Source organism: Lampris incognitus, chromosome 21, assembly GCF_029633865.1.
Source record: "Lampris incognitus isolate fLamInc1 chromosome 21, fLamInc1.hap2, whole genome shotgun sequence".
Lineage (NCBI taxonomy): Eukaryota > Metazoa > Chordata > Actinopteri > Lampriformes > Lampridae > Lampris > Lampris incognitus.
The window spans coordinates 6,368,565-6,424,587 of NC_079231.1; the positions used below are offsets into that span (position 1 = coordinate 6,368,565).

Below are 56,023 nucleotides of genomic sequence, written 5' to 3' on the forward strand. Positions count from 1 at the left end.
TGGCTATGTCTTTATTTTTCTTTCTTTCTCTCTGCCTCTTTTACAGAAGTTGAGTGGATGTGTCAGGAGAAGACTTATTTCTTCTTCTGAAGATCATGCAGCATTTATTCCACTGGAGAGCCGCTGGACCGCTTGTGCCCTTTTTCCTGCGTGGCAATACAGTCTTTCCCTGCATGGAAAAGATCCCGTTCTCGGTGGCATGACATGACTAAGTGCTCGCTTTATAGATGACATGTTGATTGAAGTCGGAGCTGAATTCATGATGAAAACAGTGTGTTAGCTGCCATATTGTGGACGGGAGACAAGAGTTGTGTTATTTTGGCTGTGCAGCCTGGGATATTTACGAGGTCCCTGATGCTCACTGCAGACGTTATGAGAAATAACCTCACAAAACGCTGATTCAGCAACCTCACCAATATTCTGACCTCCGGATCACAGCATTGTTCTGTGTGTTCTCTTGGTTTGTTTGTTTGTTTGTTCGTTTAATCGTTTATTTTGTTTCCAGCACACCTGTGATGCAATTCAGGCCCGATGTGACTGGAGCTGTGGAGATTCTTTGTTTTAGGGGTTGTGTGTTGATTTTTAAAAAGAAAAATATTTGATCCTGGACCCTTATTGTATCCTGGGATCCCAGGTTGTCGGCTAGTTTTGGGGTAATTCTAGCAAAGAAAGGCTTTGATATCAGCATAGGCATGAAGAAAACATCAAATGACACGTGGAAATGCCACAGAGGTCTTTTGGCTGTGAGAGAAATAAAAACCGAGTTCCCTGTGACTCTTGACTCGCTTTCATGATTGAAAGCGATTTATTCGGTTTGATACTGCAGCTTTCATCGCTCTCTTTTCCGTCTGGTTATTACAAAATAACATAGACAGTGACTTTTTTTTTTTTTGCCAGGGCGGCATATGGTTCAAGTGACTGGAGATGTGTGAACTCTTCACCGTGGGGATTAGCCAGTAGGCCTGTGTGCTTCAGACCTGAAAGTGTCGTGAGGGCACCATGCCAGTGTGTGTCGGTCCTCCACCGCAGCCTCTTCTAGACACTTAATAAAAAGGGACACTATTTTCCACTTGGCACTGCATGAAAGGAGGCTCTTGGCCCATGCTGTGGCTTTAAGATGGCGCCTGGCCCAGAACGCCATAAGAACTTTAAGCTAGCAGTCCAAAGAAGGTCTGCAGTACCTCTTGTGTAGTCTTACAGGTATTTAAAGTTGCAGTAGGTAATGTTGAACATTCCAATGCAAATCCTTGTGTTGCTGTAAAGCCCACTGAGGCAAATTTATAATTTGTGATATTTGGCTATTGTGGAGTTAGAAAACAACGAGACAGGAGACGTGAGAGTAGACGTAGTCGAGGTAGTTTACTAGCTCCAACTTAGCATGTCATACATTTAGACAACGATACTGAACTCTGAACCGGAAGCGGAAGTGCATTATCTGACCCCTCGCCTCTTCCCTTAAAGGTACACCGTCCTCTTAGGTGAATGTCTCCCGTTATATAGATGTGGGTCACCACACTATACAAATAAAAATGACTTGATTTGACTTGACTCTCTCTCCGCTGCCTCGTATCACTCCGCTAAGCCCCACCCACCAAATGACCTCAGCGTCGCTCTCTCCACACTCCATCCCAGTTGGTGGCGGTAATGCACCAATTCGTTGTTTGCCAACCGCCAATAAAACAAGTAGAAGAAGAAGCGCCTTACGCCCGTGTACAACCGGAAATGTCAGAGTGAGACTTGCGAAACTTTTATCGTAGTTGAAAATCTATCCATGTAAAAAAAAAATTCCACGAATCTATTAGTTACACTAATATTGTCCACGTGAAGTAGCCGTTTCGAGTTGGTCTTGTTAATTTTTAGAGTTAGCGTCGCAATCACAAGCAACCGGCGAGGCACAGCGGACGCGAATTGATGACGTTCACATAGCCCAGCCAATAGGAACGCCCTCTCTCTGAACTCGCCCATGTGCGGCTAAAATTTCCGTCCGGCCTACAGTTTCTAAAGAATTACAGGTGGACGCAGGGAGAGGCGCAGTCTAGTTTTCTCTCAGACCACTTGAATTACAATATTCTGGATGGTTGGTGTGGATTTTTTTTTTTTGCTCAATAACGCCATGAAAAAAAACCTACCCACCCCACATTTAACATCCTATTAGCCCGCCCCCCTCAACCCAATAGCACAATAGCACCGTTAGCAGCGAGCCTGCCTGCTGACCGCGTTCATTTAAACAGATGAATGGCTTTCCAGGTGAGATGACTGTAATTTTGTTCACTTCATATTCCAGCTCCGAGCCACATGTTGAGGTTAGGTATGAATGGCTTGGCGGAGATGTAGACGTTACACATATCACAAGTGCGACCGTTTAACGAGGTTAAGTGTGTTCCCTCTCTCTCCTCTGAGCTCGGTGGATTTCAAGAGTGTTCACCGCCCACGTTCATGCAGGTAAATGGCCCATTCAGCGAGGTAGGTCAACCGCCAGCAGTCTCTGGGTAAAACACAATCGCCATGCGTGACGTTCAGGGCACTTGGCGTGATTCTCTCGTATTTTACCATTCTCTCTCGCTGTCCTCCTGTTTTGAATATTTTCCCGTAAATCTCCCATATTTTTTTACCTAAGTGCGTGGGGGGGTGGGGGGTGGGGGTTGGCGGTAATGTTGACGGTACGCATAACCGCCTGGCCTATCTGAAGTGTTCGCTACATTCCCCTCCGGTGCAGCAGGGGGCAGTGTGTACAACATTAGCTTGTGAACACGGTAAACACGACCTCATTTGCAGTGGCGCCCCCAAGGGGTGGCCACGGCCACCCTGATACTATCCCTGCCCCCCCCCCCCGCTGCCCCCCCCAGCCACGAGTCGCATATGCAGAATATGCTTCTGATTATGCAGAATGTGCTTCTATCTGATATTTTACATTAGGTGCTGTTCATTTAAATCAATAATGTATATTTTTCTTAACTCTCGTATTGACAGTTTTCCACTAGGCTATACAGTATACTACAGCAGCAGCATAGAATTCCCGAAATTCAGTCATGGCTTTTGGTTTTGGTGTGCCACCCCAAGATTTTCAGTGGCCCCATTTGGCCACCCCGATGAAAATTTTCTGGGGGCACCGCTGCTCATTTGAAGGCAGCATAAGTTAGAGCTAACGTTCTACTGCCACATGCTTTACAATGTGAACACCCCCATCTTGTGGTATTCACAACTTAGGAAGTGGAAATTTTCTGAAAGTTCCGACCTAACGAATTGTGGCATCTTGATATTTTCAGAAATGGCGGAGGCCCTAGAAGTTCATTTTTTGCTGGATGGTAGGTTAATATATTGTAGCGAATTCAGGGGGCTGCCGGGACGCAAACCCGGGTCTCCCGCACCACGGGCGACTACGTTAACCAGTCGACTAAAGTGCTGACCCGACCCGTTAGCCAAGGGCTAGCGAGTCTACTCGTTCATGATCGCTACATTACCCCCCTCCTTGGGGAAGCGCGTTTCAGCATACCAGCTCCCTCACGCCTCTGGGCGCACGCGCTTCCGATGGCCCCACTGTCTCACTATCCCACTTCTGACACCTACTACTACTACTACTACTTTCAGCTGCTTCTGTTAGGGGTCACCACAGCAGGTCGTCCGTTTCCATTTCTCCCTGTCCTCTGCATTCTCCTCTGTCACACCAGCCACCTGGATGTCCTCTCTCACCACATCCATACCCTTCCTCCTCTCCCGCTACCTCTGGACATGCCTTCACCCAACAGTAGCATAGTTTCCACCGGCATCCTGCTGGCCAACAGTACCGGTGGCAATCGTTGGTAACCTGGGCCTCGACCGTTCCAGTATGGAAATCTGTTTTATGATCCGCATATTTGATTGGCAAAGATTTTACGCCAGATACCCTTCCTGATGCAACCCTTCCCATTTATCTGGGCTTGGGACCGGCACTAAGAATGCACTGGCTTGTGCATCCTCAGTGACTCACCATCCCACTTCTGACACCAATGTAGCAAATTCAGGGGGCAACTGGGAACTGCCACCGCAGCTGGGACACGAACCCGAGTCTCCCGCACCACAGGCTACTGTGCTAACCAGTCAATTAAAGGGTCTGACCCGTTAGCCAAGGGCTAGTGAGTCTAGTCATCCATGGTCATTACACTACCCCCTCCTTGGGGAAGCGCGTCCCCATGCTTCAGCATATCAGCTCCCTCATGCCTCTGGGTGCACGTGCTTCCGATGGCTTCACGCTCTCACAATCCCACTTCTGACACCAATGTAGCGAATTTGGGGGGCAGCCGGGAACCGCTGCCGCCAGGACGCAAACACTGGTCTCCCGCAACACGGGCGACTACGTTAACCATTCCACTAAAGGGTCTGACCTGTTAACCAAGAGCTAGCGAGTCTACTCATCCGTGGTCATTACACTACCCCCCCCCTTCGGGAAATGCGTCTCTGCGCTTCAGCATATCACCTCCCTCAGGGTTCTGGCTGCATGTGCTCCCGATGGCTTCACGCTCTCACAATCCCACTTCTGACACCAGTGTAGCGAATTCAGGGGGCAGCCGGGAAGCAAATCTGGGTCGCCCACACCATGGGCGACTGCGCTAACCAGTCAACTAAAGCGTCCGACCTGTTAGCCAAGAGCTAGCGAGGCTAGTCATCCGTGGTCTTGACAATATTTTAAAGCAAATGGTTGCCTACTGGTGATTTCAGGACTCACTGTGTATTCTTGTCTAAATTTAAGGGGTATGTGGACAGTGGTGGGACGGTCCAGGGCGGGGCGACGGAAGAGTTCCGTTATTTTGAAATCCCAGTGTTGACAGGTATGCATGAATGTTGGGACGGAAACAGAGAGAATAGCCTTTTGCAAAATGCGGGAGAATTGGGACACATTAATTATGAGTTGATGAAGAATAATCCAAACCCCAGAGTGATGTGACTTTTAATTAACATTCACGCTTTTCCAGGAAGTCTCCAAATAATTTTCTCTAACCAAGAAATGTGGGTGTTCAGATTGGGCAGGAAAAAAAAAGACAAAATGAGGTCACATTTCATTGTTGATCCCTGTGAACCCTAACTGTGATGGAGGGTAAATGTGGTATATACGACGTGTACAGAATGTTTTCAGTGGTGACTGAGGGGAGTTTATTGGTTGCATTGCTGATGCCTGTGCTGATTTACAGTTCATATATTTGAGATGCCCCATAAAGTATTGGATTACATACTGGATTATTAGGTATGGAAAGTATAATCACAAGATTCAATCATTTATATCAATCATGTCATATCAACTATACAGTTTATTTGGAATTTGTTTCGGTGTTCAATATAACAACAGTAAACACGATACATACAAGGAGAGTCCACAAAAACATATTGTTATAAATATAATTCAGTTAATGCAACCATATGGCCCACGCCTTTAACGTGACAAATTAAAGTGCATGTGCTTAAGGAGACTACACTTGTACAATCAGTGAAGCATTTAGGATACGATTGCTGCAGGGTAAGTGCTATTCTGGAAGTGGGAAATTCTGTTCTTGATACTGCGGAGTCTTTTACCCGAAGGGAGATGATTAAATAGGGGATTGGCCGGATGTGAGGAGTCCTTTAAAATTCTAAAACCCTTCTGCTGAATGCGAATATGGTGTAATTCAGAAATGGTAGGTAGTTTGCAGCCAGTTACTTATGAAGCTGTGCGCATTACTCTGTCCAGCAATTTTTTCTTGTGGGCTGTAGAATTGCCATACCATACAGTTATTGAGAAAGTGAACACACTTTCTATTACAGCTCTGTAGAACTGAATGGGAGGCACAGTTGCCCGGTGGTTAGCACTATTGCCTCACATCAAGAAGGTCCTGGGTTTGAACCCCAGGCCGTCCCAGGTCCTTTCTGTGTGGAGTTTGCATGTTTTCCCCATGTCTGCGTGGGTTTCCTCCTGGTGCTCCAGTTTCCTCCCACCATCAAAAACACATGCATGTTTGGGTTAATACGTCTGTCCGTGCCCCGAGCAAGGCAATGGAAAGAAGAACTGGAGTTGGTCCCCGGGCCAGGTGCAGCAGCTGCCCACTGCTCCTATACAATCGGATGGGTTAAATGCAGAAAACAAATTTCATTGCAAAAATACAATTCATTGTAAGAATACAATGTCCAATAAAGTGGCTTTCAAGTGTAAGATTGCAACCCTTGACAATCCACATTTCCTAAGCTGTCCTAGAAAGAGTAGTAGAGCTTTCTTCTGGATGGTGGTGAAGTTGTCTTCCCATTTCAGGGAGGAGGAGATTGTTGTCCCAAGGAATTTGAAATGATCCACTCTCTGTACCACCTGGTTGTTAATGGCCAGTGGTAATAGATCTCCCTGATATTTATGGAAATCAACCACAAGTTCTTTAGTTTTGTTGATGTTCAGTTCCAGATCGTTATTGCTACACCAGTCGACAAGGGAGGACACCTCCTTTCTGCAAGCTGTCTCATCATTACAGGAAATCAGTCCCCCACCAGTGTTGTATCATCAGCAAACTTAGTCATTTTTACATTGTCAGAGAGTGAAATGCAGTCATTGGTGTATAGTGAGTAGAGCAGAGGTGAGAGGACACACCCCTGAGGGTTACCTGTGCTAATGGTCAATGAGTTTGAAAATCTCTTGTTGAGTTTGACAACCTGTGTTCTGCCCAGTATGAAGTTCAAGACCCAGAGACATAAGAGACTGGTGGAAACCTAGCTATATAAGCTTGTTATTTAGCCATGTGGGTATTATTGTATTAAAAGCTGAGCTATAGTCAATGAACAGTACCTGGGTATAGGTGGCAGGTGCCTCTTGATGCTGCAAGATAGAGTGGAGACAGAGATACAGCATCATCCACTGACTTATCAGCCCTGTATACAAACTGATTGGGATCTAGCACAGTACTGGACAGTGGTTTACATACTATATGCTTTCATTACAACAGATACTAAGGCAATGGGCCTGTAGTCATTTAAACAGCTAACCATGGGCTTCTTAGGGCACAGGAATTATTACTGCAGATATAAAGCGTGCTAGTACTTTACACTGGTTGATAGACCAATTAAAAATACAAGTCAGAACAGAAGCAGGTTCAGCAGCACACCATTTTAAAATAGCTGAGGAAACAAGATCGGGGCCTGCAGCTTTCCTGCCGTTCTGATTGCACAGCAGATGCCTGGCCCAATGCTCTCCAATCACAAAAGATGGAGTCAGGGGTACTTCCACTTTAGGCAGACTGTTGCTCATCAGGGAGCTTGGGGTCTTCATTAAAGACTGAGTGTTTGGCCTTATAGATGGTAATTTGCCATAGTCCCTGCCACACACCTCTGCTGTCCTTGTCCTGCAGCTTGTTCTCCACCTTGCAGTTGTAATTGGCCTTAGCCTTCCTCACTGCCCGCTCATTAGATTGGTGTATTAAGACTATCTCTAAGGATGTCTACATTTTCTCTCAGATATGTCTTACATCATTTCTTACATCTGAGAATTTTAATACCCTCCAAACATCCAAACAGTTGTCGGTCACCCAAACAGCACAAGTTATAGATACATCACATTAGTAAAAGAACCTAGATGAGCGCATCCAAAGCCTTACTGGCCAAATAAACTGTTGATAGTATAGCACCAAGAAGACCTAGCTATCCTGTTGTCATTGTCATGTATTTCATTGTCGTCATCTGGCCGTGATATTTAATCGGTCATCCAGCTGGTTTGTGGCCGTGCCAGGTTAGCCGGGCCCTTGAGCCGAGTCTGGGAGTGTCCGGGACACATGCCCAATAACTCTGGCTGGCATTGCTGTGTCATTTCACAGCCAATTTACAGCAACAATGTTTGAGACGGCGTGGCGCATGAATCAGTCATCACACGATCCCGTGCATACACGGATACATTAGAGACTGTCCAGCTTTCCGTCCTGTCCACCCTTTCATTTCCCCAAATTGCATTAACTGCCACCAGCTGCCAGCCAGCAGTTTGGTTTCTGTGTTTCATTCTCCACATAGATGAAATCAGTTTGCTAAATCTCTGCAAATGCCCATGGGTGCGACTTGTACAAATAATATTTGCGGATACGCATGACTTTAACGGGCAGGGGGGAAAAAAGGTGTGTGCAGCTCTCGAGGGGTGAAGTGTGCATTGCAGTGTGTCATTATCTACAGAAAGCACCTTTCCTCAAGGAGGCGCGGGGAGGCTTCAAAAGGATACCTCATTGTTGAAATCCAGACACATTTCGTAAAATGGGAGAAGCGTGCGGGGAGAATCTCTGGGAGGGCAGTTGTGGCAAGCTGCTTAGGTAACTGCATTAGACAGCCACACATCAAAGCCCGAAATATTCAAGAAGCACTGCGATGTTGAGAAATATACAAATGGATTATTCCTCCGTGGGTAAACACAGCCGTCGCAGCCCGGCCTCTTATCCCACCGCAGCATTTGACATTTTGCAATGGTGTGAGATGATGGGGGGGGATCTGTAGAAGGAATGTGATAAGGAAGAAAAGAAAACCAGGACAATACGACTTTCCAAGATCAGAGGAGACGTTATCGCAGATCAAACAAATCAAATAATCAGAAATGAATTCATTCCTTACCACCTGTTACCTGTCGGGCCGTTTCCATTAGACGGCTGAAAATACAGCCGGGCTCTCAACAATGGTGGCGTCAACGTCACCATTCCTCATTTAAATTATCTTTTCTTCTTCTTCTCCTTTTGAGACACCTGGCTCAGGAGGTGTAAAGGGCTGAGATAATGGGTAAACCCTGCATTTAGGGTAACAAGTGACCACATCGGGGGACCTGAATGAACAAATGGATCCGTTAAATCGTCCCCGGGCGGGATGAAATGGTCTGGGAATGAGTGCTGTAGTCAGAGATGAATAAGTTCATAACGGCCCCACCGACTTTGCTCCCGTCGAGTCACTTAATAATTATGCAGATGTGTCGGAAGTCACTGCCTCGAGTTTTCTGGAGAGTAGTTTTAGCCGGGGATGCAAGACGTGCTATCAAACAAATCAGCGTTCACCCTTCAAAATGCTGATACGGAAAAAAACAAAATGCAAGCAAAGGACTGCAGTATATTCAAGTGGGAGATAGGAAGATGGTGGGCATCTGAACGGGGGGGACAAAGTTTTATTCTCAAATTGTAATAGACGTCTTTGTAAAGGAACTGTTATTAGCTCTCGGGCCGCTCTGTGTCGCGTTAACTCCGTGTCCCGGAGACATTCATCGCCGTCCTTTTGATTCTGACACCCTTTACATAGAAATGCCGAGTTTGTGGGGATTTAAGTCATCGATTAGTCCCATCTGGATATCCGTTCGGAGGACTGGCCTCATTTTACCTGTGAAATATTCATGCCATCTCTTTTCACTTGCAGCTTTAGGGAGGTCCCATCAGGAAAGGCACACATGAATAAGAGATTTTTTTGCCCGGCTTCCAAACCATCTACTGCGAATATATTCACTTTTGCTGAGGGGGCCCAACGTTATTGCTTTTTGACTAATGACTCGTAATGCATTGTCAAGATTTGTGTTTTGATCATCCGGTTAGGATGCAGATCCCCAGAAGTCTCGTGTCGCACGCTCATCGTGCATTGCTGTGTTCCGTTCTGCTGGCTGCATACTGTTTAAAATACACCCAAAGACGTGTGGATTTCATCGATGGATAATGGAGGTCCCAACGTACAAATCCTAAAAGATTGTCCTATAAGCCTTAAAAGATCATATGTGATGGGAAAGAAATGAAAACATTTCAGACAAAGATCAACATGAGCCTCAGAACTAGTCCAAAGGCCACGGGACCAGAGGCTGTGTTATACTCTTATCTTTATGGCCAAAGCTCTCAGGCAAAGCAGCCCTCTTGGCATTTGAAATACATGTCGGTGATAACATCATTATTCTTTTTTCTCTCCCTCTCTCTCCAGCCTCCAGAGAGGATCTTGGAGCATCTCTAAATGTCACATTAAGTGTTTCTCTTGTCCCGCGCTGACACAAAACCGCGGCGCGCTCTGAATTTAAAAAAGGGCCCTTGTTGGAAAGCTGCCAGAGCAGGCAAAGAGAGGGACGGCTATCTTCTCTTCTTTTACCTATTCCCCTTTCCCCCAATTCTTCGAAAGTGTCAAAAGTAAGCTTCTGGCACTAACCGGCCCGCCTTAAGCGCGGTGGAGACTTTTCCCTCTGCTTGGACTTTTTCTGGTGTGTCAACTGGAGTAGTGTAGCGCTGCAGTTTAAAGATGCGCTGCTATTGCTGTGATGTAGTGTAGCTCACACTCCATTAAAGCAGAGCTGGGTAACGTTTTTTTGTTTTTTTGCTTTAACATTAAATTCATTTTGGTGGCGTAGAGTGATGGCTGTGGGAGAATGACACGATCACCATTTAGATCAGTTCCCAAGAAGTCTCTTGTTTATGTATTCTGCATTATGTATTTTGTCCCCCACTGGGCGCCAAACCTCCCGGGAAGTGTATAAATTGCCTTTCGGTACACGTAGGAAGTATTGCAATTTTACTTTACCTCATCTTTTGAGCTACAGCTCATAAATACCTGCGTCTATCTTGTTGCTATGCTCTGGAGGGGTAAAAAAATCCATTTGGTCGTCTTTACGACAGTTAATAGACATTGCCGAAATTCAAAACATTACCTGCTGTTGTTTTTTAAGCGGCAGTAGACAACTTTTCGACCCCCCCCCCCCCCCCCAGCGTTTCTAGACGGGGTCAGCCCTAAGTTCCCTCAGCCGTGTGGGTCAGCTATCGAATAGGTTAGCTGTCGGTTAAGGTTAGGTAGAGGTTGACGTTAAGTCACATTAAGGTAAGTTCAATGAAATAGGGTTGAGGGAACAGAAACGCTCCCCGCAAAGATCACTTTCCATTCGTTAGCCGCCTGGCTACTATTGTCCAAAACAAGAAACAACCGTAAGAATCCCAATATGAAATGGAAACCCTGATCTCATTTCTATGATAAAGCCAGAGTAAAACATCCAGTTGTATTAATAAGTAGGCAGGTTGTGGCGTAATGAAAGTGAGGGCCAGCATGCGCCAGCTGAGGTGGGATCGCGGCCCCTCGGCCTGCCAGGCGCACCACCGGCCCGTCTCGCCCGCACCGTTGGGGAGGTGGCGCATGAGCGCGTGCCATAGGACCCGAAAGATGGTGAACTGGTGGCGCAGTGGTTAGCACGGTCACCTCACAGCGAAGAAGGTCCTGGGTTCGAGCCCTGGGGTAGTCCAACCTTGGGGGTCATCCCGGGTCATCCTCTGTGTGGAGTTTGCATGTTCTCCCCGTGTCTGCGTGGGTTTCCTCCGGGTGCTTCGGTTTCCTCCCACAGTCCGAAGACATGTAGGTCAGGTGAATCGGCCGAACTAAGTTGTTCCTAGGTGTGTGTGTCAGCCCTGTGATGGCCTGGCGGCCTGTCCAGGGTGTATCCCCGCCTGCCACCCAATGACTGCTGGGATAGGCTCCAGCATCCCTGCAACCCTGAGAGAAGGGTAAGCAGTTAGGATAATGGATGGACGGTTGTGGTACTTACTGATCCAGTAGAAATAATGCCAACTGAATGTCGGTTTGAAACCCTCTCAAGTCTCGGGTGTTGTATCAAACTCTGTTTCCCCGTCAAGCTCTGCCCCCCCCCCCAGCCAGAATTCGATACAACACCAGGAAGCTTGATTAACCTTAACCGAGCCTAACCCTAAGCTTAACCTAGCTTCAACCTTAACCTAGTCGTAACCGATAGCTAACCTGTTTCCATGTGAACGCTTTCGTCTGGCGAGGGGGAAACAGAGTTCCACACAACACCAGAGGCTCACTCCATTGAGTAAATGTCTGTCTGAGGTTCACTCTTGTTTTACCTCTGTTTCTATCACTCTCCCTCTTCACGTTCTTTGCCTCCTTCATCAACGGAGTTCTTTTTCTCTCCCTGGGTAGAGTTTCCACTGTCACTTCGGTGGTTCCACCGTCCGCCATTTCCGCTACTGCGGATAGTTACCGATAGCTACCGGGGAGAACAAATCTACTATCCTCTTCCTATTTTGGTTTGGCAATGGTTGACGCACTTCCTTTGTACCATAAATTGAGCCTTCATTTTCTCGCGAGCTCGTACCCGGTGGCAGACAGAGTTGCATAGTGAAAGCGAGGCTTATAGGGAACCAATCTAAATGCTGATGGCGTCATTATTCTATAGCCATTACACTGTGCCATCAACAGTTACTTCATAATGATAAGTTAACACAAAAAAGCTGTTTACTGCCACTTCAATATCAATACAATTGGGTGCAGCTTGGAAAAGGGAACAATAACCTTTTGACTGATTAAAAAATGTAATTGGATTTTCCTGGTAGGCAGATGGGGAAAGGATGCAGTTTGAAATTAGGCGTCATTTTAATACTTGTATGTAATGAAAATGTGATAGAAAAACCCCCCAAAGAAAAACCAAATGTGGGAGAAACTGTTTGACATAGATGAGATTCCTCCCAGTTTGTTAAAATAGAGTTCTTGTGATGAACCTGTTGATCAAGGAGGGGCGTTATCACTGAAATCCAAGATCAACACTCCCACTCATGTAAACTCAAAATGCAAAATGGAGCGGGGTAGGTGTGGATGGAGTGTAGTTTTATGTGTTAGTTTGGAGTGGAGGTGCGTTTAGAGGACCTCCTTTATTTATGTGTGTGTATGTGTTTTTTTTGAGCAGGTGAGGGAGAATCCTGTGGGCACCAGGCCACTTTAGACCATGTGGGAGCTGACTGAGGAAAAACCCTACACTTTTGAACCTGGTAACAATTGTCTGGTGCAGAGGTTCTGACTTTTCAGACTATGTACCACTATGTACCAAACCAAATTTCCCAAGTACCACTTCCCACTACAGTCCACCCCTGACTACTACTGCTGCTACTACTACTATTACTACTGCTAATAATAATGATAATACACATACCATTTCAGTGAGACTGATGAGCTCATACTCCTCTTCAGCATCGAAAGGTTCATCTGACCTGTCAGGGCAAGCGTTGTCACTCGCCTCTCGGCTGTTTTTTGGGCCTTGTAGCCATTTCAAAATTCCACCCATTTCACTTTAATCATGACAGGCTAATAATGTTAGCTAAAATCAACATTACTTACCGCGTTACTAGTTTATGCTATGTCAGATGTGATGTGACGTCATCCTACGTGGTTAAGCACAGGCAAATTTTGTTTCTAAACTAGATCATCAACTGCTAATTTTTGCATCATTGTAATGAGCTGTGTATAGTATGTATTAACTGTTGTCTGTAATAAAATGAAATTAAATTACTTTTTTTGGTCTCAAGTTAAGGACTTGGGGCCAGTTGGAGAGCAGTTGTTAGGCCTTTCAGCAAGGCTCCTGCATGCCACCAGGTGAAGCCTGGCATACCACAGTTTTAGTAATTACTGGTCTAGCGGACTGAGGCAACTTGGTGTCAGGCCCATGCTTGGTTTAATAAAGCCCTCACAGTGAACATTTCTAGCCCTCACTGCCATGTTGTCTTGGATCATAACACTGAAAGCACAACACAGAAACTCTTTTTGATATCAGCCTAAGACGGATCGGATACAGCCAGCAAAAGCAAAATATATAAATCAGTTTCAGTTTTGATGGCAAATGAACAGGAAGGACACTGTTCTCCTATTCCTTCTCATCTATTACTACCCCTTCCATGCAACAAACTAACCCAACATGGTCATATTGCAGGTGAACGTGTTTTATATTTAACCCCATTCCTAGTATTGTGACATGAGCAATATTAGCTAACCCAGTCTGGTGTATTCAGTTGGCCGAGGTAGTTTTTAGGCTCCTCCAACACTACTAGTTGAGCGTTTAATCCTGCAGTGCGGAGTTTTGTCTCCCCCTTCTGGCAGTGAGAGTAATTCTCCTTTCAGTGCCCTCAAAGAAGGAAAAGCTACACCAATGGTTATCTGTTTATCCTTGCCGTCGATGCTCTCTCTCTCTCTCTCTCTCTCTCTCTCTCTCTCTTTTTTTTTAATTTACTTTATTCCTTCCTCTGAACGCCGGGTTTCTTTTTACCCTGGAGCATAAGAAACTTTTCTTGGACACTTCTTGAGTTTTCCGCCATAGCTTCCAAGCCCGGAAGCTTTATGGCAGAAAGCCCCGAGCATGGAAGTTCAGCTCTGGCCAAGCAATCATTGCTGGTCAGTGGCCGTGTCTGCAGGTGGGAAGCCGGATGTGGGTATGTGTCCTGATCGCTGCACTAGCGCCTCCTCTGGTCGGTCGGGGCGCCTGTTCGCGGAGGAGGGGTAACTGGGGGGGGGGGGAGATAGCGTGATCCTCCCACGCACTACGTCCCCCTGGCGAAACTCCGAAACTCCTCACTGTCAGGTGAAAAGAAGAGGCTGATGACTCCACATGTATAGGAGGAGGCATGTGGTAGTCTGCAGCCCTCCCCGGATCGGCGGAAGGGGTGGAGCAGCGACCGGGACGGCTCGGAAGAGTGGGGTAATTGGCCGGATACAATTGGGGGGGGGGGGGGGAGCGGTAACAGTCAAAAAGAAAAAAATCATTGCTGGTTGATGTAAAATGTATTACTGTACATCACTTCCGGTGCGTCAGCGCATGGCGTGGCGCGGGAATATCCCCCCAGACAACAGATTTAAAACTCCGGTATATTGCGAAATACACAGGGATTTACCTGGTGATGATGGACTTAATCATCGCTGTGAGAACTCCGTTTGTCAAGGGCTTGAATGTCATGGACACACACATTTCCGCTGCAAAGGGTCATCTTTGCCTGATCCCAGTGGGAGTTTAAACAATCTAAAAAAATACTTGTCATTTGCACAATACATGCACACACACACACATATATATATATATATATAACGAATAAACTACATTTAGTGTGAACAATGAAACGGGGATTGGCACCATGTCTCTCACTCTCTCTCTCTCTCTCTCTCTCTCTCTCTCTCTTCTCCGCTGGGTTCTTTCATCTCTCCCTCCCACAAGACTGAGTCACCATTTCTGACCCTGCGGCTTCCTCGTTGAAAATAGACAACAAAATGTTCAAGATGAAAGAGGCAGTGGTCAGTTGTTCGTTGCTGCTCAGCGTCAACTTATTCGGGCAGTGGTGAGTGTGCTCTGCGAGTACTTATCCGTCCTCTTGTCACATATATATATATATAAAGTGAGTGGGTCGGCATTTGGAGCACGCACATCTGCAAACATCAACGCCACACATATAGCCTAACAAGAGCTTCTTTTTTTTAACCGATGCGCTCAAACACTTTTGGGAAAATTATGTTGTTTTTTTTTTTTTTGCTCCCCCTGTGACGCGAGTTGCTGTGGCAACCTTCCACTCTGCCCTCCTTCGAAAGTTGCATCTCCCTAAACTGTTTTGAAAGAGGAAATGTCTCCCTCTCTCTCTCGCTCTCTCTCTCTCTGATTTATAAATTGCATGTGCAGGCGCGTACCCGAGCCCCATCTCTCCGTCGCCATATCCTTCAGTCGGTCTTTCAATGCACTCGAGATACTTATCTGAGAAATGACATGGTGATAATAGGCGCAACTGTAGTACTCCGGACACTCAGCATGCACAGAGTGCCCGGAGTACATCTTCTTCCCCCCTCTGCATGAGAAGATAAGACCCTCCTTCATGAATAAAGATGTTTTAGGCATCCTGTGTCCGGTGTTTACTGTCAATGGCAGTCATTATTTATAACCTCTCCACGGCGCATAGTAGTGTGGTTGGGTCTCGGGGACTGGGGGGAGAGAGGGACTTGGACCTATAGCGGGAAGAGATATACCACCTCGGCCCGGCTGAGAACCTCACACGGGAAATGAGCTCATAAATCAAGCTGCAAATTGAGCATGGGTCTGCGCTTACTCATGTCGAGAGGTCTGCCCAGCGCCGCTCCTCTACCTCCGCAGCTCTCGTGAAAACGGGGGGATTTTTTTTTTTTATTAAACTCTCGAGGTAGTTTTATAACTCTGCCTTCAGGGCCGCAGCATGTGAATAACAACAATATTTACTTGTAAAACTCCCCCATCACACACACACATTACAGGATGCAGAGGGCCTAAAATCAAGTCAGCGTTTGGGGGGGGGGGGGTTCTGTAGGCCTTTTAATAGCAACTCATCTTGCCCCGTATCTGAACCGTGGTAGCTCATTGGGATGCCACCAGGGAGTGTTGTCTTGTCTCGCAGCCTGTGGGAAGAGTCGCCCCTGTCAGCCCCGGGCTATCCCGGCTGTCACGGACCCTGTCCGCCGGAATTAAAATCCTTATTTATCTGGCCTGTCTGGGGATCGGCCAGGGAGATGGCACACAGACACCCTCTTACACCAGAGAGTCTAACACAGAGTTCAACACGCCAGATGTTCCCCGACACTGTGCGCAAACTATAGCGGTCCTCCAATAAGTCGTCTTTCTCACCCAAACCTTTCATCTTTCTATTTTGATAAGGTGTGTGTGCGTACTAAATTAAACAAGGTGACTCAGTCTCTCAGACAGCTGCAGCCGCTGTCTGATGCGCTCCATCACAGCAGCAGTCGGCACCTTTTTCTTCGGCAGTGCTGATGGGCTACAGCTTGCCTCCAGCTGGTCGTCATACCTTACTGTATGTACAGCAAGGACCAAGCTGAATTACACATTTATACGAGCTCTAATGACATCTACCGGTAGCATAATGTAGGGCCTTCGTAGGCCACACAAAGCAAACAGAAAGCAGATTGCATCTTAAGAGCTGAATCTCACCTAGTTGTTAACAGCAAGAATTGATTGCTACAAACGCACCAGTTTGTACAAATATAGCCAGCTTGTTGCAAGGCTCCCTCTCTTTAAGTGTTGATTTTTGGTGTTGTTATTTTTACTAAACAGCAACCTGACTTTTTCTAGGTGACATTAAGAAGGAATTAATTCAATATGACCGGTCATGGTCTTTATTGGTATGGTATCAGGATGAAATCTGGTTATCGTGATGCTCAACTTCGTTGTGGGAATTAACGATAATAATCTGTTATCCAGACCTCACAAAACGAGGTGTGAAGTATTTAAAGGCAGTATTATTTGAAACCCAGTTTTGGTTGGATATCATACTCGACATGACCAGTGGCTTCTATTTGGATTGTTAAACATGGTGTTTTTGCATGTGTAAGCAGACATCGTGATATAGTTGTATAGCGTATAACATCCCCTATTAGTATCGTGATAATATGGCCCACCTCGTCCAGCGCAAGTCTTTTGTTTCATGTAAAAATGTGTATGTGATTTTGATTTATTCCGACCCCTGGCTGTGGTATTTTTTTTGGCACCATTTCTGTTTTTGATACGTTTAACAAAATGAAGTTTAAAAAAAGGGACTAAAAAGGGTGCGTTGTACTTGATTACCGCATGGTGGCGCTGTTCTCAAGGCACGCAGGATTTTTTAACATTTTTAAAAACGCTCCGACACAAGACAAACCAAATCCAGGACGACTCAAATCTGGTGTTGCGCCACTACGTTGTAATTTCTACTGAAATGATGTCATTTTATTTTCAATTAACTAAATGAAAATAACTACTTCCCCTCCTCCCCCCCGCGCGCGCGCGCCTTTTAATGCACCCTGTTCTCCTAAAAGTGAGAGGGAGGAGGGAGATCTTTCTTTTCCTCCCTCCCACGTGTCTCACTACCTCTCTCTCCTAAGCTCTCCCCCCCCCCCCGTGTCTGCAGCGGGGATTCAGGAATGTGGAGGCCCGCTACGTCATCTGGGGGGAGGGGGGGTCCCCCCCGGGGTTTCGGAAAACTTTCTGAAGATCCGGTGAAGCGGACGACCGTCCGAACCTCGGCGGCGCGGTAAGTAATGGCGACCCCCCTGATATGTGGGAACTTCTCAGCAGAAGCGCCCCAATGAGAAACGCGTTTTTAGGCGACGAGGTTTCTCGTTCATCCTCTGGCGGTGGGACCGCGGTAGAAAACGCGGAATGCGGACTTTTAGGGGAGCGCGCTGCCTCGCCTCTCGAGTGGCCGATCGCCGGGCAGGTTAAAATGGGAATTGGAGTTCGTTCATCGCCAGCGGACACTTGCGGGAAAGCCGTAACGAACAAGTCCGCCGTAACGCGAACGCGTCTTTGACAAGACTCGCGCCGGACTCGCGCCTCCCACCGTAACGGAGTCGGTGGAGGGAACGGACTCGGTGGAGGAACGGAGTCGGTGGAGGGAACGGAGTCGGTGGAGGGACAGACTCGGTGGAGGGAACGGAGTCGGGGGAGGAACGGACTCGGTGGAGGGAACGGACTCGGTGGAGTGACGGAGTCGGTGGAGGAACGGAGTCGGTGGAGGGACAGACTCGGTGGAGGAACGGACTCGGTGGAGGGAACGGACTCGGTGGAGTGACGGAGTCGGTGGAGGAACGGACTCGGTGGAGGAACGGACTCGGTGGAGTGAACGGAGTCGGGGGAGGAACGGACTCGGTGGAGTGACGGAGTCGGTGGAGGAACGGACTCGGTGGAGTGAACCGAGTCGGTGGAGGAACGGACTCGGTGGAGTGAACCGAGTCGGTTGAGGAAACGGACTCGGGGGAGGGAACGGAGTCGGGGGAGGAACGGACTCGGTTGCTGGTTTGAAAAAAGCAAACCAGGGGGAAACAAAACCTGCGCCGACACGAACTGGTTGTCCGGGCAACCTGCTGGTTCCCCCAGGAATAACTTCCCTTTGCTATTAAAGAAGGCGACCTCGACAGAAAGACGGTCTCTTGTCCTTAAGACAGGAACATCTGTCACCGCCGGGCGGCGCAACATCCCCCCCCCCCTCTGTTAGTCAGACGTGTACATCTACTACGGTAATACACAGGAACAGACGTTACAGTGAGCGCCTACACGTTACTTTACGTTACGTTACAATACACGAGGCTGGGAGCATAACGTCGGCAATATTTGGCCCACAGGGGGAAGATCGCCGGCGGACTTGCGACGTGTTAGTTATTCATATAATTAGCTCTACGCTATAATAGCGGCCGTTAGCTACGTCAGAGATGTCTCGCGACAGAGTCCCCTCCAACACCCTGCAGAGACTCACATGCCGTCTCGTTATCTGCGCACGTTTGTTTCATGTGAAGTGCATTTTGTTGTCTTTGAATGCACGAAACGTTGACTGACTGCTTGGTTTTTGCACAACAGTTGTTTCCTACAGTTGGCTCCATCCGTTGCCTAGATACGACGCTCCTCTTACGTCTCCACAGTAACGTCCGGGACGCTCCGAAGGGGGGCGGAGCGGCTGGAGGACGACAGGGTTCTCGGTTCCATACCGTGAAACGGCGAGAGAGGCGAGTCGTAGATGGTAAGGAGACGCATGGCTCCCTCAGGACATCTGGAGGAAATAGGTAGATAGAAATATAACAAGTGTGTGTGTGTGTGTGTGTGTGTTGTCGGTGAGGTGCGGATGCACATCAGCTGTGGTGGAATCTGTGGTCTATTTATACTCTGGTGATTGACAGTATTTTGTCTGGTGACATGTGTGGTTTTATCTGATGCCGGTGTGAAGCACCCACCCCCACCTGCAGAAGCTATGTGGAGAATCCATGAGGAATGTCACATTATTACTGTCCTGTGCTGCAGCCATTTCACGACGGCGTGTACTACCCCTACCCCAGTGAGACCCCAGGGACCCACTCATCAGCCGGGATCCCCTCCCTCCTGAGTTCTCCCCTCAGCCAGCCCTCCTCCGTCGGCCACTCTGCTCGTCCGTCGGGCATGACGCCATCCAGCGGCACCCCCACTCTGCCTCCATTCAAGTTCCGCCCGCGGAGGGAGCGGGTGGACTGGCGCCGTATCAACGCGGTGGACGTGGACCTGGTGATCAGCGAGCTGGATGTGGACGCCCTTCAGGAGCACATCAGTACAGTGACCTTCTGTAGCCTGGAGGGAGAGCGCTGTCAGCGGTGCCAGAGCCCCGTGGACCCGGCGCTGGTCAAGCTCTTCCGGCTGGCCCAGCTCATGGTGGAATGGCTCCTCCACTGCCAGAGCTTCCTAACCCTCAACCTGAGTGCGGCTGAAGAGCGGCTGGCGGCAGCGGGACGGGACCGGGAGCAGCTTGTGGACCAGCAGAAGGCACAGGAGGAGAAGGTGAAGGTGCTGACCACGGAGCTCAAGCAGAGGAAGAAGTTCATCCGTACTCAGCAGTCCTTGCTCGCCCCGAGGATCATCAGCAACCACAAGGTACTGTTGACTCGCTAGGGGATATCAGTTACCACTTGCATTGTATTGTACGTATGGCAGGCAGATTGTCAGCCCATATTGCCTCCAACCCCCTTTGCACACCCCCTCCTCAGTCATTGTTCCCAAGCTGTATTCACACGTTCTGCTCTGAGCTTTGTGTAATAATTCTTTCATAGGGGGGATACAAAGACTTTGGTTCAACACCCTCAGAGGTGTTGGTTTGGATTTTTTTTTTTTAGGTCTTCTTTTGTCTCATAAAAGCCTGTTGTAGTTGCACAATATTTTGGTGTAGGTATAATCAGCCTTGTTTTCAGACTGCAGAATAGGATTTAGAGCTGGAGAGCAGATGGTGTCAATTGGCCACAATTAGTTTTTCTGTTTTAATCCACTTACAAAAAGGATGGTAAGCGCAGTCATCAAGACGACCGGCTGACTCGCCCCTCCCCCATCTCGATATATATGCATGTCCCCACGGTGTATTTAACTGTCAGTGCTGTTGAAAGCTATCCCGACAGTGACGGTGATGCTGCTGTTTTCATCCTTGCGTTTGTGCAATTGCCCTTATGTGCAGTTCCCACCATGCAGTTCAGCTTTGCTGGTCAATAGGCTATTTTTAGCTCAAATTCAAACAGGGACCGGCACCGTGTTTCTTCAAGTGTACAGCTTCTGACCTGGCCAGGCGGTTGCCAAGGCAACAGCTGTGGTGTTTTATATTACAGAGGGTGGTTGCTGGGTGCATGTGAGCAGCTTGGCTAACGGAGGAGTTGATCATTGAAATGTCAACAGCTCAATAATTGACAGTGAGACCTAACGCAATTGTTCTGATATTGTTGCTTGTCTTTGGTGATGCCTATGTCGCCATATATTATCCAAAATCACCTATTTTGTCTCAACCTTGTGTATATTTCTCAGAAATAGTAATATTACAGACACCCATGTCAGTGAGTGCCCTGATGCAAGGGAGTTTAATGTCGTTCCACAACTTCAGTTATTTCATATCAACAACGCACTTATATCACATACTCATTGTCACACACTCCTTGTTGAGCGAGATGTGGTTGACTTGCCAAACCTTGCTAGCATACGGTAATACAAGATATCAGTAGCAATGGGTTTAAAAGTGAATGAAGTCACCGGCACAGTCAGCGGCAGTGTTAAATGTAGCGTGTGGCATGTTTGTATTTGTGTGCTTAACCATTGGGAGCACATCAGCATCATTAACGCTAGTTGCGTCCCTGGAAACAAAAGCATGATCCCAGCTGGGGGATGCTCCTGTGTGAGGCTGAACATCCGCTTCTCTCCTTGTCTGGCTCGATCTGAGTGGTCGGTCAGATCCAGTTTTTTCCTCGTCGGGAGCTCAACATAAGCTTATTGTTAACTGAAGTTGATGCCGTTGCTAAATTTAGCATGAATTGTTCTCTGTTTCAGATGCATTTTGCACTGGAATGGTTTTCATGAAATAATTTTTGCACCTCTTCAAAGAATGAAATACATTTTTACCAGCTTTCATGGTTGAAGTGGTTAATTACTGTGTGCTTTGTTTGCGTTCTTGGTCAAAAATGAAAAAAAGGATATTCCTTAATGTATATATATATATATATTTCTGTCTTTTCAGTGTTTACATTGTGAAAAAACCTTCATCAGTTCCTCCTTTCTCCAGAATCACATACAACGCCGCCACCCTGATGATTATGAGATCCGTAAGTGAACTTCCCTTACAGGCTTTGACCACCACTTTGAGCCACAGGGTTTCATTGTGGTTTGCAGGACCATTGTTCAGAGCAAGCAGTTGCCCTGCTGAAGTGTTTTGAGCAGCATGCCGTATTCCCACCACCTCCAGAGACGTCGTTGTGTAACAAACACTGTACTTCGGCTTCCTCCAGGAACAACACAATATCCCCGGTGTTATTGTGTGAATAGAATGAAATGATTAATAATTTGAATCATAATTTTTGAGCATGTTTTATTTTAGTTATTACCTGTAGATGCACATACAGCTGTTTCCTTGCCATTGTACAAAGCACCTCAGCGTTGATTGTTTTGTCTTCCAGAGTTGCGGTCAGACAGTGAGAAGAAGTCTCAGATCGAGAGCCTCAAGGTGGAGATCAGTGGTCTGAAGGAGCAGCTGGTTCAGCAGCAGCAGGCTTTGCTGGACAAAGCAGCTCAGGTAGGAATTTCACCAGACTGCTCTTTTCCACCTGTTCACGTGGTGAAACTATTTAGCGCAGTTTTTTGGATTAGCATTTGTTTGAATAAAAACTTGCATGCTCTTGGCTTTTGATGGCATATTGATTAGACCTGTTGGTTTAAGCTTGGGGAACTTTATGGAGGATTTCCGTTTCTCCAATCATTTTCCCCACTTTTACTGTAGGTAATGAAACACCTTACATTTTAGGAAACTGGTTTTTGGTGTGCCTCCACACAACAACAACAACAGTATTTTATCACGTTGCATCAAAGAATGCCAACATCTGGGCGTCCCTACAGATACAATTGGCCATGTCTGCGGGTGGGGAGCCGGATGTGGGTATGTGTGCTGGTCGCTGCACTAGCGCCTCGTCTCGTCGGTCGGGGCGCCTGTTTGAGGGAGAGGGGGAACTGGGGGGAATGGCGTGATCCTCCCAAGCACTATGTCCCCCTGGCAAAACTCCTCATTGTCAGGTGAAACGACGTGGCTGGCAACTCCACATGTATCAGAGGAGGCATGTGGTAGTCTGCAGCCCTCCCCGGATCAGCAGAGGGGTTGGAGCAGCGACCGGGACGGCTCAGAAGAGTGGGGTAATTGGCCGGATACAATTGGGGAGAAAATGGGAGGAAGAAAAAAAAAATTTTACTCCCACACTATCCAGTAAAGAATTCACTCTTATAGATGAAGCACTTTTCCCCCTGACTACAGGAAAAAGAGCAGCAGTCCATGCACAAAGAGCTGTTGAGAGAACTGGACCGTTTCAAGGCCGAGGAGATGGCTCGCATGGACCGAAAGATAGAGGACAGTCGGGACGGCATGCGCAGAGAGCTGGAGTATCTTTACAGCAGAAATCTTCAAGCTCGCATCGTATGAAACACGTCCTTAAAATAAAAGCTTTCAGAAATGACACGATCAGCTTATTAGTCATTTAGATCATTTTACTAAGTCGATGTTTATGATTTCTCCGTAGGAAGCTGATCAGAGTCAGGCGGTCAAGCGCGACGCAGCGGTCAAGCGCGACGCAGCAGCCAGCCCTGTTCAACGCCAGGCGGAGAGAGATCTGGACAACTACAGGGAGATGCAGACGCAAGCCATCCAAAAACTGGAGCATCAACTCAAGAAGCAGGTCAGTTTTGTGACGAGAAGGATCTTTTAAAAACATGGAACTGAACACCTGGAGATTTTGAGAGCAAACTGACACTCTTTCAATATCTCCTTCCAGGACAAAAAATGGGAATCCAGAATGCACGAAATCAAAGATCAGCATGATTCTGAAAAAAATCAGGTAGTAATGGATATTTAGTATAATTTTTCTCTCTTGCATGTTGAGTAGCTGTAAGTTAAAGAAGGAGCCACACCCACAAAACACTGCTGAGTCGGTGGTAATTCAGTTGACAAAAACTGCACCAGCTAAAGGAGACTGTAGCTAAAATACATTTATTCATAGTATCTGCTCATAAATGTGAATTTTGATTGGCTAGTTTTCATCCGGTTGATGGTGAATATTTTCCATCATAGTTTGTCAACAAAATAACACACTCTTTTCATATGTTGATGGAAAACGACTTAGATCATACCCCACCCTACCGTTATTGTCTCAGAATCCCGGTGAGAAGCCATCATTCAATTGTTAACAAACTTATTTCCACATTGTTTCCATCAACAAAATGAACACTGCACCGGACAAACCGCAAATAATACCAGCTGCAAAAAATTAACCTTTGTTGTCCCCTTCCAGCTGCTGAATGAGCTGAGCAAGATGCAGTCCTTGATGTTGGAGCAGCAGGAGCATAGCCAGAGACTCAGGGAGGAGATGGCAAGACGTTTGCAGGAGAAGGAGCACACCATCATCACTCAGACGGAGCAGGTCTGTGCAAATATAGATTCACATTCGCACACTCGTGTATATATAGATGTGTGTATATATATATATATATATATATATATATATATATATATATATGGTGGTGCAGTGGTTAGCGTTGTCGCCTCACAGCAAGAAGGTCCTGGGTTCGAACCCCGGGGTTGTCCAACCTTGGGGTCATCCCAGGTCATCCTGTGTGGAGTTTGCATGTTCTCCCCGTGTCTGCGGTGGTTTTTCTCCCAAGTGCTGCAGTTTCCCCCACCATCAAAAAGACGCGCATGTTAGGGTTAATACTCCTTCCTGTCTGTGCTCCTGACCAAGGCATGGCAAGACGAACTGGAGTTGGTCCCCGGGTGCTGCACGGCGGCTGCCCACTGCACCTAACTACACAGCTAGGATGGGTTAAATGCAGAGCATAATTTCCCTATGGGGATCATTGAAGTATATCAAAATTAAAAAAAATACACACACATCGCCGTCCCTGTGTGGCTTGGTGAGCAGGAAGCAGGGCGGAGGGTCAGTCCTTGTTCAGGATATCCTCTATTGGCAGTGTTGGCTGAGATCATGTTGTATTGCGGATACTAGTGATACTGTAGGTTTACAGTAGCCACTCAGCAACTTTCACACATTGTGCAGTTCAGTGGCTGGAAAGCCAGTATTGAAGGGTTAATAAGTGCTATACACAAACTCACATTTAACTGACCAAAACAAAGATCAAATTGTGTGTGTGTGTGTGTGTGTCTCTCTCTCTCATGTAATGATTGTTGTTTTGATCCCGCAGATAAAGACCATTTCATCAAATCCACCCACCAAAGTGGTTGAAGTACCAGGTATGGCTTCCTATTTCATTTGAGTTCAGTCAGATGGTATATTACATGGCATCTCAGACCTCAGCATGTTCACTGGTCTCTTTGCGTTTCAGTGATGGTTGCTGCACCAGCGCCAGAGCCCAAACCAAAGAGAGTCATACTTGGTAAGTTAGCAGGAAGCCTCTATGAACCACACAGTTAAATTTAGTGGAACAAGACATAATCTTCAGCTACCCTCAGATAGTTTGGGCATGCGCTTACATGCATGACGGCTTGAAAGGCCCACTCTTAAAAGGCTTCAGCCGACAAACTGTAAAGTCATGTGAGTCAACACCAAAGTGGATACATCGGCATTTTAGTCCCCTCCTCTAAACTCCTATTTTATCTAACTCCTCGTCCTCCCCTGACCTTTGACCTCCTGTGCTGTGGTATTAGAGGAGCCCTCCTCTGCTCCTAAGTTGGATCCCATACAGGAGCTGTCAGAAGAGGAGAGAGGTAAACTGGCTAATCAGACAACAGCAGAGCTTGTCGCTTGCATGCTCTCTGCATGGATGCGTCCGTCTATTCTGGGCAGGTTTTTTCATGCTCTCACGTCTCCGCACTGAGATCATCATAGTCGTCACTGATTTGAAACATGTTTTCAGATGGCCTCAGTGCTAGGACGCCTTTTGGTAAACCAGGCCCTTGTCTGTGGCACTGTTTTGATGCTTGCAATGTCAGCCTCAGTGATCATTACATGGAGTCCATCAGCCATCTTGTAGCCATTTCTATGGTGAATGAATGCTGAAGACATTCCCTTCTTCTGTCTGGACCACCACAGTCAGTCTCTAACACCCCTGTGTTATGTTTAGCTTAAACTGGACCTGCTGCATGGAACTTGCAATATCAGCAAGCATGCATGTTAACATCCTGTTTTCATCTTTTTCATATTTGGCCTCCATCGTCCGATAGATTCTTAATTCACGCCGAGTGGCTTATTGAGTGATGTCGCTCTGTTTTTCCTAGACTCCAGCAGCACCTCTGAGAGGAAGGCCGTGGACAAAAAGGCAGAACCCACAGCAGAGAAGAAACAAAGATTGACTCCCAGCGCCCTGAGGAAAAACCCCAACATCAAGAAGGAGCTAAGGGAAGCTCTGGAGCAGGCTCTCACTGAGAAGCTGGAGGACCTTGGGGTCAAGCCTGTAAGCAACACACTGAACGCTTATAAACACAGACACCTCAAACCAAAGCCCTATTCAAAAAGACGTCCACCCATCAGGCACTATTAATGCATTTAAACACATTAGTACATCTAAACAAATGCGAGGAACTACTCAGGTGTGAGCCGGATAGAATTGCAACATGAAACGCTACCTGTTGTGTTGTCAACCAAGAAAGACGTGACCGTTTCTGTTCTCCCCACCTCTCCTTAGGACCAGAGTGGGGTGAAGAGCAAGGAGTTAGGTGCCATCATGGCCAAGGTGCGCTCAGAGCGGGACAGCATTGCAAGGGAGATGCCAGACTACTGGAGACACCGCGAGGAGTTGGCCCATGCCCTGGAACAGAAACTGAGGGGGCCGAGGAGAGGCAGCGACCCCGCGCCGGAGCCACGGGCCAAAGCCAAGACCACAGTTCAAGGTACTCTCCGATGTTTGGGTCTTCAGAATGCATCTTGGCAGTTAAAATTAGCGTTTTCAATTCTTACATCTGTGTTCAGGGTGCTAATGGCTGCACACAGATGCAAACTGAAGGCTAAAAGTTCAGCTGCTCTCAGTCCTTTTTGCCACATTTAGTATCAAATAAGGAAGAGGGAACCATTGTCAGTGTTTTGACGGCTGCACTGATTTGCTTCGCCTGCTTGCCATGTTTATGGATAAGGGCTTGTCCTTAAAAAATTCAGTTGCACTTTGACAGTCGTAGTTGTCTTGTTTTGCTTTGCTTATTTGTGTTAATTGTTTTTAACTGTGGTTACATCAAACATGTCAATCTAATCTCCATAAACGCTATAAGCCTTAAACCCTAAACTGCCTGTTTAATGGGTCTTGACTACATTAGCCGACTTAGGCTTTCAAATCTCCAGTGACTCATACTCAGTGACTGATCTGTTTACGGTTTGTTTACTGTGCACGTGTGGATATAGTGACTCAGAGTAGACCTCGGTCCAGCAGTCTGCCTTCCAGGGTGACCCAGGTGATGTCTGGACCTCCTGTTAAACATGCCAACACCCCCCAACCAGCACCAAGGAGTAGAACCAGTGCCCTACCCAAGACATCCACCCCCAACTCCAAGACCACCTTGTACAGTGCCACTTCCAGGTATGGAAAACTCAATGTTGAAGGCCTCTTAGAATACCCATTGTTTTCTGTACAGATTTTTTGGGACAGATGGGGTATCAGAGACCTCATCTGATTTATGGGTCCACTTGAGGATCAGTTCCAGCTATAATTTAGATTGTGATGTTATTGTCGGTCAAGATGTGAATGCCTTTGCATTGTGCAAAAGACCACTTGCATTCATATTCCTTTAATTTTGGGGACAATTTCAGAAATTCACACTAAAAATGCAAAAACTTTGCTTTCTCTTATAACATTTTTCATTTAACTACATTTGATGGGGAAATTTAAAAAAAACATAGCTGTTTTTTATCAAGATGGACAGACTTATCATTTTTCTTTCTATCCCGAGGACTCCTCCTTTCAGTTCAGACGAGGAGTCAGAGGAAGACACAGATGACAAGGAGGAAAGGCTTGTCAGACACGTCCCCCAGCCCAAACCATACCATGCTGCGCCGGTCCAGGCCAGGGTGAGCAGGGCCAGTCCAGACATGGGGAGGCAAGTGCCCGCCAAACGCTCGCCCACCTCCAACCTCCACCAATCCGGCGGGCTAGCGAGCACCATTACCGAGACAGTGGTGGCTACCATAGAGAGCGAAGAGGACTGGTCTGAGGTCAGCGAAATGCTGGAGATCGACCCCAAGCAGCTCCCGAGCTACAACGTCCAGAACAGCAGCGTGGCCAAAAGAAACTTTGGCACAGGTGTGACAAACAGTGTTTTCATTCATCCCTTTAGGTGAATTTCAGTCATGAAAAGGACCATTATGTCATAATTAGTAACTAATAATGAAGTAATGGTCCTTTTCATTAATTCTTTAATTTCAGCACTTTGGTACTAAACCCACTTAATTTCCCAGTTAGTTTTTATTGTTCAGTTTACATGGTACCGAACAGTCAAGGCAAACTATAGAGGCATGGTTAGACAAGAAAAAAAAAGTGACATTCACCAAGACAAGATTTAGTCTTAAAGGTGGAGGCGGGTGACAGACCCTGGTTAGCTATGGGGTGATAGGGTCAGGTCAGGGGCAATAAGCTACTATAGAAACAGTTTTCAATGTCAACTATACTTCTGTATTTTGCTAATCATCGTTTTACCTTACAGATAACACTGTTAGTGACATTGCCAAGAAAATGGAGAAGCAGTTAGCGGAGAGAACACCAAAGAAACCAGTAGGGGGTGTGAGCATCTTACCGCAGAAGAAAGACATGGTGCAGGAGTTCGTGGTGAGATATTTGATTGCACTTGGTCTTCGACTTTGGTGTACATCATTTACAATACACCGGCCATTTTCATGTATCCAAACCTTTTATTTGAATTCATTATATCTGGTGATCGGCATGGTGGCACAGTGGTGAGCGCGGTCGCCTTGCACCAAGGTCCTGGGTTCGAGCCCCCGGGTAGTCCAATCTTGGGGGTTATCCCAGGTCGTCCTCTGTGTGGAGTTTGCACGTTCTCCCCATTTCTGTGTGGGTTTCCTCCGGGTGCTCCGGTTTCCTCCCACATTCCAAAGACATGTAGTTCAGGTGAATCAGCCATTCTAAATTGTCCCTAGGTGTGAATGTGTGTGTGTCGGCCCTGTGATGGCCTGGCGGCCTGTACAGGGTGTCTCCCTGCCTGCCACCCAATGACTGCTGGGATAGGCTGCAGCATCCACGCAACCCTGAGTAAGGATAAGCGGTTTGGATAATGGCTGAATGAATGAAAATATATCTGGTGATCCTCGAAATCCTGTAAGTAATGTGAAGACAAAGGACTTTTTCAGAAAATGTAGTGTATTCCAGTCCTGGTATGGTTTTGTCTTGCCTTTGTTAATACAGCATCGCCGATCAGACATAAAACATTTCCCCAACCATCTGTGCATTATTCCCATTATTCATATTGCAGATTGTGTGATGGGAAAACTTACAACAGCACCAGGACATCTGAATACATTTATGTGACCCAGCTAACTGCCATGTCCATTGTCAGTACACAGATCTAGAGGAGAACGACTGGGTAGTGTCTTCCTTGAAGAGTGGTGGCCTGCGTGAAACACCCAAACCCAGCATGGGCTCCGGACCACTGAGGAAGAGCCAGGACTCACCCAGCACCAGCGTCTGGGGGACCTCAACCAGCAAGGGACAGAAATCAGGTCAGTACCCGACCGGGGCCACAGAGCTGCAGCTTTGCTGACAGACGAGGATTCTAGTTTCTAAAGCTGGTAACGGGCAGTATGGCGTTATCGTTGCAGGGCAGGCACCTCGTCTAGATATACAGCATGAAGGAAACACTTCTCTCTCGTTTTGTTGCTCTCAGGTCTGACCGAAACTGGGACTGGAAGCACACTGAAGAGCAGCCTGGTCTCCCTCAGCGACTTCAGCGACTCTGAGGACATTTAGCAATACACAATCTGCTGCTGACAGGGTGATGTCACACCATACAGAACCCTCGACATCCTACAAATCATATCACACATCTGTCTCGCAGACAAATATTTATGAAAAGGGATTTTTTTTTTGTGGCTTCAATAGAGATTGTGTTTTTTTATATAAGTGATTCAAGGTCAAATATGTTTATAATATGAATGAGATCACACCATTGACTGACTTAAATCTGAAACATACTGTTCAGGTTCACCATATGCCTTGTGCCAATTTGTTCAATCATCTGAGCGCTCATGGCACTTTTCAGTATTCTTTTGTTAAATACAGAATTTACCTTAGAAACTGTTTGTATTTTCAAGGAAACATAACTTTGCACTCCAGTTGAGATCCTATTTAGGGTACTGTATGTAGTTGCTTGTCAAATTTTGTACATCAAATTTGTCAAGTCCTTATGTGCTGGTCTGACAGCGTAATGAGATTTGAGTTGTTCTGGAATATATTTATACAAGCAAAATAAACAACGTTTTCCGTGAACGTAAGCCAGTCGTCCAGAACCCTGTTTGTTTTGAACAGCTGTGACGGAGAGTGGGCATCTTTGTGTTTTTCATGACACCTCATCCGTGAAACGTGAGTTAAATCTCCCCACCAACATGAGATCTCTTAGTGGAGAAGACGAGCGAATGTTGAAATTGGATACCGACTAAACACTTCAACAAGCCGCGGTAGAAACATAAAAAATCAGCCCAGTGGTCACCTCTGTATCGCCGTCTCTATAAGTACCAACACCCCAAAAAACTGCAAACTCGCTGTCGTTCTCTCTCTACACAATTTATGAAATATAAAATATTAATCACCATTTAACAGTGGAAGCATTTGCTCAGCTACTGACCTCTCTGGACTTTTTAGCTTTGATAAATGTCAGAGTTAAACTTTCTATTTCACATACTTTATTTCAGAATGAAACAAACAGGGTCTCTTTCATTCAAACTTTGGTCTTTTAAAATTAATTTTACATAGTAAACTTTCACAATTCGGGAATATTCTGTTCCATGGTCCCTTTAAAAGATGTCAACAGCAAGAAATTACAAAATAATTTAAAAAATTGATTGCTTATTTCATATAATAAAATAACAACAACCAACAATAACATCAAATCAGGAAGTGGCTCAGTAGAGCAGCTGTGATTGGCTGTGGTCATAACTGCTGTTCGTGGCCTCTGTAGCATTTACAGTGCATGAAGCAGTGTTATGTTTTCTTTTCAGGAAGTCATTCTGACACTGATTTAAGTGCATTCTAGAATATTCTCTGCTTTTCATTTTTTTGTCATTAAATACTTCCAAGAATATCAGAGGAAGTAACGCCGAACGAGAAAGAAAGAAAAAATCCTACTTTGTTTCTAAAACAATCGCTGTACGAGAGCTTTGGTACGAATAAATAAATCTGGTGGTCCCCAAACACGCTGCTAGACAGCCTGTGTTGAGCTTTTTTGTTTTTTTAGAGGCAGTGTGTTGTTTCACCGAACTGGTCTACTGAGAGAGACCCTCCCTCGCTCGCCAGTCTCTTACCGGTCTAATATCGCCCTCTGCTGGACATGTGTGGTATTATATCGAGGCCGGGATGAAGCGTCCATGTAGGTCAAGGTGCACGCTGGCGTCGATGGAGGCGCGGGCGATCTCCTTGAACGTTTTGGCGTCGAGCACGAGCATGAAGGGAGAGATGTTCGGATTGGGGGAGATGACGGAGGACAGGATCACTCCTGCAGGAGGAAGATCAAACACCAGAACTGTAAGAACAAGTCTCTTCATACCTGTCACTTTTCTTGGTAACACTTTAGTATGGGGAACATATTCTAAGTAAAAGAACTTAATTACTAGTGAATTAGTAATGATCAAAATGTTACTTTAGTATGGGGAACATATTCTAAGTAACAAAAACTTAATTACTAGTGAATTAGTAATGATCAAGATGTCACTTTAGTATGGGGAACATATTCTAAGTAACAAAAACTTAATTACTAGTGAATTAGTAATGATCAGGATGTCACTTTAGTATGGGGAACATATTCTAAGTAACAAAAACTTAATTTACAGTAATGTAACACTATGAACACTTGTAGTTTTGTGTGTTGTTATGTAAGAACAGAGCATATTCATTAAGTGTTAGTAAGGGAGAATAACTCTTGTGGTACTACCACCTTATAAAGGCCATACTAAGCAAAGCCTATTGAGATGGTACTACTAATAAGCAATAATTCTGAGGTTATAGAGGGAAAACTCATAGTTAATGGCTTACTGGTTGTACAATAAGGCCATGCAGAATAAGGCATTAATGAGTACGTAATAATAACCAAGTAAGAGCCTATATGTTGCTAATTCGCATGCTAATAAGCACCTAATTAATGGTGACTATGTTCGCCATACTAAAGTGTTACCGGATTCTTTTTTTGTTGTTGGCATTTCCACTTTATTTGATCGTGACAGCAGAGAGAGAGCGAGACGGGGGGGGGGGTGCCATGCAGCAGAGGGCCTGGGCCGTACTGGAACCCAGGCTGCTGCGGTAAGGACCCTGCCTGGACACACGGTACGCGCTACCAGGTGAGCCACCGGGGCGCCCCAGCCTGTCACTCTCTCTGTCATCCATGATCGCAGTATTATTCTCGTCCTACCGTCGTCCTCCTCCACAGCACCTGGCGAGGCCACAAACACCGGCTCTGACGGGTAGCAGTTCTCCATTTGCCACTCCACATGTTTCCTGGTCACGGTATCAAACTTGGCGAGCTGCAGGGTGGTCAAACGTAAAGGGTGAGAAGGATCAGAAAGACAGGACAAAGCATCAAACGCTCTCTTTAAAGCGTCTGCTCTTCTTTTATGTCCTTCAGTCCTTCGTGACTGAAGTGACCCTAACAGAACCAGTTGTTCCTAATGTGTAAGTGCTTTTGGACCATATTTACACCTGGTTTTAAGGTGTAATCTGTATCTGGATATGTTATCAAGATAACAAACAACCCTATCGGGTATTTTGCATTTACAGCCGGTGTTTGTGTGTTTATGTTGGCTGCATTGTGCCCGTGTTGTGATCGGACCTCTTTGGTTACTCTTTGGATTGGACCACTGTGCAAATTAGACCAGAGGGAACCTGATCATGAGTGGCATGCGTGTTTATGCCATGCGTTAATATTTTTAAAACATTTTTTTTATTCCCCCTCCCCAATTGTATCCAGCCAATTACCCCACTCTTCCGAGCCGTCCCGATCTCTTCTCCACCCCCTCTGCCGATCCGGGGAGGGCTGCAGACTACCACATGCCTCCTCCAATACATGTGGAGTCGCCAGCCACTTCTTTTCACCTGACAGTGAGGAGTTTCACCAGGGGGACAGAGTGCATGGGAGGATCACGCTATTCCCCCCAGTCTCCCCCCCCCCACTCCCTGAACAGGCGCCCCGACCAACCAGAGGAGGCGCTAGTGCAGCAACCAGGACACGTACCCACATCCGGCTCCCCACCCGCAGACACGGGCAATTGTGTCTGTAGGGATGCCTGACCAAGCTGGTGGTAACAAATATTTTTTTAAATTTTCCTGACCCAGCTAACAATCCCCACTTAGCTAGCACCAGTGCTTAATACCAGGTGTACACAGAGTCTAAGTGTTCATGATGTTGGACTGATAAGGTCAGTGTAGGTTTAGTCCAGAAAAAAAATCTGTCTTTCAGATGGAAGGTGATATTTACACTCATGCCCATCACTGTAGTTTTGAAATACTTCTGAGTTCAACCTGTTTTTAATCGTCCTACAGCTCTCATGAGACAAACGACAACTTATCTTTCTATGATGCACAGAACAGGAGTTTGTGTGTCATAGTAAGACACGGGATACAGAAATGAAATACATGCATACAAAAAAAAAGGAAGCTGAAGGCGTGTATGAGGGTCTTGGTGATCTCTTACCTTGTTTGGGTGAGGAGACCACTCCACCCTGGAGCCGTAGAAGTAGCGATATTTTTTACCGTTGAACTTATAGTTGATCCCCGGCAGCTCTAAGCCTGATGGGTCATGAGAGAGAAACACAGTGTTTTGTTAGGAGCGGCTAAATAATACAACATATATTTACACAACTTCTCATCTTGGGTCCAAAAGAAAACCAGACAGTATTCTGTTTCCAAATCTAAAGTCTAGGGTGGAGATGGCGGAATGCCGCGGCCGGACCTCCCGTCAGTGTCTACCCGGTAAACACATCAGGGCGGTGCGGTCTGTTGTATACAAAGAATCTGATATCTGGGTTGTGTCTGGCAAGGTGAGGGGTCGTATATGGTCTCCTGCACCGCGTCTCACCTTCAAACAGTGTGTCGGGCTGACAGTAGACAGAACCGTCCTTCTGGACCACGGCCCGGGCCGTCGTATCCTTCAGGTCCACCAGGTTGGTTCCCTCCGGAGAGTCCTGGAAAACAGGGCTGAGTTTATCCTTCAGAAAACATGACCCCACCATGCGATTTGTGCTGCATTCACGTTGCTTGGGAAGTCACGATGTCTCACATCCTATGACAAATAATAAGTAAAATCGTAAAACGTGTCTCGACGCCAGAAGTGCAACTTATAAACTAATTTTCTTCAACCCCTTCAAGCCCATTACTTCACTGGGGTTGTTTCACCTCTTGATAAAATCACTTTTTCTGGCCGGAGCTGTAAGACTAGCAATCCTCAACCAAAAAGTAACTACAAAATATGAGAAATAACATTCAGTGGCGAAGGAGAGCATGATTACCTTCATCAGTAAACCAGTTTGCAGTTTTGTTTTTTGATGGGTCTGGGCTGGCAAAGTACCAAGGAAAAAAAAAGGGTGCTGCGTACTTTCCAAATATTGCAATTTGTGAAATTATTTACGGATAAGATAATGTTAGTGTAGGTCAGGACATCAGTTTGCAGTCTGAACTGGCCTTCTGCATGGACGCTCATTCTGCAGTATGTCACATGGTCATATATTAGCTTATGCATTAAGAAACGGTCTTGCTGAATAATGAAGAGACTGTTTTTCAAAAAGAGGGAAACTCGACTTGGTTTGAGATAAACGACAGAATAACACATTTCTCTGAAGACAGGAAACTGAGAATTGAATCTTTGCTTTTGTCTCTTATGTACCGAGGAAAGCAGAAGTTGACTCCCCCCAAGCGGTTCGTGACGGAAGAGCCGCAGAGGCTCTCTGGCCAGCCGGCCTCTCCACGACACAGCTCATTCATCACCACAGCCTCCACCTTTCTGTCTCGTTTCAGCAACTCTTTTTGCAGCTGTCCTTGAGATGCACTCAGGACGGTGTTTCACATCACCGCCAGTGAAAATAATGACACTTATGTCGGAGAAGGTAACACAATCCTTAGATAAAGACTGACAACCCACACCAAGACACAGGAAGTCTGCACTTGCAGCTGTTGCCTTATTAATTTTGTTTTTTTTTCCTCTCATTTGTCAGTTAACTGTGTGTTGTTGTGCATCATTCTGCTAGACTGTATGTGATATAAATCCCAGGTAGTTAGTGCTAAATAAGAACGGGTTGACCAGTCAAGCTTAATAGCAGGTAAGACACCTGGAGGCTGTGAGTTCAAGAAAACACATCACGTAGACGTGATGTGTTTTTTGACTGAGCGTGTACCATCATCCCAATCTGTTCAAACAAAATCGCAAAGGCAGACTTATGTGTCTGCTAACTCTTTTAGCATAAGCCAGTAGAAAAGTTTGAAAAGCTCTCAGATATTAAACCTCATGGCTCGATGGGCTGAGTGACTAATGAAGTTCCAAAGGTTCGATTCCCAGTGGGGGGTTTTGAGATATCGTCCAGGAGGAATAACTCCTGATAGGGAGAAATAAGGATGAGAGAAATTCAGAATCGGATGGTCGCTTTTTAAAACCAACGTGCAAAGGAAAATACTGAAAACTCAGTGGCGGTGCAAGCGAGATGATTTGGCAGCTCATTTGTTAGTGCTCCTTTGAGCTATAAGTAAAGTTGTGGGTTATGATCTGATGGTCTGTATGTTTTGAAAATCGACATCCAAAGGAAATGGAGAAAAACTCGGTGGTGGTGAGGGACGTCTTGATGGCTCAGCTGTTGGCGAAGTTATGACCGGGCCAGGATTTAACTTTTTGCCCAAAAGCCAACATCCAAAGAAAATATGAAAAACTGTTGTTGCAACAGGGTGGAGCAGCCTGGGGTAGTTCAGTGGTTAGCCCTCTGTTAGAGGGTGGTGGGTTCTACACCTGCCACTGATGTTTTGCATTTTGAAAGCCAACGTGTAATGGAGATACTGAAAATTGCTGCAGTCACAGTTAAACCAGTAAGACTTGGTGGTCCAGTGGTTAATGATCTTGTTGAGGTATTAATGAAGTTATGGGTTCAAAATCGGCTTTTACTATTCTTTTGTAAATTAAGAAAATCGATACCCAAAGGAAAAACTCATAACTGCCCTGAGAACATCGTCAAACATACAGAGGACTTTGTGGTTCAGTGGTTTGGAAACTGCTGTACCACTCCCAAAGTTATAGGTTCTAGACCTGCGTTTGCAATTATACTTAAGTTTTACACGCTTACATGCAAAGATAAAACTCATAACCGCCCGGAGAACATCGCTAAGAGTACAGAGGATTTTGTGGTTCAGTGGTTTGTAAACTGTTGTACTACTCAGAAGGTTATAGGTTCTAGACCTGTGTTTGTAATTATACTTAGTTTTACATGCTAACATGCAAAGGAAAAACTCATAACCGCCCAGAGAACATTTCCAAGTGTGCAGAGGACTTTGTGGTTTGTAAACTGCTGTACCACTCCCATGGTTGTAGGTTCTAGACGTGTGTTTGTCATTATACTTAAGTTTTACACTCTAACATGCAAAAGAAAAAGTCGTAACCGCCCAGAGAACATCTCTGAATGTACAGCAGACTTTGTGGTTCAGTGATTTTTAAACTGCTGTATTACTCCAAAGGTTATAAGTTCTAGACCTGCATTTGTCATTATACTTAAGTTTTACACTCTAACATGCAAAGGAAAAACTTATAACCGCCCGGAGAACACCTCAAATGTACAGAGGACTTTGTGGTTCAGTGGTTTGTAAACTGCTGTATCACTCCCAAGGTTATAGGTTCTGGACCTGTGTTTGTCATTATACTTAACTTTTACATGCTAACATGCAAAGGAAAAACTCATAACCGCCCGGAGAACATCTCCAAACGTACAGCGGAGTTTGTGGTTAAGTGGTTTGTAAACTGCTGTACCACTCACAAAGTTATAGGTTCTAGACCTGCGTTTGCCATTATACTTAAGTTTTACATGCTAACATGCAAAGGAAAAACGTATAACCACCAGTAGAACATCTCCAAATGTACAGAGGATTTTGTGGTTCAGTGGCTTGTAAAGTGCTGTACTACTCACAAAGTAATAGGTTCTAAACCCGCGTTTGTCATTATACTCAAGTTTTACACGCTAACATGCAAAAGAAAAACTCATAACTGCCCAGAGAACAACTCCAAGTGTACAGAGGACTTTGTGGTTTAGTGGTTTGTAAACTGCTGTATAACTCACAAGGTTCTAGACCTTTGTTTGTCATTATACTTAAGTTTTACATGCTAACATGCAAAGGAAAAACTCATAACCGCCACGAGAACAGCTTCAAATGTACAGAGGACTTTGTGGTTCAGTGGTTTGTAAACAGCTGTACTACTCGCAAGGTCATAGCTTCTAAACTTGTGTTTGTTATTATACTTAAGTTTTACATGCTAATATGCAAAAGAAAAACTCATAACTGCCCGGAGAACGTCTCTTAAAATAGAGATGACTTTGTGGTTCAGTGGTTTGTTAACTGCTGTACTATGCACAAGGTTCTAGATGTGTGTTTGTCATTATACTTGAGTTTTACACGCTAACATGCAATGGAAACACGCATAACTGCCCGGAGAGCATCTCCAAACAATACAGAGAACTTTGCGGTTCAGTGGTTTGTAAACTGCTGTACCACTCACAAAATTATAGGTTCTAGACCTGTGTTTGTCATTATACTTTAGTTTTACATACTAACATGCAAAGGAAAAACTCATAACTGCCCGGAGAACATCTCCAAATGTACAGAGGACTTCGTGGTTCAGCGGTTTGTAAACTGCTGTACCACACACAAGTTTATAGGTTCTAGACCTGTGTTTGTCATTGTACTTAAGTTTTACATGCTAACATGCAAAGGAAAAACTCATAACCGCCCAGAGAACATCGCCAAGTGTACAGAGGACTTTGTGGTTCAGTGGTTTTTAAACTGCTGTACCAATCACAAAGTTATAGGTTCTAGACCCGTGTTTCTCATTATACTTAAGTTTTACAAGCTGACAGCCAAAGGAAAAACTCAAAACTGCCCGGAAAACACCCCCAAACGTGTGAAGGCCCCGGTGGAGCACTGGTTAGTGCTCGAGACAAAGAGTCAAAGTGGTTGTCATGGTGTGAAAGCAGGTTCAAATCTGGAGATGATGATGATGATGATGATGGTGGTGGCGGCGGCTGGAGAAGGGTAGAGAGAGAGGCACCTGGTGAGAGCGGGGGGGCCGCAGGCAGTGGCGGCAGCTGGACATGTGGTGGTGGAGATGGCGAGGGGAGCAGGAGATGTGGCGGTGACAGCGGGAGAAGGGCGGTGGCGGAAATGGTGATGATAGGAGAGTGGCAGCTGGAAATGGTGATGGAGAGGAGTAGGGAGGAGTGGTGGTGGTGGTGGAGATGGCAAGGGGAGCAGCAGATGGAGGGTGAGGGGAGTGGCAGCTGGAGATGGTACTACTCAGAAGCTTATAGGTTCCAGACCCGTGTTTGTCATTATACTTAGTTTTACACGCTAACATGCAAACGAAAAACTCATAACCGCCTGTAAACTGCTGTACCACTCACAAAAGTATAGGTTCGAGACCTGTGTTTGTCATTATACTTAAGTTTTACACGCTAACATGCAAAAGAAAAACTCATAACCGCCCGGAGAACATCTCCAAATGTACAGAGAACTTCGCGGTTCAGTGGTTTGTAAACTGCTATACCACACAAAAGGTTATAGGTTCTAGACCCGTGTTTGTCATTATACTTAAGTTTTGCATGCCAACATGCAAAGGAAAAACTCATAACCACCCAGAGAACATCACCAAGCGTACAGAGGACTTCGTGGTTCAGTGGTTTGTAAACTGCTGTACCAATCACAAAGTTATAGGTTCTAGACCCGTGCTTGTCATTATACTTAAGTTTTACACACTGACAGCCAAAGGAAAAACTCAAAACCGCCCAGAGAACACCCCCAAACGTGTGAAGGCCCTGGTGGAGCACTGGTTAGTGCTCAAGACTGAGAATTGATGTGGTTGTCACGGTGTGAAGGCAGGTTCAAATCTGGAGACGGGCAGAGAGGGAGGCAACTGGAGATAGTGAAGGGAGCAGTGATGTGAGGGGACAGTGAGTGGCGGTGGCAGCTGGAGAGGGGCAGTAGTGGTGGTGGAGATGGCGAGGGCAGTCGAGGTGAGTGGCAGCTGGAAATGGGGCAGCAATGGGGAGGAGCAGCAGCAGGAGGAGATGGTACTACTCAAAAGGTTATAGGTCCTAGACCCGTGTTTGCCATTATACTTAGTTTTACACACTAACATGCAAAGGAAAAACTCATAACCGCCCGGAGAACATCTCCAAATGTACAGCGGACTTCGTGGTACAGTGGTTTGTAAGCTGCTGTAACACTCACGTATTTATAGGTTCTAGACCAGTGTTTGTCATTATACTTAACTTTTACATGCTAACATGCATAGGAAAAACTTCTAACCGCCCGGAGAACAACTCAAAATGTACAGAGGACTTTGCGGTTCAGTGGTTTGTAAACTGCTATACCACTCACAAGGTTATAGGTTCTAGACCTGTGTTTGTCATTATACTTAAGTTTTACACACTAACATGCAAAGGAAAAACTCATAACCGCCCGGAGAACATTTCCAAACTTACAGGTGAGTTTGTGGTTCAGTCGTTTGTAAACTGCTGTACTACCCACAGGGTTATTGGTTCTAGACCTGCATTTGTCAGTATACTTAAGTTTTACATGCTAACATGCAAAAGAAAAACTCATAACCGCCCGGAGAACATCTCGGAATGTACAGCGGACTTTGTGGTTCAGTGGTTTGTAAACTGCTGTATAACTCACAAACTCATAGGTTCTAAACTCGCGTTTGTCATTATACTTAAGTTTTACACGCTAACATGCCATGGAAAAACTCATAACTGCCCGGAGAGCGTCTTTTAACATACAGAGAACTTCGTGGTTCAGTGGTTTGTAAACTGCTGTACCACCCACAAGGTTATAGGTTCTAGACCTGTGTTCGTCTTTATACTTGAGTTTTACACGCTAACATGAAAAGGAAAAACTCATAACCGCTCGGAGAACACCTCCAAGTGTACAGAGGGCTTTGTGGTTTGTAGACTGCTGTACCACTCACAAAGTTACAGGTTCTAGACCAGAGTTTGTCATTATACTTAACTTTGACACGCTAACAGGCAAAGGAAAAACTTATAACCGCCCAGAGAACATTTCCAAACTTACAGCAGAGTTTGTGGTTCAGTGGTTTGTAAACTGCTGTACTACTCACAAGGTTATAGGTTCTAGACCTGCATTTGTCGTTATACTTAAGTTTTACATGCTAACATGCAAAAGAAAAACTCATAACTGCCATCTCCACTGGACATCTCCAAACGTACAGAAGACTTCGTGGTATAGTGGTTTGTAAGCTGCTGTATTACTCACATATTTATAGGTTCTAGACCAGTGTTTGTCATTATACTTAACTTTTACATGCTAACATGCAAAGAAACAACTTATAAACACCTGGAGAACATCTCCAAATGTATAGAGGATTTTGTGGTTCAATGGTTTGTAAAGTCCTGTACAACTCACAAGGTCATAGATTCTAAACCACCGCTGTCAGTGTGGTTCAGAAGTTTCTAAATTGCTGTACTACTCACAAGGTTATAGGTTCTAGACCTGTGTTTGTCATTATACTTAAGTTTTACACGCTAACATGCAAAAGAAAAACTCATAACCGCCCGGAGAACATCTCGGAATGTAAAGCGGAGTTTGTGGTTAAGTGGTTTGTAAACTGCTGTACCATTAATAAGGTTATAGGTTCTAGACCTGTGTTTGTCATTATACTTAAGTTTTACACGCTAACATGCAAAGGAAAAACTCATAACTGCCTGGAGAACACCTTCAAATGTACAGAGGACTTTGTGGTTCTGTGGTTTGTAAACTGCTGTAACACATATTTATAGGTTCTAGACAAGTGTTTGTCATTATACTTAACTTTTACATAATAACATGCAAAGGAAAAACTTATAACCGCGCAGAGAACATCTCAAAATGTATAGAGAATTTTGTGGTTCAATGGTTTGTAAACTGCTGTACAACTCACAAGGTAATAGGTTCTAAACCCGCGTTTGTCATTATACTAAAGTTTTACACGCTAACATGCAAAAGAAAAACTCATAACTGCCTGGAGAACATCTCCAAACGTACAGAGGACTTTGTGGTTCAGTGGTTAGTAAACTGCTGTACTATTCACATATTTATAGATTCTAGACCCGTGTTTATCATTATACTTAACTTTTACATGCTAACATGCAAAGGAAAAACTTATAACCGCCCGGAGAACAACTCCAAATGTACAGAGGACTTTGCAGTTCACTGGTTTGTAAACTACTGCACAACTCACAAGGTTATAGGTTCTAGACCTGTGTTTGTCATTATACTTAAGTTTTGCACGCTAACATGCAAAGGAAAAACTTATAATTGCCCGGAGAACACCTCCAAACTTACAGCGGAGTTTGTGGTTCAGTGGTTTGTAAACTGCTGTATTACTCACAAGGTTATAGGTTCTAGACCTGCATTTGTCATTATACTTAAGTTTTACACGCTAACATGCAAAAGAAAAACTCATAACCGCCCGGAGAACATCTCCAAATGTACAGAGGACTTCGTGGTTTAGTGGTTTGTAAGCTGCGGTATTACTCACATATTTATAGGTTCCAGACCAGTGTTTGTCATTATACTTAACTTTTACATGCTAACATGCAAAGGAAAAACTTATAACCGCCCAGAGAACACCTCCAAATGTACAGAGGACTTTGTAGTTCACTGCTTTGTAAACTGCTGTACCACCCACAAGGTTATAGGTTCTAGACTTGTGTTTGTCATTATACTTAAGTTTTACACGTTAACATGCAAAAGAAAACTCATAACTGCCCGGAGAACATCTCCTAATGTACAGAGGATTTGGTGGTTTAGTGGTTTGTAAACTGCTGTACCACTCACAAGGTTATAGTTTCTAGACCAGTGCTTGTCATTATACTTAAGTTTTGCACGCTAACATGCAAAAGAAAAACTCATAACCGCCCGGAGAACATCTCAGAACGTACAGCGGACTTTGTGGTTCAGTGGTTTGTAAACTGCTGTATAACTCCCAAGATTATAGGTTCCAGACCTGTGTTTGCCACTATACAGAAGTTTTACAAGCTAACATGCAAAGGAAAAACTCATAACCACCCGGAGAACACCTTGAAATGTACAGAGGACTTTGTGGTTCAGTGGTTTGTAAGTTGCTGTATCACTCATATATTTATAGGTTCTAGACCAGTGTTTGTCATTATACTTAACTTTTACATGCCAACTTGCAAAGGAACTTATAAACTTATAACTGTCCGGGGGACAACTCTAAATGTACACAGGATTCTGTGGTTCAGTGGTTTGCAAACAGCTGTACTATTCACAAGGTCATAGGTTCTAAACCCGTGTTTGTCATTATACTTAAGTTTTACACGCTAACATGCAATGGAAAAACTCATAACTGCCCGGAGAGCGTCTTTTAACAGACAGAGAACTTCGTGGTTCAGTGGTTTGTAAACTGCTATACCACTCCCAAGGTTATAGGTTCTAGACTTGCGTTTGTTGTTATACTTAAGTTTTACACGCTAACATGCAAAGGAAAAACTCATAACCGCCCAGAGAACATCTCCAAGTGTACAGAGGACTTCGTGGTTCAGTGGTTTGTAAACTGTTGTACTACTCATAAAGTTATAGGTTCTAGACCCGTGTTTGTCATTATACTTAAGTTTTACATGCTGACAACCAAAGGAAAAACTCAAAACCGCCCGGAGAACACCCTCAAATGTGCGAAGGCGCCGATGGAGCACTGGTTAGTGCTCAAGACAGAGAGTCAATGTGGTTGCGACAATGTGACGGCAGGTTCAAATCTGAAGATGGCAATGGGCAGAGATAGTGGTGGCTGGAGACGGGCGGAGGTGGCGGCACCTGGAGAGGGCGAGGGGAGCACCAGGTGGCGGCGGCGGCACCTGCAGAGGATGAGGGGAGCAGCAGGTGGCGGCACCTGGGAGAGTGGAGATGATAGCAGCAGTGGGAGATGGCGGTGGCTGGAGAGAGTGAAGGGAGCAGCAGGAGGTGGCTGGCGAGGGGAGCAGGTGGCAGCACCTGGAGACGACAAGGGGAGCAGCGGGCGAAGGGAGCAGCAGCGGCGGCACCTGGGAGGGCAGAGATGCCGGCGGCAATGGGCGGAGGTGGTGGCACCTGACGAGGAGAGCGGCGGCACCTGGAGAGGACGGAGACAGTGGTGGAGATGGCGGGAGCAGGTGAGGGGAGCAGCAGGCGGTGGCACCTGGAGAGGACGAGGAGAGCAGCGGCGGCACCTGGAGAGGACGGAGACAGTGGCGAAGATGGCGAGGGGAGCAGCAGACGGTGGCACCTGAGAGGACGAGGGGAGCAGCGGCGGCACCTGGAGAGGACGGAGACAGTGGCGAAGATGGCGAGGGGAGCAGCGGCGGCACCTGGAGAGGACGGAGACAGTGGCGGAGATGGCGAGGGGAGCAGCAGCAGCAGCAGGCGGTGGCACCTGAGAGGACAAGGGGAGCAGCAGCGGCGGCACCTGGAGAGGACGGAGACAGTGGTGGAGATGGCAGCAGCAAGTGAGGGGAGCGGTGGCACCTGAGAGGACGAGGGGAGCAGTAGGCGGGACCTGGGGGGGAGCAGCGGCAGCACCTGGAGAGGGTGAGGGGAGTGGCACCTGGAGAGGAGCGGGGGTGACGGCACCTGGCGAGGGGAGCAGTGGCAACGGCACCTGGTGAACAGCGGCACCTGACAAGGGGAGCAGTGGCACCTGGGGAGCGGCGGCAGCACCTGGGGAGCAGCAGCGGTGGAGGCACCTGGGGAGCAGCGGCACATGGCAAGGGGAGCAGCAGGTGGTTGGAGCAGGGAGGAGCAGGCAGTGGCAGCTCGAAAGGGGAGAAATTTTTTTTTTCTCCACCCACTGGTGGAGCAGCTGCCTGCACCCCCATTTCCAGCCGCCGCTCTCCTCACCTGCCTCCCCTACCATCTCCTGCTCCTCCCCTCACCACCCCCATTTCCAACCGCCCCTTGCCGTCTCCAGCTGCTGCTACCACCACCTGCTCCCCTTGCCCTCTCCAGCCACCGCCATCTCTGCCATCTCCACTTTTTCCTAACAGACCGGGATTGGAACCTGCCTTCACACCGTGACAACCACATCGACTCTCTGTCTTGAGCACTAACCAGTGCTTCATCGGGGCCTTCGCACACTTGGGGATGTTCTCTGGGCAGTTTTGAATTTTTCTTTTGGCTGTTAGCATGTAAAAATGAGATAGAATGAAAAACACAGGTCTAGAACCTATAACCTTGTGAGTGGTACAGCAGTTTACTAAACCACTGAACCACAAACTCCACTGAAAACTCCATTGAAAACATCATACTGTCCAAACTTAGTTGTGAAGATAGAAATAAACGTGCTGCTTAACTTACAGGAGCTGTCGGGGGGGCAATCGAGTCATTGAACTTGCTTGTTGAAATTACTTTTACCGAAGTAATTTTTGAACTTTCACTTAAGTATGAATTTTGGACACTTCTTACATGTGCAGTAGAACCTAACTCTGAGTTAGACAAGATGTCTCAGTACTAAAAAGACAGACAGACAGACAGATGTGGTACCTTCTCAATGTTCAGAGGCAGAACAAATCTTTTGCAGACCGGAGGAGAGAAGCTTTTGTGGGACTGGATGAAGTCTTTGGCGTCTTGGTTAATGTTTTCCATGTAGAACATCTGGTACAGGTTGGAGTCTTTGTAGCCAATCAGGTCAAACACGACGTGACCCTCGTCCTCATATGCATTTATATGGTGGAATGTCACTAAAGCATCGCCATAGTAACGGGTTGACACAGCCTTCCCTGTATGCTTGTTGATCAGATGGAACAACGTCTGGATGGCAGACAGACAGACAGAAAGATAAATAGACACAGAGAGACATACTATAGGTAGCATACAAAGGTTAAATTCATTAATTACTCATTCCTCAAACCAATCACGAGGTGTCGCTTCATATTCTGTAAGTGAAAAGACGTAGGTCCGAGTCCTCACTTGTCTTCCAGAGAAGTTTATTGGACATTTGTGGGACATCATCATTGTTGTAATGATGACGTCCCACACATATGTCATATGTGGGATTCATGATGTTGCAGTCCAGCAACATCATGTCGCTGGACTGCAAAACCAAATCTTTTAAATTTTCCTTGATCAGCGGTTTTGTTTTCTTTTTCATTTGGCCTAGCTGACAATCATTAACACCGCAACAATAACACGATGACTAAAAGCTGGTAGAGGCTGTAAAGTTCAACATCAGCATCGGTTGCTATGAACAGAGTTACCCCAGAAGGGAGATGCTGTCGCTCACTTACAATGTCATCTTCGTCGTATTTGAGGCAGTTTCCCCAGTTGACGCCTCTGAAGTAGGCGGTGGCCAGTTTGAGGATGTCCAGTTTAAAGGGCTGCTCCACAAAGATGATGTAGTTCTCTGTCATACCGAAACTGTGGAAGTATCCCGGAAACAGGATGGAGCGGAACGGAATCGAACACACCTGCTTCACCTTCCTCAGTGCAGGCTGCCTTTTCTCCTCATCTGAAATAGGCATTTGACTGTGTATGTATGTATGTATGTATATATATATATATACACACACACACACACACACACACATATACATATATATACACTCACCGGCCACTTTATTAGGCACACCTGTCCAACTGCTCGTTAACACAAATTTCTAATCAGCCAATCACATGGCAGCAAATCAATGCATTTAGGCATGTAGACATGGTCAAGACGATCTGCTGCAGTTCAAACCGAGCATCAGAATGGGGAAGAAAGGTGATTTAAGTGACTTTGAACGTGGCATGGTTGTTGGTGCCCGACAGGCTGGTCTGAGTATTTCAGAAACTGCTGATCTACTGGGATTTTCACGCACAACCATCTCTAGGGTTTACAGAGAATGGTCCGAAAAAGAGAAAATATCCAGTGAGCGGCAGTTCTGTGGGCGAAAATGCCTTGTTGATGCCAGAGGTCAGAGGAGAATGGCCAGACTGGTTCGAGCTGATAGAAAGGCAACAGTAACTCAAATAACCACTCATTACAACCGAGGTATGCAGAAGAGCATCTCTGAACGCACAACACGTCGAACCTTGAGGCAGATGGGCTACAGCAGCAGAAGACCACACCGGGTGCCACTCCTGTCAGCTAAGAACAGGAAACTGAGGCTACAATTCGCACAGGCTCACCAAAATTGGACAATAGAAGATTGGAAAAACGTTGCCTGGTCTGATGAGTCTCGATTTCTGCTGCGACATTCGGATGGTAGGGTCAGAATTTGGCGTCAACAACATGAAAGCATGGATCCATCCTGCCTTGTATCAACGGTTCAGGCTGGTGGTGGTGGTGTAATGGTGTGGGGGATATTTTCTTGGCACACTTTGGGCCCCTTAGTACCAATTGAGCATCGTGTCAACGCCACAGCCTACCTGAGTATTGTTGCTGACCATGTCCATCCCTTTATGACCACAGTGTTCCCATCTTCTGATGGCTACTTCCAGCAGGATAACGCGTCATGTCATAAAGCTCGAATCATCTCAGACTGGTTTCTTGAACATGACAATGAGTTCACTGTACTCAAATGGCCTCCACAGTCACCAGATCTCAATCCAATAGAGCACCTTTGGGATGTGGTGGACCGGGAGATTCGCATCATGGATGTGCAGCCGACAAATCTGCAGCAACTGCGTGACACTATCATGTCAATATGGACCAAACTCTCTGAGGAATGTTTCCAGTACCTTGTTGAATCTATGCCACGAAGGATTAAGGCAGTTCTGAAGGCAAAAGGGGGTCCAACCCGGTACTAGCAAGGTGTACCTAATAAAGTGGCCAGTGAGTGTATATAAAACCTGTACATGCATGGTCATGGTTGTAGCTGCATCAGTATCAGTAGTAACAGCATTAGTCATGGTTGAGTGTAAGTGCTCAGAAAGATACACTGAAGTCTACCTGAGGCGTCAGCGGGGACTTTAAAGATGACGTACTTTGGCCGACCGAAGCCAATGATAGCGGTGCCCATGTTGTAGGTGTTTCCCTGGTCATCGTAGTGAGGGTGAGCCGTGGCCAGGTTCAGAGCAATGTGGTTCCTGTAGTTTATCTGGAATTCAGTTCCACACACTTATTAAATCTGCTTTTATCAAAACGCAGTACAGTCAGTCAGTGCCATCAGTCAGTGGTTAGGTTTTAACTAATGTGGCCCCCAACCCAAGCAGTGATAAGGCTTTGCTCTGAGCACCACAACACAACCCTGTGTCGGTCTGTCAGTCGGTCAGGTGGTCAGAACTACACTCACCCTGTCAACAGTCTCCAGGGTCACGGGGTCGATCTGGTTGATGTAGTTGATCTCGGAGGCGGCATAGTAGTCCTGACCGTAGCGGATGATGTTGATAAGGTTGTTGTCAGTGAAATCTGGGATGGCCTTGCAGAGGTGAGTGAAGGCCCTGGAGGAGTCGGGTCATGGAGGAAGAGGAGGGTGGCATCAAGGTTAGCGGCAGAACAGGGCTAAAGTAGGAAGTGAATCTTCAAAACCAAACAAATGAATATAAAATTCTAGAATAAATCTATATTTCAATGACTGATTTTTTTTTTTGGACACTATTTCTTGGGGTTCCATGTCCATTCATGAATGACATAACTGGGAACCGGCACTTTGTCACAGACCAGTGAACACTGGTTTGATTTAACACAATGAATTAGATTGCACTTTTTTTTCCTTTGCGACCCCCCCCCCTTTTTTTTTTCTTCTCCCCAATTGTACTTGGCCAATTACCCCACTCTTCCAAGCTGTGCCGGTTGCTGCTCCACCCCCCTGTCAATCCAGGGAGGGCTGCAGACTACCACATGCCTCCTCCAATACATGCCACCCGCTTCTTTTCACCTGACAGTGAGGAGTTTCTCCAGGGGGAAATAGCACATGGGAGGATCATGCTATTCCCCCCAGTTCCCCCTCCCCCCTGAACAGGCGGCCCGATCGACCAGAGTTGGCCCTAGTGCAGCGACCAGGACACATACCCACATCCTGTTTCCCACCCACAGACACGGCCAATTGTGTCTGTAGGGACACCCAACCAAGCCGGAGGGTAGGCAACAGAATAGACCGCTACACTACCCAGACGCCCCCCAGATTGCACATTTATAAAACCGCATCAGTAATTGTGATGTTGCGTTGACTGTCAGAAACAAGACTGTACTGTACTAGCCTACCTCGAGAAGATGTTTTTGCAGGGGTCCGGGTAGATCATGGTCCCAAACTCAGACACAACGATCCTGTTGGCTGCGATGTTTCTCTTGTAGGTGTCACTCTTCAGAAACTTACTTCTGTAGTACACCTCACCTGAGACACACGACACACACACACATTATGCTATAACATCACACACTCATTACACTGAAACAGTAGTTTTTTCATCATAATATGGGGGGTATTTGTCAGGGGCAATATTTACGCAGTTCAGAATAGGTATAACAATACAAACACAAGGCTTTGTGAAGGCAACCGACTCACCGTCATGCAGACATCCCAGTCTGAATAAACACGTGCACCCACCAACGCCTCCTCATGCTTGTTGTGTTGACAAATTTGACCAAACTGACAAAGACTAAAACTAAAGACGTTTTCTGTATATTTTTATTTTAGTTAGTTGTGTAAAGTACACAATATCATTTCAGTTAGTTTTCATTTTTTTCTAAAATCTAGTTTTTACTTTTATTTCGGTTAGCTAAAATGTTGTTTTACTTATCACAATACAACACAAACATACTGTAACACAAGACAAACACATTATACTGTAACATAATAAACAGACACATACTGCACACAACACAAATACATTATACTGTAACACAACACAACACAGGTTATACTGCAACACAACATACACACATTATACTGTAACACAAGACAAGACAAATACATTATACTTTAACACAATTCAACATACACATTGTGCTGTAACATAACACAAATAAATTATACCGTAACACACACATATTGTAACACCACACAAATACATTATACAGTAAAACAAAAAATACATTATACTGTAACAATACAACATACACATCATACAAACAATACAAAAAAACACAAAACAATACAAAAACAAACACATTATACTGCAATAACACAGGCGCACCCATTTTACAGTAACAAAACAACAAACTGGCACACACATCATAAAACAACACAACACAACATGACATTACTCAGCCTCTCAGTACCAACACAGTGAGAGGGTTTTTCCACACATCAGCTCTATGGTGCTGGACTCACCATGTGCTGATATGTGTCGTATGTGTTGTGTGTTACACGTGTATTTCCTCTGATGAAAACAAAGCATCAGTGAATCAAAGCTGCAGTGAAAAGGGATTTTGTAACACGACGACTAATAAACAGGTCTGATCTATCACCACTGTATCTTCCACAGTCACTGTAAGTTATGTGTGTACACAGCCTTCCAACTTCAACACATATACACCATTTTAAACACAAATATGGCATTTGTATGACAGTAACACAGACCGCCTTAACATGCTGATGATATCCAAATGTGTGATGATATTTAAATTAGAATAGATAAGATACAGTCAGATTAGATTCACACCTGGTATTAACACAAGTCTGATATCTGGATTGTGTGGCAATGTTCAACATTGATAAGGAAGACTTGCGTCTGCTAGGTGGGTTGTGCTAACTGTGGTGAACATTTGTAAGCAGTATTGAGGGGAATACACCACTGCCGCCACTTAGTGCCACCAATGTCAAGAGGACTGTTTGGACACAGGATAGAAGTCTATTATATGTCCTTGTGTTCAATGCTGTACGTCTTGTCGGGTGTTAATAGCACAAGTGAAGGGAGTCTTCACGTCCTCTCTCTCACCTTTGTCAAACGTGAAGCTGTGAATGAGAGACATGCCGTCAAACCAGTGGTTATAGGCCGAATCTCCCACTGAGAACAGACCAGGGCCATTCCTCAACAAGGTCCCCTGGAGCCAGCCTGGGATTTTCCCTGCACACACACAGACACACACACAGACACACACACTTTAACATATACATGTACTCTCGGCATGTGAGTAACATAACTGTAAATGTACGGTCTTCCCCCTAACAGCCATGCTCTTTAAAACATAACAGCACTTGTGCCATGGTCCATGTGTGTGTGTGGGGGGGGGGGCTTCATTCCGCTGCCCCCACCGCCCGTTGGGAGAGTGGCATACGAGTGTGCATTGTACAGCTCCTAGCGTGAGGTTGCAGAACTTGCTGTAGAACTGCATGTGCTGAATGCATGTTTGCGCGCTGTGTCGAACGTTATTCCTGAGATCCGTGTCGTGTTTTATCACCAGATTTGTAGCGGTTCACCTCGGGGGGTAGTCTTCAGAGTCCCCCCCAGTGCTGACTCCTGTATACGGTAGTCCGTGACTTATCCCTGTGTCTCTCCTTTCGATGAACTTCTGAATTCATAAATCAAGTTTTTTTTTTAAACATCTATTTTTTTGGAGTAACCAATTGAAAAAGTTTAAATGTTTTGAAAAATTTTTAGTGAATCTCCCCCCCCCCCCAATTGAAAGAGTTCAATCATTAACACTAAAAAAAACCCTAACAAACTTACATTAACTTGTAAATGGCATTAATTTGTGAGAATTGAATTAAGCTAGGCGTATAAGCTAAGGCAGTGTTTCTCAACCGGGGGTCCGCGGACCCCTAGTGGTCCGTGGTGTAATTGCAAGGGGTCCGTGAAAATAAAATATCTTTAAAAAAGATCCTATGACATTTATAGAAATAGGTTTATTTTACTCAAATGTGACTGAGACCTTTATCTACCTAAACTATAAAGGGTAACAGGACTTTTTTCTCTAATTACATCTGTTTCACAAGTGTAATTTATTGTATTTTAATAAGAGATCTCGCTCCCGTTTGCATTGTTAAAAGTTACTGCATAAAAATTCTGTTGTTACATATATCTGAAAGTTACTGAATACATATTCTGTTTTGTTACATATATCTGAAAGTTACTGCATACATATTCTGTTTTGTTACATATATCTGAAAGTTACTGAATACATATTCTGTTTTGTTACATATATCTGAAAGTTACTGAATACATATTCTGTTTTGTTACATATATCTGAAAGTTACTGCATAAGAATTCTGTTTTGTTACATATATCTGAAAGTTACTGAATACATATTCTGTTTTGTTACATATATCTGAAAGTTACTGAATACATATTCTGTTTTGTTACATATATCTGAAAGTTACTGAATACATATTCTGTTTTGTTACATATATCTGAAAGTTACTGAATACATATTCTGTTTTGTTACATATATCTGAAAGTTACTGCATAAGAATTCTGTTTTGTTAACTATATCTAAGTTACAACTGAAAGCTCTTATTTTTGCCCCAAAGAGTGAATAAATGCTATAATGCAATTTAAAATGCAGTTTCTACTGTTTCTATCAAATTGCAACCCCTCCCCCAAGATCAGGTGGAGGGATCCTCAGGGTAGATCAAAAATACGCAGGGGGTCCAGGACCCCAAAAAGGTTGAGAACCACTGAGCTAAGGAGTCAGTGGCACCCCCAAGGGGTGGCCAGGGGTGGCCACGGCCCCCCTGATACTATCCCTGCCCCCCCCCCGCTGGCCCCCCAACCACGAGTCGCATATGCAGAATATGCTTCTGATTATGCATAATATGCTTCTATCTGATATTTTGCATTAGGTGCTGTTCATTTAAATCAATAATGTATATTTTCCTTAACTCTCATATTGACAGTTTCCCACTAGGCTATACAGCAAACTGCAACAGCATCATAGAATTCCCCAAATTCAGTCATGGCTTTTGGTTTTGGTGTGCCACCCCAAGATTTTCAGTGGCCCCATTTGCCCCCCCCCCCCTAAGAAAAATGTCTGGGGGCGCCGCTGTAAGGAGCACCGTGTGAAAACGAAAAAGTACCCCAAGAAATGTCGAGTAACACTGGAAGAATAGCTTGTAAAACAGTCGACGTTTAAGTTTTTTGTGGCATTTTGTCCAAAAAAAGCCCACCTGGCGTTTTAACCCCGGCGCGTGGAGACACCTGCCGTCACGCGCCGGGGTTACCGGAAGCCGCGGTTAAATCAAACAGGCACGGCAGAGACTCCGCCACTTGGATGAGTTGAGACGCCATCGAGCAAACCGGCCAATTACGCCTTCATTACAGACAACCCGTCCAGCTGCACGGTTACGTTACGCGAAAGCGCACACTCGTTTCTACCTTTCACTTCAGCCTTGACCGGTTCGGGGGTCTCGGTTCCGTTTTTTCCGAATACGGACTGCATTCTGTGGCACCGTCGCGACTTCGGCTTCCGGTGGGAAGCGGCGGCAGACTTGGGCTCGTGTCACTGACGACTACCGCGCTCCCGCACGGCACACCGACCCGCTGCCCGCGCAACGGCGTTTATTCACACACGTCCAGCGCCGGGACGCACCCGAGTCGGACATCCTATAGGTTTTCAAAATAAAGGTTTTGACGAGTCGCGCTTTTTCATTTTTTTGTCTTTAGAAGGGGCGTTCAATCGCTGCAAATTTAGAGGGGTTACCCATCCCCCCCAAAATGTGAACACGCACTATATTCATTAGCCTGAAAGAAACTGAACTATCAGACCAACCTGTGTTTGTATTGATTTTTTTTAAACTTTATTTACAGGTTTTATATCTTTCCCAAAAACGCACACACAAAAATCAAAAGACACAGACCCCCCCCCCTCCTCCCCTGGACACTAAAAAAAACAAAAAAAACAAGCAAGTCAGAGCAAAAAGAAAACAAAAACAAAATCGTCAACTAAACATGTATGAAAACAAAAGGGGCTTCGTTTGTTACAACTGGAACCACTGTATAGTCAGACACCTAGTGCTAAGTACTTATATGCACACAAACACGCACACATATATAGACACAGCGACATGTACAGTATATGCACTTACTTATACACAAATAAAGAGATATACACTCCCACACATCTCATTACACATAGTATTTCAGTATAGGCGGATAGGCTCATCGACAGTAACGCATGGATAAGGCACTTATTCCAGCTAGATTATCGCTAATTATTAAAGCATCACCCGTTCTTATTTCCAATACTTAGAATAAAAGGGTAGTTGCTGCAATTGGGGAAAAAGAGATCTATTCTGGTACTTCTAAAAAAAAAGACAGAGCAAGAGGGAATTCTATAAAGGGAGAACAGACATCCACAAATTTCTGATGGGACTTGCATCGCTTGGGGTGTAGTGATGTCCATGCCCTCACTGGGAACTCCAAAAATGGTCGTGATTGGGTCGGGTTCCATTGTTTTACAACAAATAATGAGAAAGCTTCGAAGATACGACCCAAAAATGTAGTCAAAGATGGGCATTCCCAAAACATGTGCCCAACTGTGGCTGGGTTCAGGTGGCACCTAATACAAGTAGGATCGATATTGGGTAGAACTTGGAAAGTTTCTCTTTCGTGTAATGTAAACGATGTAACACTTTCAATTGAATAAGGCGATGCCTAAGGAAGAGAGAGGTGGTGTGAATGCGCTGTAAGGAATGTTTCCAGATCTCTTTAGTGAGCTCGATGTTTAAATCCTGTTCCCAGGCTGATTTTGTTTTGTCCAAGGAAGGTGAGCCAATAGCTTGGATAATCTTATATATTTTAGAAACGTTTTCCTTGGTATCCGGGTCCCAGTCCAATATGATGTCTAATATGCCCTTTTTCTGCAGGACAGGAAACAAGTAGTTTTCTTTGGCAAAGCTGTGGGCCTGGAGGTATCTAAAAAAGCGTGTCTTCGGTATATTATGGTCCTTTTGGAGAATTTCAAATGAAGCAAAAATGCCATCTACAAATAGGTCGCTAAAAAAGATCAACCCGCTGTTATGCCACATTTGAAATGCTGCATTAGTCTGGGAAGGAGGAAAAAGATGGTTATGTGTCAAGGGCATATGGCCGCATGTACTACTGAAGTTAAAGTGTTTTCTGAATTGACGCCAAATTCTAAGAGAGCTTTTTATTACAGGATTATTGACAGTTTAATAGTTCCCCCAGGTAGTGGAGAACTCTGAATGGATGTTGGAGAGACTTTGGGATTAGAACGGGTCTCCATAAGAGTCCACTTTTATTTTCAAAAACTGCAATCCAGTATTTTAATTTAACTGTGTTGGCTGACCAGTAATAAAACATAAAGTTAGGCAGTCCCAGACCTCCCATTAATCTAGGCATCTCCAAAATGGATCTTTTTGATCGTGGCCTGGATCCATTCCAAACAAATGAAGAGCTGTGACTGTCAAGCTAACAAAACATCGATTCAGGTAAGAAGAAAGGAATCATTTGGAACAGATACAGGAAACGAGGCAGCACTGTCATTTTAATTGTATTAACTCTACCTGCCAAGGAAGCCGGTAGTGGGGCCCATTTCACAAGATCTAGTTTTATACGGTCTAGTCAGTTTTTAAAGTTATGGCCATATAGATCGTCATAAGATCGCGTAACAGTGATTCCTAGATAGGTAAATGAATGGTGTCCCGGCTTAAATGGAAAGCTGTTATAGTTAAGATCCAACGCTAATTGGTTAATAGGAAAAAGCAGACTTTTGGAGAAGTTTACTTTATATAGCCTGAGAGTCTTTCGAAGTGGTGAAACATATCTATAAGCCGAGGTAGGTATTCTACTGGATCAGATATGTAGAGAAGGAGGTCGTCCGCATAAAGTGAAACTTTATGGGCAGCACTCCCTCTCACGATGCCAGCTATCTTTTCTTCTGCTCTGAGGGCTATAGCCATGGGCTCAATAGCAATATTAAATAAATATGGAGATAGGCCACAACCTTGTCTAATGCTGCGATGGAGGAGAAAATAGTCTGAGCATATGGAATTGGTTCGCACCGACACCTTTGGGGTTGCATAAAGTAGTCTGATCCATGTAATAAATACTGGGCAAAATCCAAATCTTTCCAGAACAGCCAGAAGGTACTTCCATTCGACCCGATCGAAAGCTTTCTCGGCATCTAGGGAGAGTACAACTTCTGCTTGCTGGGAGAAGAATAGAGCACATTAAACAGTCTACACATGTTATAGAAGCATTCCCTACCCGGTATAAAACCTGTTTGGTCTGGTGCAATGATGGTAGAAATCCCAGTTTCAATGCGTTGGGAGAGGATCTTGGTGAGAATTTTATAGTCAGAACACAGAATGCTTATTGGCCGATAGGCACCACAGTCTAATGGATCTCTGCCTTTTTTTTGTAGAACCGAAATGATTGCCTGTGTCATCGTTTCAGATATCTTTTGTTCCAGTAGTGTTTCTTGGTATACAGAGCATAAGACAGGAGATAATTTTGAAGAAAAAGATTTATAAAATTCTATGGGGAACCCATCTGGCCCTGCTGCTTTGCCACTTCGCATCGAGTTAATAGCTTGAGTGATTTCTTGACATGTTATAGTAGCTTCGAGGCTGCTTTGGGCTTCTGGGTCAGTCATTGGAATGTTTATTTTGTCAAGGAAAGCATTAACCTCAGAAGTATCTATACTGGCCTCTGTTGCATAGAGATTACAATAAAATTCTTTGAAACTGACATTAGTAGCTTTGGGAGGTATGGAAGTCACGCCAGGTGGCACACATATCTCTGGAATAGCTGTTAGCCTCTGCTTGTTTAAGTTGATGGGATACCAGTCTACCCCTTTTGTCGCCATATTCATAAAGTTTGTCTTGATTTAAATAAAAGCTTTTCAGTATGTCTGATTGACAAGTTGTCAAATTCAGTCTGTAGCAGCAGCTGTTCCTTGTCTAATTCAGATTTGGGGTCAGTAGAAAATCGCATGTCTAGATTTGTTATCCGAGTAGACAGTTCTGAAAGACGTTTTGTGCGTTTTTGCTC

General features: G+C 45.4%; 3 protein-coding genes across 6 annotated transcripts in view; 2 read left to right on the top strand and 1 right to left on the bottom strand.

Annotated features, from left to right (window-relative positions):
- The window catches only part of LOC130131784 (kelch-like protein 41b), a 10,041-nt gene extending 3,338 nt beyond the window's left edge, over positions 1-6,703 (top strand). The window contains exon 2 of the mRNA XM_056301565.1: positions 6,658-6,703. Coding sequence (XP_056157540.1) covers positions 6,658-6,703 — 46 coding nt within the window. The remainder of the gene's footprint in view (positions 1-6,657) is intronic.
- Positions 6,704-17,636: 10,933 nt separating this feature from the next.
- Positions 17,637-31,222, top strand: dzip1 (DAZ interacting zinc finger protein 1). Of its 4 annotated transcripts, none has more exons than XM_056301186.1 (18): positions 17,637-17,768; positions 19,091-19,293; positions 19,529-20,128; positions 21,744-21,828; positions 22,180-22,295; positions 23,025-23,183; positions 23,287-23,442; positions 23,539-23,601; positions 24,055-24,183; positions 24,962-25,010; positions 25,103-25,153; positions 25,995-26,170; positions 26,402-26,606; positions 27,109-27,283; positions 27,654-28,003; positions 28,404-28,525; positions 29,271-29,433; positions 29,598-31,222. In XM_056301186.1, the coding sequence occupies exons 3-18, from the start codon at positions 19,664-19,666 to the stop codon at positions 29,678-29,680; spliced, it is 2,547 nt and encodes an 848-aa protein (XP_056157161.1). In that variant the 5' UTR covers positions 17,637-17,768; positions 19,091-19,293; positions 19,529-19,663; the 3' UTR covers positions 29,681-31,222. The 4 variants fall into 4 exon arrangements, with proteins under 4 accessions (XP_056157161.1, XP_056157159.1, XP_056157162.1 ...); XM_056301184.1 differs by having other exon boundaries at positions 19,091-19,250; XM_056301185.1 differs by lacking the exon at positions 17,637-17,768 and adding an exon at positions 18,380-18,753 and having other exon boundaries at positions 19,091-19,250.
- bco1l (beta-carotene oxygenase 1, like) lies at positions 22,226-52,459 on the bottom strand. Its single transcript, XM_056301188.1, has 12 exons — positions 52,385-52,459; positions 50,009-50,137; positions 48,333-48,462; positions 47,422-47,569; positions 47,079-47,226; positions 45,436-45,656; positions 44,693-44,959; positions 33,993-34,098; positions 33,609-33,703; positions 32,331-32,442; positions 31,231-31,421; positions 22,226-22,326 (listed from the first exon to the last, which is right to left on the bottom strand). The coding sequence occupies exons 1-11, from the start codon at positions 52,446-52,448 to the stop codon at positions 31,267-31,269; spliced, it is 1,575 nt and encodes a 524-aa protein (XP_056157163.1). The 5' UTR covers positions 52,449-52,459; the 3' UTR covers positions 22,226-22,326; positions 31,231-31,266.
- Between the last annotated feature and the right edge of the window lie 3,564 nt (positions 52,460-56,023).

Bases quoted from the DNA above. Each gene is read 5' to 3' on its own strand.
- dzip1 (XM_056301184.1), top strand. The intron at 25,011-25,102 runs GTATGGCTTCCT...TTTGCGTTTCAG, and splicing joins CAAAGTGGTTGAAGTACCAG to TGATGGTTGCTGCACCAGCG. The intron at 26,607-27,108 runs GTACTCTCCGAT...GTGTGGATATAG, and splicing joins AGCCAAGACCACAGTTCAAG to TGACTCAGAGTAGACCTCGG.
- bco1l (XM_056301188.1), bottom strand. From the start codon at position 52,448: ATGCAGTCCGTATTCGGAAAAAACGGAACCGAGACCCCCGAACCGGTC. The intron at 50,138-52,384 runs GTAGAAACGAGT...GTGTGTGTGCAG, and splicing joins GGTCAAGGCTGAAGTGAAAG to GGAAAATCCCAGGCTGGCTC. The intron at 47,227-47,421 runs GTGAGTGTAGTT...ACTGAATTCCAG, and splicing joins CCCTGGAGACTGTTGACAGG to ATAAACTACAGGAACCACAT.